Below are 72,089 nucleotides of genomic sequence, written 5' to 3'. Positions count from 1 at the left end.
TCAGGTGATGCGGTCCTCACAAAGTTGGATCAACAAAAGACCTGGGGAACAGCTGCTGTGGTCAGAGGCGAGAGTGCAACTCCTCGATCTTTTGTCATTGAGACACATCAAGGAGCAACACTGCGACGCAACCGTCGTCACTTGCAGCTCTGCCCTGCCCCAGCGGAGGGAAACCAAATTCCGGTTCAACCAGAACAAATATATGAACAGCTGCCTACGTCTACAGTACATATGGGGACAACTTTGTCTCAGGCCCAAAAGACCCACAAAGGACTATTCGTGACTAGATCTGGCAGACTGAGCAGACCAGTGGACAGATTAGATTTGTGAAAAAAAAAAAAAAACCAGATGGTGAAGGGTAATATATTGGTCATAAGGGTTTATACATTTAAGTAACAATGTTCTTCTATGGGGTTAGAGTAAGCAGTGAGAAAACTGGAAATAAGGTTTTGTTGGAAGGTGTTGATAATTTATCAGTAGCCAGGAATGTTAATATTTAATTCCGTTCTGTTAAGAAAAAGAAAAACTGAAAAGGGGAGATGTAATGAGTGTATTCCTTTAAGAAAACGTCATTACGTCATAACGTGTGTTGTGAGTAAGTCGGAAGCACGACTAGCTGTTCTGTTCACATGTGCTCCGTTTCCGAGTGAAAATAAAGTGATTCCTGAGCTCTGTTAAGACAAGTGTGTGTGTTCATTCAAAATCATTACAAGCTGGACATTGACTTTTACCACCAGGTGCTTTCTTTCCGCAGTAGCTGCACTTATGAATATGCTTGTATGCGTCACTTGCTTCATATTCTTTTGCTGCCTTCTCAATTGTGTATTGCATTTTTTGTTCAGCGCTCTTTGGAACTGTTGCTTTTTGTCTGCGTACTGCATTCACAGTCAGTTCACGTGAGCCGCTCGGAGTACATGCATCGAAGGTTCTCAGCTGTGCTTGTGCTATCTCGTGCGATTTTGCGATGTTAGCTCAGACCCGACAATGCGTCTTCTCATTAAACTTGTATCTCGCGAATATCGTATTCATCGTAGTCATGACAAACGCCAGCGGCAGCGTATCTATGAACTTAATTTAAACTTAAGGTTTACACCGTGCTTTGTTTCCACAGTAGCTGCACTTATGAATATGCTTGTATGCGCTACCTGCTATAGTCCTTCACCCGCGAATATTTAGTGGCAGACTGTTTCTATTGGATTGCCGCTGACAGACGGCCTTATATGGGCAGGCACTCAATTACGTGGGAGGCGTGACGATGAGGGACGCAACTCCGCCTCACATGACGGCCGAGCTGCAGGCTATGGCCGGTATATATGTACATAAAGTAGGTTCCAGTTATGATCGTTACACAGAGAATTTCTAAATGAAACCTGCCTAACTTTTGTAAGTAAGCTGTAAGGAATGAGCCTTCCAAATTTCAGCCTTCTACCTACACAGGAAGTTGGAGAATTAGTGATGATTGAGTGAGTGAGTGAGTGAGTGAGTGAGTGAGTGAGGGCTTTGCCTTTTATTAGTATAGAAAAACTTCAGTAGAGGAGGTAATTGGGCCAGATGCAGGTAAGGCTCCCAGTTGTAAGAGGATTGCATATTGCCTTCTAAAGGACAGATCTTAACTCAACACAAACTATAATCCCCTACTTCTCAGTCTTTCAGCAACACAGAAATAATAAGCAACTTATCTTTCTGAGCTAAATGAACAGCATATTTACAAGTAAACGTCTATTGGCTTTCATTAGTGTGGCATGATAACGTCACAAGGTTCACTACATCACTCTTTCAAAATAATGAAACTCATGTTAATATTTACTTATAAGAGAATGTATATTTTCACAGGTTTTAAAATATAACAATTTGAAATATATTTGTTTTAGGCTAATGTTTTTTTCCATAATAGTATGATGCAGTCCAAGCATAGTACAATTAGTTCTTTAGTGTAACAGAATTACAGATTAATTAACATATTAGTATTTTAGCTTAACATAACTTAAACATTTTTCTGTTTCATCATTTGCCAGGCCTCATTTAAGCAACTTCTGATTTTACATTTAGCTGCTTGCAGCTGTCCATGTGTTATATTGGCACTATACTGAAGTGTCAGTATGTGTCTCTGGCCTCAGACCTTTATGAGGTGCTTGTAAAGACTAGTCTAAATTAAATTGTGAAGGGCACTGTCAATCTACATTTCATATAAAATTTTAATGAGGATGTGTTTTTTGATCCACGCTAATTAGATCCCTTGTGATTCTGTATGACTAACTAGAATTAATGTTAAAATTTAAAGTGAAAACTTCTTCATGCTGTGGGGGCTGACAAAAACTATTATCTGTTAAAGTACCTGATCAAAATATTTAAAAGTACACTGCCGTTCCAAGAGTTATCCCAAAAAAAAAAACAAAAAAAAAAAACAGGTATTTTCATTGTCTTCTGATGCGTAATTGAGTTGAAGGGTTTGATGTGTATGTAGTCAGTTGAGCTAAACAATGTAACACAATAAAAGCTTTTAGTAAAATTTTTGTATCATTAAAATCACAGTCATTTGCATGTATAAACTATGAATCACAAAACCATCAAATTATATCAAACCAGCTACAGGTTTATAAAGATTCAAATTAAGCAACATCCAGGTCATTTATCAAAAATCTTTTTATCAAACATTATTACTTCACCCAACCTTATCACAAAGATGTTTTTTTGACTTAAGTGCAAAAATATTTAACATTATTTATTTGAGCAGAAAGGCTTCCAACATCATTACTGAGCACAAGGGCTTCCAACATTTTAAACATTTTTATAAACATTTTGTAAGTATAAAAAAGTCAGGTAGCCAACCCTAAATAACATAAGTAACAAAGTCCCGAGGATCAATATATCCAATGTATCCAGGAACTGAACATCTGTTAGTGAATATTCACACAGTTGTCCATCAGGCCGAAGTGTTTCAGGACTGTACCCCTTCATCAGGGCCAGACAAACTAGAAACTAAAGACACATAAATTTCACATCTCATTAAACTATTACATAATCCATATAAATACATACTCTGAAAAGGGATATTCACAATAAACTAATAATAAATAAATAAATAATACTAGCCCCAAGAGAAATGGGCATATTTTGACATAGAGGAGCAGGCCGTGGGCGGCTATCCTACCCCAAAAAGAGAGATCTTCAACCTCTACAGCCTGACCACATTTTGACACAGACAAACCAGGCCTTTAACCTTTGAGGGAAGCTCACCTGTTGACTACAACCCAACAAGAATATGGCAGAGAACACTGTGGAAACTGTTTCCTGTTTCATCCTCTCCAAGAGATCTTTACTGTCCAGAACACCATCAATCATGGACCAATGTGGAGGGTTTGATGAAGAACATAAAGAGGCACTGGAATACCCAACTCATGAAGAAACCTGACAAATGACAACAGAGCAGACCACCCAAGGACCCTAAGACAGAGTCTAGAATGAGAAAGCTGGAGCTTGGTGGCCACAAGAGAGAGTGGTCTATATGTGCTACTGATTTGGCGACCCAGGGCATCTAGTATATAGCTGTCTGCATTCGGAGGATGCCATAGACTGCAGGTGGTCCAGCACATAAAGGTACTATGTAGAGGCTGCAGCTAACTCTCTCTTGCTTCCGTTTTTAGTTGCTGTTACTTTAAATGTTGAACCTGTGGCTGTCTTGTATGATTCTAAAAGCAATATTACCATTGTTGCCTGCTGGTCTGTCCTGTCGCCTCAGTATGTCTTACTATTAATTTGATGTTGGGGGAAATAAAGCCTAGTCTCAGGGTAACACCACACTATTTAAGAGTTCAGGTAAGGCAGTGACTACCCAATATAATGAGGAGAATTTTGTGGACAAGGGTAGAACGACATCACATGCAGCTTCTCTCCCTCCCAGGGAGAGAACCACCAACCACCAGCCTTGTTACTGGCCACCCCTCCTCACCCTCTTCCACCTTTGCATCAGTTAATCTGACTGCTGCCCACCTCACTTGAACATGAAAAGTTAAACAGTGACTCTTTAAAGTTTGCTTGAAATGCTGTCTTTTCATTTAACGGCCATCTCGCCACCAATTACACACCACAGGGGCTGTATTTTAAGATTGCTCCTCACCTTCCATGCCTTTAGATGGAAGATCTGTGAGCTGGCATATTCTCACCTTGTTCCAAAAAGACTTTACAATGCATTAAAGCCCAGTGCTTTTGAACCAGGATTAACCAAGAGGGTGCTGAAATTGTGCTTTAGTCCTAACTGCCAATTAAACCATTTTCCGTAGCTGGACCAAAAATCCTTCATCCAGCTCCCTAAACTATATATTCCATTCTAGTGGGTCGAGTTTGACATTGTGGGACTGTTCAAACCCTCGGCACAAAAACATCCTTATTCTAGTGGACAGTACCCAGAGGCCATTCCCCTCAGACCAACCAATAGAAGAACCATTGTCAGAGACAGAAGAAGCAGTCAATCCTGACAGTGACCATGGTGGTGAAAGTAAACATACAAGGGCAAGAGATAGGATTTGGGGCATTCTGTTCAGGTAAAGAATCTGAAAGATAAAATAGGGACATGCTAGGATCCTACTACGATAAAACAACTAAATTGGCTAAGTGTGAGTCAATGTACCACGTGTTGGAAAAGCGCCCTATTCAGGGATGGTTTCTGCCTTCTATGTGATGCTTCTGGGAGATGCTTTGTCTTTTGCAAGCCTTAATTAGACAAAGTTGGTACAAGTAATGGATGGATGGATGCCTATTTGATTATTCATTTAGGGCTCATTTCAAAATTGTAACCATTCTGCTAGGATAGGCTACATCATGAAAAACTGAAAACTTGGATGTAGTTAATCTGATGTATTATATTAAAGTTGGAATGAATTTCTATGTAAAAACATACTTTGGTAAAAAAAAAACTAATATCCAAAATGTAAAATGTGCTAATCACCACAGAATGTCATGTAATTTCACCTTTATAAAACAAATTCCAAAAGTAGAAATTTGGGAAAATACAGTAGTGTTAGTTCACACGTGCTTGCTCTGCAATATGTAACAGTTCATTCTTGGTTGTAATACTTGAAGTCTTTTAGTAAGTAAAAGGTCACATGATAGTAGTGTTCTACTCCCATTAGAACTGAGGTCAGGGATGCCAAAGCATTTGCCCTCTAAATATGAGGGACATATTGTGAACGATAAGAACTGATGAACATCTGCTACTATCTAGAGATTTAATAGTGTGCTTTTGTGTCAAATATTTTTTCTGTGTTTGAGCAGTAGTGAGGTTTTATTGATTTTTTTTCTCTCCAGTCACATTTTTTGAGAATGCAAGTAATCATATTTTGACCTATATATAAAGATATTCAATTCATTTTTGTATTTATTAAACAGTTTCTAGGATTTTCTGCCAGACGATAGTTCTGTTTATTTTTTATTATTTTAACAATTACTCATAATTGGCCTTGAACACTTCTGGTCATATGTACATGTTTGTATAGTCTTGTATCCTTCAGTACATCATAGAGTACATGTATAAAAATGATGTTGTATAGTGTACTTGTGGCATGAGTATAAATACAGTGTGAAGTCGCTTAAAAATGGAATAAAAGTCAAGAGTTCTCTCGTATTAAGGCACAGATACTGTATGGCATATACAGACAGTTAAGTGAATAATAAGACAATAAAACTGGCACAAGAAGCAGAGCTTCAAAGCACTCTTCATTCTGAAGAGGCATACTCATTTCTTCACAAAAATATGATTTCCCTATCTCTCTCCTTTGACACAATCTATTTCTTCGGCAGGCCTTTTTTCATTGTGCTGAATGATAATCCTAATCATCTCCACAGAGCTGGCTACCGTGTGATTATCACTCAGGTGACCCTCCCAACGTCACTTAAATTTTCATCATCAAAATGTGAGAAAGACACTGAATTCTGCAGCTCAGAGTTCTGTTCAAATACTCTCTCCACAGATATAAGGCCCAAGCATCCACAGAAATTACCTTATCTGCAAGTCTGTTCTGCATTTCTGCACCCATTCCTCAGAGATGAGCAACAGGCAGCCACCTAAAATCACCACTGCAATAACTGGTGCTGCATCACTGAGGTCACCACCACTAACAGAATGAGCCACCAGGGCCTAGATCCTTACCGGCAGTCTACCTCCAATTTTTTCCACAAAAATCATCAGAATTACAAATGAAGAAAGCACAAGTACATTGCTTACTTCAAATTTAAACAATGGCAATGGGTCTACTTAGTTAAATGGAAGACATGAAAGAAATTGCTGCAGTATTAGTTGTTTTTTGCTGCTTTTTATATTCTTATCTCGTGGTTTTTTTTTCCCTAATACTGGGTAGGATTCTATTTCTTCTAGCTCTGGCCTTCATTAGTAACCGAAATTTTCAAGTCATTAGGTGCACTGGTGTTATCTCAAATTGTAATGCATATTTGTCTTTGTTCTGCTGGTTGCTTTGCTGAAAAGCAAGTATTTTTCCAATTAAAGATAATTAAATTGAGTCCCCAATTAATTCTGTATTACAGTATGTGATGAAACCAAGCAATGACCATAATGTTACAATGGCCTTAATTACAGTTGTTCTCATCATTAGGGCAGAATGGTAGCTCTGTGGCTAAAGATCTGTGCTGGTATCTGAAAGGTTCACAGTTTAAATCCTGTTAATTCAAGGAGCAATCCTATTGCAAGCAGGAAGGCCATTAACCCTAAATTTGCTCCAGGGACGCAGTACAATGGCTGACCCTGTGCTCTGACACCCAAAGGTCATGTGAAAAAGCCAATTTCCCCTTGGGGATTGATAAAGTATATCAAATCAAAAAACAAATCATTACAGGTTTCACATATAGACTGAATGAAAATAGAATTGTACAATTTTATTGGTGGTTCCCGGAATATTTGGATTAGCGGCTTCAGAAATAAGCAAAAAACTCTTTCAAGTCTAATTCAACCTGATACCTGGTGCTAGTGGAATTAAAATGGTTATTTACATGTAAGTATTTGTTTGAGTTATGAAGTGACCCTAAAAGACCTGAAACCTCTGTTTTGTCTCACACATTCAGATCACATAAATAATATGATGATCCATAACATCGTATTTCTCTCGATGGTCAAGCAGATTTGGTTTGTTGCATGTTAAATATTTAAACTTTGCCCATGTTTGCTTTTTCAAGATTTAAGATGAACATTTTTATATATCTGATGCACACCTTTTTATTGTGAAATGCAAAATACTGTAGACTGTTTAAAGGGGAATGAACTCAATTAGAACTGGCAAAGCCCCTGGCCCAGATGGTTTGCCATCTGAGGTTCTTTCTATCTGCCCTTTGGTGTCACCTTGAAACAGCATAACAGCAGATGTTAAATACTGCTCTTGCCCAGAACAAGTTAAAAGCCTCACTAAAGCCAGCCATTATTACTCTCCTTTTAAAACAAGGGATAACCCTGAGGAGTCCCAAAATTACCACCATCGTTTCTTTGATGAACACAGACACAAACTGTTGGTTAAGCATTTACTGAGGTGACTACAATCTCTTATTCACACACAGATTCATCCAGATTAGAGCAGCTTTATTAGGGCTCGCCAAGCAGTAGATAATGTCCACATGTACTGTATTAGATGTTTCCCTACCTCTAACCCATCCGGCTGCACTTTTGGTTCTGGATGCAGACCTTTTATAATTTCAGAAGTATTGCAAGTGCTGGGCATTGCACTAATGGTATTAACCTGTCTACAGTATCTGTCCACCACTCCTTGTACTTCTGAATCCTTGAATGTAAACAAACCGCTTCTACACCTTCAAAAAAGATACCCCAACTTCATCTTCTCCAAAAGTGCAATTGTAAATGTTGTTCAGCCTATAATCTGGTTACTCTTGCTTTAAATGATTTCTACTTGTAATATTAGCTTACAGACAATACGCGAGACTAAAACCTGGCCAAATATGCCACACACAAGATTTATTCCATTTTATTTGTGATTTGTAAGGACATGCATGCCTCATTTCAGGGTAAGTAGCAAATTTCCATGCCCTATTTTGTGTTTGCCTTTCAGTAGTCAAAACTTTGGACTACTCAGTTTTGCTTCCATGATGATGTGATATATATTACTTGAGCAGTATAAACAAAAAAGTTGTCATATGATCCAAAAGAGAAACAGAATAGCACTGTTTGATATTACCTTTTATATTTATGCTTTGTAAGTAAAATTTAAGGGAAGAAAGCTGGCAGAATGTAAATGGGTGTACTTTATAAAAAGGTCATTTTGTTTCACACCAGCTACACACTTTATGTTCCCATTATAGGAATGACAAAAGTAGTGGAGGAAAGATGAGCAGCTTGCATGAAGTCATAATTCATTACAGTTTTGTGTTTTCTAACGTCAGTTTGCTTCAAATACCATATTAATCTTTTCTTAAGAAATAGAACTTTAAGCCACAGCAGATATAGCAGCTATAGCAGCTATCAGAACTATTAAGAGAAGGTTTATGGATGTGGTGAGAGAGGACATGCAGGTGATGAGTGTAACAGAACAAGTTGCAGAGGACAGAAAGATATGGAAGAAGATACGATGTAGCAGTCTCTAACGGGAGCAGCCAAATGAAGAAGAAGAAGATAGGCCTTTTATGACAAAGCAGTAGATTAGTACATCTTTAGATACAACCCTTTGAATCATTCTACCCAATGTAAATCCATGTATTATAGCCTGTGCGGTCTTTACTCACTGGTTTATATAATAAAAAGGTGACAAAGCTGAGTGGTGGGCTTCTCTTCTTACTCTGATTGTGTCACTCTTCTCTTGCCTTTACCCCTTTGTTTGCAAAAATGTAATGATCTTCAAAAATATTTAAATTTATATGCTTAGTAGAAACTTTTATCCAAACTGACTTACAATAGAGTCAACATATTGAGTAATAGGCTATGTGGGGGCAAGTGTAATAGGACAAGGGTGCTAAAACAATCACACTACAAGTAGGTTGAGTGCAAAAGGACTTCTGCTTCTTGCTGTGTTATTGTGAAAGAGGTACTGTTTTCTTATCTGATTGTCTTCTTGTTGGTGGCTGCATGCCTTGTAGTTACAGTATATCAGTAAAGCAGTGTTATGTTGAATGCTGTATACCAGATTACATTCCTAAAGGGAAGGGCACGTCAAGAAAGGTTCACAGTTTCTGGTATTCCATATTTTAGGACCAATCAAGCTTCTGATCAGCACTATCTACCAACTACTAAGTGAAGGCTTGGTTAATTTACTAGAAACATACTGAAAACGTACCAAGTTCAGATAATCAAACTGATCAGAGTGAGAAGCTAGCAGGGGAAAAATACTGAATAAGTGAAGCCAAGAATTGTCTAGGTGCAAGAAACAAGTAGAACACAGCACAGTTGGTCAGAATGTAAGCATCTTGCAGTGTGGTAACTTTGTTCTCTCTTGGAAGACCCAGCACCTTTGAATTTCTCTGACAACAAGAAAATCAGCTGACGATGTACTCAGCTATGGCTGGACTTTGGCATGGGCTAACTTGGCCTGTCACACATGTCTCTGTGGGCCTAATGGCCTCTAAAATTTTGCAAAGAGTTATTACTGTCATTTAACCCGCCAATTCAGTTTCATTTGGCCCCTTTACCATAATCCAAGAGTTTATTCATCCACAACTAGTCACACACACACCATCATTGCTGAGTTTACATGAATACAGTGAAATGCAGGTATTGACAGAGGGTTGCTGTTGGACAGTATTTTGTGGTAGGAGAAGAGGTGAATATGGGCAGTCAGAACAGAAAGCACATGCAGAAGAAAGATGTGTCATGTTATAAATATGACAGTTCTTCAGCATTATAAATGATTGTTCTACCTACACAGAAGCATACAGAGGTGATGATTTTGCATAAATGGTAAGCTCTGATGCCACTTCTGAATGCGCATGGAGCAACAAGAGCTTTGGGTAACTTTCACCCCAGCCATTCACAAATCTCCAGATGTTTCAGGTGCAGACAGTCCTTTACAGAGGTTTAGCCAGTTCATAAGTGAAGGCATGTTACATGTAACATGACTGGGCTGAAAATGATGTGCCCAGAAGCTCATTAAAAACAACTTATAGTGTGCTCATGTGCTCTGATGTCAGTTATGATGAGCTGCTGGCTTTCTTACCAAAATATTGTATATAATAATTTAAAAGCCTGATGTTGAAATGTACTGATCAATAAAACCTTTATTGGTAGCATGTTATGAGCCATCAAGGATAAATCATGAGTGAGAAACTATTCAGCCTACTTGTCAGGTGTTTGCATTTTGTTGACAACAACAGCTTACTGTCAGGTCACAAAATAGCAAGAAATCGTTTTAGAAAATACATTTTTTTCCTACACTTCACATACCTGAGCAGCATTTTGTTGGCAAATTACTTATTTTGGAAAGGTCATTTAATAGGGAAGCGGCACAAACTGTACCTCACACAAACACTCAGTTGGCTGTATCTCTACTGAACCGGTAAATGTTTTTGCTCATGTTATTTTTTTACATTCATATTTACATATTTTTATTTTGGTTTTAATTTTTGTTTTTCATTTTTCCTTTACAACTAAAAATACCTAATATTGTGAAAACAACTAGCTGCCAGGATAATGTTTCCTCCCTTTCTAAAAAGGATAGCTGAAATAAATCATATTCTCTTTGTTTTTAACATTTGAAATGCAATAATTTGCTCTGATGCCTATCAAGTATAACTGCAAATTTTAAATATTTTATAACTCTCTCTTAATGTAGCATTCATAATTTCAATGCTGTTTATGTGGTTTTTGCTGCTATCCATACACCTATTGCATACACTTGCTCTACACGCTGTTGTCATGTTGAGCCTATTCAAGATTATGTGATTAGATATACATATAAGGGGCAGGCACTTCAAAAGGTAATAATATAAATGCTTAAACTTTTTATATTATATCTTTTTAAGTGTTTTGAAATCAATTCTTAATGACATGGGTAACCTATATGACAAAGTAAAGAGATGTGCTCAGATTTTCTTTTACTAGCTAAGGGTCTTTCTGCTCCATTTTGAACCAGCTGCAGTTGATTCGTGTCTTTTTAGGATAGTCCCGTTAGGAGTGCATTGCAGTCGGCTCTACCTAACTTTCAGTTTTATTACTGGGCAGCAAATATACAAGCTATAAAAACCTTGACACAAATAGATGAACATACAGAGGCTTGGTCCGCAATAGAAATAAAATCCTGCAGTACTTCTTTATATTTTCTGATTTGTGCACCAATAAATGCAAGTTATCACCAAACCACTAATAACCCAATTGTGCTTCACTCACTCAGAATATGGAACCAATGTAGGAAGCATTTTAAGATGGAGAATCTTTTATCTGTGGCACCTCTGCATGAGAACCACCTTTTTCAATCCTTGCAAAAATATGCAGTTTTTAACATCTGGAAAACATTTAGGATTAAATTGCTTAGAGATATTTATATAGACAACATCTTTGCATCCTATGAACAATTACATTCCAAATTTAATTTTCCAGCAACACATTTCTTTCACTATCTTCAAATCAGAAATTTTGTCATACAGAACCAGCCCGATTTTCCTCATCTCACACCTTCCTCTATGCTGGAAAAAATATTTCTCAGTTTTGAGGACTCAGATAGCATTTCTGCAATATATAAAATTATTTTACAGTCCCTCTCTTTCAAAGATCCAAGAGGACAATGGGAAAAAGATCTATCACTCAACATATCAGAAAAGGAGTGGAAGTTAGCAATGCAGAGAATTCACTCGAGCTCCATATGCACAAAGCATACAATTATTCAACTCAAAATTATATATCGAGCACATCTGTCTAGCTTAAAACTGTCCAAAATGTTTCCAGGGCAAGATCCAGCCTGTGAACTCTGCAATCAAGTCCCAGCCTCACTGGGTCACATGTTTTGGGCCTGCACCAAATTAACTTCATTCTGGACAAAAATTTTGAAGTGCCTTTCAGACAGCCTTGGTGTCACAATCCCTCCTAACCCATTAACAGCTGTGTTTGGTGTTCTTCCAGAAGGGTTTAAAGTGGAGAAGGACAAACAAACTGTGATTACCTTCACTACACTATTGGTACGCAGATTTATTTTGCTAAACTGGAAGAATCCTAACTCTCCTCTTTTAAGTCAGTGGGTAACTGGTATTTTATTTGATTTTTATTTGAAACTGGAAAAAATCTAATTCTCACTTAGAGGATCTGTGCAGAACTTTTTCAAAACCTGGCAGGATCTAATCAATAATATTTTAGAATAAGCTCTTAAAGCACTGAGGAAGTAGATTCTCTTTCTCAGGAGTGGGGGTTAATTTATTTTCAATCCTATTTTTTGTAAAAATTGATTTATTTGTATGAAATTATTAAAATAAAATCAATAAAATTAAAAAAAATAAAAATAAAAGTCTAAATTAATAAACTAACCAAACAGGATTTTGTGCAAAATGCTCATGCATTGGCTCTACAGAAACACTAATATTTATTGTGGAACAGTCAGTTGAATGCAACGCAACTTATTTGAGTATTCTTTGGATTTCTGACAAGCCTTTGAAAAAATTAAGTAAGGAATTGTTGCGGAAAATGTTAAAATGCTATGACATCCCTGACAAATATACAGCAATTAATAAACAACTGTGTTAGAATTTCCAATAGGAACAATTCATGATGGTGAAATATCACAACCCATATAAACAAAACATGTGTGTCCTGCCGAGATGTATTCTCTTCATATTACAATATCTGTTTATAGCAGATTGGGTCAGAAGAAAAGCAATTAGAGAGCAAACGTGGATACATTTGAGATCTGGTGAACCAGCATGAGGACCCTGAATTTGCAGATTAAACCTGCTTACTCTCACACAAAAAAGCAACTTGTGCAAAAGAAAACCAAAGGCATGGGGTAAGGAATAAGAGGGGTTAAATAGCAACTGTATTTTAAGACTCAATTGATGGTATTAAAATAGTGGAAAATAATGAAGGCCTGGATATACTCTATATACTCGTAGATAAGTTCAAATCAGGACTTGATTTTAAAGTATAATTTCTGGCATTTTATAATGTCGGCTGTATAAGTCAAATGCGGAAAACTCACGCTATTGGTCCAAAAGATTATAATAGGCTAACGCTCACCTGAGAGAGTAACCACAGAGCACATTGTCTTTTTTTATGTATGTATTGTGCCTACGTGACCACATGGTAATACCCAAACTATTTCGAAGCAATGTTTGCACTGATTTGTGTTTTTTATTGTATCTCACACCCTCATACACCTTTATTGTAAGAGTATCCCTTATCTATGATGGAGCATTCGATCAGAAGAAAATATGAAGCTGATTTTAAATTAAATGTCGTTGAAGTAGCGAAAGAAATTGGTAACTGCGCTGCTGCAATAAAATTCGATGCGTCTGAGAAACTGATGAGAAATTGGAGGAGGCAAGAGGATGTAAAAAAAAATTAAGCGTCGCATTTTTGAACGGGCATATAAGTCTGGTCAGGTATGATCGATTTTTCAGGTTTCAAGACCCGACTTATACGTGAGTATGTATGGTACATGATTTGACGATTAGAAAAAGGATGATAAGTTTGCATATTTGGGTATAATTAGTACTGGTGGAGGGGCAGATTGGTTGCCAATTCAAGAATTAATAAGGCCCTGTTCTTGACAAGGGAGGAATAGGATAATTACCATACAAGCACAATATTTTTTTAAATTTGCTTTTTTTCTAATATTATAGTTTTTCTAATATTTTTGAAAAATAGTCTATTGTGTTGATTTTTTCACAGGCTCACCAAGTCAATCTCTTTGGACAGTTTTTTCACTTAAATCAAAATGCTGCTGCAAGAACAATTACAAGAACTAGGAAGTACAACCACATACCTCCTGTTCTTAAGCCCATGCACCGGATTCCAGTTAAGTTTACAAGTATAGCTGATCCAGACTATCCTGTCTCATATACTGAGTGACAGTTTAAATGTCCTACGCCATACTTATTTATCTGAACTTTGATCAATATTGTGGTCCATGTTATGCCATTTCATCACTGATTTACTAAGGATTCCAAGGAATATAACAGTAGGAGGTCAAACTTTTAGCTACAAGACCTCAAAGCTGTGAAATGATCTAAAGCACAGCCTATTAAATCCAGCATTAAAATCCTAAACACTAGTTTAGTCTAGTATACCCTGATAAGCACTTCTGTTAATATAGCAAACCTATCTGTAAGTGATTTGCCTAAGAATATAAATATGACAATCAAAATAAACTGCTACTTCCTTTCTATACTATATACTGTCTCTCTTCTTTATATCCTTATGTGGAACTTGATGCCACTGCCTTATTCCCAAGCTGTCATGTCTGCCTTTTAGAAGTAATACCAGAGATGCTTAGTGCTTTGGAATACAAGGATGAAAGGTTTTATTCTTCTTATTAGACATACATATGTGCAGCATATGTTTTTACAACATATTTATTAAACATACATACATACAGCAAATACATATAATATTGTAGAATCCTTATGTATTGGTAGGGCTGCCAATTGGCCTAGGTCACCAGATGTGTCACTTCTGCTGACTGGAGTCTTTTTTTGTTTTCCTCGCCTTGGTAGTTAACATTTCATACCTGTTATATTGTTAATAGAGGTATGCTGTGATTTTTTTGATTACATTAATGACAGTAAAATTACTCTTGTTCACTGTGTGTACAACATAACTTGTGTGTTCGTGTATGTGAATAATATATTATTTACTTATTTTTATTATTGCACTATATAGAAACGCGTTTAGGCAGTCTGAGTCTGTTCTCGGTGCAGATTGCTATACATAGTAAACTGAACTGTGCTGAATTTTATTCCTTTGTGTATATTCACCTATTCATTGGTACAATAAGACTGCTTTTTCACATTCTTTATAAAAATTGAAATGACAAATGAAAAGCAAAAACAGGTTGAAATGCAAAAAAAAAGATTCCCGCTAATAATCTGTAAAAAACAGACTGTCTATTTTTTCCATCATCCTTCACACCTCTATAATTAGAGCTGTTACATATGCATTTTAAACACTTGACATTGCATAACATAGAGCTGCTAATTAATTATTCCCCTCATTTTCAGTCTTGTCCTTAAGAATTTAAAATGTGTTATCATTGACCAGCAGAACCAAATGTTTTAGTATTTCTTTAACAATTTTAAGTAATGTATTCTGTTTGGACTCCTCATTTATACATCCTAATAAAAAATGTGGGCTCTAATGCTGTATTCTTTGCCAGAACACCACATAAAATGTGTGTTATCAGTTTCTACTAGTACTACACAAATAGTCTAGAAGAACCATACTTGACATATAGGATACTTTAAAAGAAATTTTATTATTAGGAAATGTAGGAGTAATAATCATACACCTGTTTATGAACACTAAGTGTATTGATTGCTATAATGTGACATGCTGTTTTGCCATTTACTCCTTGCTTTAAGTGTATTGTAAATGAACAGTACTTGATAAATGATAGTAATTTTCCCTTTTACACTAAATCATGCAACATATAATTCGCAGTAGTTACTTTAAAATAATGTATGCACAATAGACAGCACTGAATTTAATTTGTAAAAGGGTTAACATGTATTAATATTGACAACTCAGAAATTACTCATTGCCAGTTTAGATATCATGTATTAAAAGCCTACTGTTTGAATGTGCATTATCACAGGGAAAAGTGTCAACAACATTAATATAAAATGGTACTAACATTCAGACATGTGCAATAGCGCATATAAACTCTGTTCTTGATCATAAGTAAGCTTGGTTTAATATCAGATTCCAGTGGATTCATATTCAATTTCAAAATATGAACAGTTTTTAAATGATATATGACTAAGTTCAAATAGAATTAAGCTAAAATATTTTTTTGGGGGAAATAATTTTGTAATGTTTGGTACCTGTTTATTTCCATCTGGAGTCTATATGTCCACCCTGTGTTATCAATAGTTTTCCCTCAGAACAATGGTTTCTTCTTAAATTCCAATTAATTGTTGTTATTGATATAGAATTGGGGGTCAGTTTGGCCCATCCAGACTTCATTTACATATTGTGCCTGTTGCTGCTGGTCAGGTTTGTGCACCTTTTGGCTCTTTATTTAATGATGAAGTAGTGCATGCATGGGCATGGGAAGTTTATTTTTCAGAAGGAGGGTATTACATTTTAAAAGGTCATTCAGAGCAATTTTGAAATCTGAAAAATGGGGCATGGAAGAGTAACCCACTTTGCCACAACAGAAGTGGCTAACTTATTCACACTGGCATTACAGGGTGATAAGTCTTTACCCAAAGTTCCAAAGTGAAAATTTTATTTTATTTTTGTGCTAGACTGTTTTTAGGTGCATTTGCATATAATGTGAGAAACACATGCTGTAATAACCATGTCTGTCTGTCTGTTTGTTAATCCATCTGTCACCAGTGAATCAGTTTTGTTGAAATGTGGCACACTTATTCTTCAAAGAAATTTTTCAAGACGATTCAATTTTAGCTGAAATATTTTAAGCCAAATGTGTTGTACAAAGTTTTGAAATCACAAAAGCTCCCATTGCAGAGCATTGGCAAATTAGTTAACTTGTCTGTATTAAAAGAGAAAACATTCTGAACAACTTCAACTACAAAATAGTTTACTGCTTCAGTTTTATTCTGAAGAAGGTCACTTCAAAATGTACAGTATATTTTGTATATATTTCTTTTTAACTTGTCTGACAACTGGTCAGATCCCCAGTACAAGTTAGTCAAAACTCTGCGGTTCTGTACAAGTCACTTGAACAGAAACACGCAAAAAAGGAAATGAATGGAATTCCTTTAGCTTAGCTCTTGTAAAAGATAAAATCATTAAAGTGACATCAAAAGTGATGACCTTTAGAGGTGTGTTTCCTATTCTGCCCCTTCACACCTACTGTAAGTATTGTAGAGTATATAGTCTTTTATTATAACATAACATTCTCTAACTTAATCCAATTCAGAATCACAGGAGGCCAGAGCCAATCCTGGCAGTTGTATCATAAAAACTGCTGAATTTAAGTCAAGGGATGTTATGCTTAAAATTTATAATGCACCATGAATCTGAAATACTGTGTACAGTTCTGGTCACCATGGTACAAGAAAGACATAACAGCACTTGAAGCTGTGCAGAATAGAGCAACCAAGTGCTTCCCAGGACTTAAGCACATGTCCTACTGTGATGGACTCACACAAGAAAACCTGTTTAGTCTACAGCAGAGGAGACTTTGGGGGGACATAATCCAAGTATTTAAATCCTCAAAGGCATTGATAAAGTAGATCCAACAACATTCTTTCAGTTTAAGGGTGAATCACGTACTCAAGGACATCAATGGAAATTAAGGGGAAATGCATTTGAAACTGAAGCCAGGAAGTACTTCTATATGCAAAGAGTTTTGGAACTTCGGGACAAGCTATTGAGGTATGTAGTTTAAGGAGAAACCGTTACAATCTTTAAGAAAAATCTGGACAATATATTGGGTAAGATTAGCTATTAGCTAAACAAACCGGCTTGATGGACTGAATGGTCTCCTTTCATTTGTCAAATTTCTTATGTTTTTATGTTCCGTAAGGATGATCGTGCATTTTAAAGCCCACTCCTGTACATACCCACACTCACAGTCACCCAGGGTTTCAGTTTAGACCCAGCAATTAGATGTAGCATGAACACCAGAGTACCCTAGTAAGAACAATGCGGACATGGGGATAATGGGAACTGGACACAGGATTCAAACCTATGATGCTAGGTCAGTAAAACAGCACTCCTAACCACTGCACTACTGTACCACATGTTATACTCATATACATTGGAAACATAGCAGATTTAAGACAATTGCAAATGTATTCTTAAAAATGTTCCTTGAAGGGTTGCTTTCGTAGTACATTGTGACAAAGATTTTGTGCAATGGAATTTTCAGTTTATTTTGGTGTTAGATGTATTATTCTTTGCATGCTGCATAGCAAACTTGCAAACAGAAATCACACTGATGTGAACAGCTTTAATGCACAACACACAGGATTAGCAGTAGAGACTGTGCCAGAAAATTAGACAGTAGATGTTACAAAACAAAAACATATTTAAATTTAATTACATGAGTAGAGTAAAATGCTTTTCTTGGAGAGACAGCACATTTTCTGTGGGATGTTTGCACCCTTAACTGCAGTCACCCCCACCTTTCATTATGAAAATGCCTTCCCTTTTATAAAGTGAATCTACAGTAAAAGGGTGAACCTTTGAGGAATGCTTCGTAAATAATGCCTGGGTGTTTGAAATGTAAATGTAAAACTGTAATATTTTACATTTTCTGTTCCAGTAGCCCAAGTTGCAGAAAGCTGGTCCGTGTCCATTACACAACCACAGTACTTTTATTTCCCTAACTCAACATTGCCCACTGGGAATGGGCATTTACTAACCTGTAGTCACATCACTGCATTCATCTTATTCATATTCTTATCCATTCCCTCAGGAGCTCCAGTAATTACCCACAGGGCTTAAATATGAACGTATGTCTGGAAAACTCATGGTTTGTACATTTCTGAAATGCAAAATTTCAGATTTAAAACACATCTGACCCCAAGGATTTCAGATAAAGGACTGGGAGTCTATAGCATGAAATAATAAAAAAAGATGCAATTATACATCATACTTTGAATTTTTGTAAATTATGGAATAAATCACCTGAAAAAAATCACCAAAGAGGTAACATAAATGTGAAATAATGTGTGAAATTTACCCTAAAGATTGTATCTCAACAGAAGGTTGTGGAACATTTCTAAAATGACAACACGAAATGGACATGTTTACATATTATTCCCTTGTCTTATTTCATTACATAGTGCATGAGTTATTCCCCTTTTATGTTCTTCAGGAATAACTTGCTACAGCAAATCACTATACATATTTCTGAAACCAAAAATGCAACTTTCTGTCTACCTGAGGCAAAAAGTTAAATCCATTTCAATTTGTCTATTATGATACGATTGTAGCAGTTTGACAGCTGGCAGCATCTTCTTGAAATAAAATTGTAGTAAAATTCAAAAGGCTTTCTTTGGTAGAGTAGGTCTGCTTTTGAGGAACTTAATTCGGCCTTAGAACATAATGTTTATTGAACAATACAAATATTGCATCTATTGCAAAAAAAATGGAAATCTGCATTATGTTGATTGAATTTTGTTGAATTTTATAGGGCATGCCCAAAACATGGGACTGACAGCAGCAACCACTCTAATGTGTATGGTCTAATACAGAATACATCTTTGACAGCTGAAGACAAGAGAGATGCTGGCAATGTACACTATTTGGAGTAAATAATCCAGTGTCTTACACACAAAGAAAGAATATGTAGCATTCTACGTGGGGCTGACTTGAACCAGTTGTCTAAGGATCTAATATTAAGATCTTTTTTTCCCAATGATTATCTAAAGAGGTAAAAGTATTTTTGTAAAAGTACCAATAGAGTTTTATTATATTTCCTTTATCAGTTGTTTTACTTCATATCTAAGTATTCATAGTAGATAACGTAAAAAGGTCACAGATTAGATCCATGCTGCTTTTAGCAAAACATTTAACTTCATGTAATGGAAGATAATTTTGTGACAAATTATATTTACCACAATGTTGATCAAAAGATGTAAAAGTATTACTCAAGTTTCTAAAGGTAAATCTCTATACAGTATATATAAAACCCAATGTCTGTCTGTCTGTCTGCTTTTCACGAGATAACTACTTAACGGATTTAGATTGGGTTTTTTTCTATAATTTGCTTGAACATTCCAGTTGATTTTGCAACTACTCTCATTGTGCTATGTATCATAGTTCGCTTGAGGTACCGTTTTATTTGCATGAATCCAAGAGACACGCAGTGGGCCGAGAGGTGAGGGGCGGGCCCTCCTTACTCACGCAGCAGCCTCGGGGCGAATCTTACCTCCACTTAGCTAGCAAATGAGAAAACTACTTAATGGATTTAGATTTTTTTTTCTTCCATTTGCTTGAACATTCTGGTTGATTTTGCGACTTCTCTCATTGTGCTATTTATAATATTCTCTTGCGGTACCACTTTATTTGAGCGAATCCGAGAGACACGCAGCGGGCTGAGGGGAGGGGGGCTGCGACCTCCTCACTTACACACCAGTCTCGAAGCGTGAACCTTACCGCTTATCTAGTGAACGAGAGAACTACTTAACAGATTTAGATCAGGTTTTTTTCTATACGGTGGAATCTCAGGTCACAAACGTCTCGGACCACGTACAAATCGGGTTACGACCAAAAAGTTCTCCAAACTTTTGCATCCATTCACAACCACACACTCAGGTGATGAACAAGCCAGTTTCCCTTCCGGTTCATACGCGCTGATGATTTCCGCACATGTTCAGTGCATGCTAGGTTAGTTTTCTCTGTTGTTTAAGGTTTTTCACAGCAGTTCGTAAGGTTGTAGTATTAACTCTTACAATGTTAGTTTTCTTGGTTGTTTATGGTTAGTTTTTGTATAAATTAAGGATTTTTCAAATTTTAATTTTTTTCCCTGTGCTTAAAACTCATTAAAAAAGTGTTTACAGCGAGCAGTTCATAAGGCTGCAGCGTGAACTCTTGCAATGTTAGTTTTCTCTGTTCAAGGTTTTCTCAGTGTTATTCAATGTTTTTACATTTAGTTTACTATTATACTGTGCATTCTATGGTATAATTAACTATTTTTGTGCTTAAAAATCTAAAAAAAAATACATTTACATAAAGTTCGTACAGTCTGGAATGGATTAATTGCATTTACATACAATCCTGGGGGAAATTAGTTTGGCTCACAACCAAATCGGGTTGCAACCAGAGTTTTTGAACCAATTACGGTCGTGACCGAGGTTCCACTGTAATTTTCTTGAACATTCTGGTTGATTTTGCAACTCTCAACACCCTAAGTATCATAGTTCACTTGCAGGAGCGATATATTCGCTCTAATCTAATACAGAGGCTGCGGGCCAAGTGGAGGGGGAAGTGTGATGTCAGGAATGTCCTGTTTCACTAATACGTGGGTGGAGCCGCAGGGGGTAGTATTGTATATAAGTATATGTTGTCATAAAAACGAGTCCAAGACATTATAAAGGTTTGGAGCAGCCACCCATATATTGTTTTTCCCAGCTGCAAATGGGTTTTCTTATCAAAGAAACAATGTGCATCTCACATAGTCCAAAACAGAACTGACTATAGTAGCCCAAGATGGAGGCTTTAAAGGTCTTGAGAGGAAGTGACGTCAAAGGGGCCGGCTTCGGAAGTGACGTCATCAAAGGGGCCGGCTTCGGAAGTGACGTCTTCAGAGGCGCTGGAACCTTGCAGGATTTCCCGGGAAAGGTCTGTAGGGAACTGAGAAAGACAGTCAGTGCACTCCGCCGCCCCCTGGTCGGATGTTTTATTACAATTACTTGAGCCCTTTAGCTGCCTCCTACTCACACGTGTGTGACAATGTATATACTGTATTTTAGGAATGTAGGAAATAACAAACCTGTATATGGTCAGCTTATCATGGTTTTATAAATGATCACCTACGCTGTTATCAGTTTCTTAGTAAGTGCTGACCCATTCAGTTTACAACAGGTATTTAAAGCAGAAATGCAAGATTTTCTTCCTCAGAAACTCATTACTTCATTACTCATTATTCATTACTAATTCAATGCTATCTACTTTACTTATGAGTAATAAATTTAAAACATGGCACAAAGTGGGGTCTCCCTTTACTTGACTTCTTTAAAGAAATACTTTATTTTTTTTAGCTGGAGTGCCTTTCTACCCTGTTTGAATTATGTTTTAACAGCATCTACTTTCTGGAAGAAGGATTTATTAATATAAACATGGATAAACTGGAAAACGAATAAGAATTTAGGTAGGAGAACAATTCTTCCAAATAACACGAGACCAACTAACAAGATCTTACCTAACACACACCAGAAAATCCCAAGTATCAAGTTATTTTGACTTCTAAATATATAAGATGATGCAAAACAGTCAAAGGTAAGTGTTCATAGTTGGTGATACATGCCAAAGAGTTAGCAGGAAATCTTAAACACTGAGAACCTATAGAACACATCTATGACATTTAAACCACGTGGAAGTGTTGAGCCTTGGAGAAGATTTATAATGTAGCATGACATTATTGTAAATGGATACTTCTTGTTAAAGTTTATCCTCTACAACTCTCTGAACCCTTGCTTGTTTTGCGAATACTGTAAATGTCATGTGGGTTCAGCTGTAATAGTGAAATAGTGTTTCAATTAGTCTAACTGCTTTGTTGCTATATGTTGTTACAAGGGCAACAGATTTGTAGCTCTCACTGGTTCTCAGTAAAATAAATATAAAATATGCGCTCTGCAGTATCCACTGTGACATCTATTTCACAAAAATTAAAAAAATAAAGTTTCTATAATGAAATATGTATTGTGAAACAGTCTTTCAGTATTCTTTTAGATGATGTTTGTCAAGATGCAGAAACAAAGCTTTTGTGTCACATGATTGTTAACGCTCTTCTAAGAGATTTGTTAGCAGCCAATCATTTCTGCCTTTTTACACAATTTGCTTTAAATAAAAATTTCAGAGAAAATTACAGAAGATTTTAAGGCATACACACAACACAAAATATGAGAATGATAGGCTATTCAGTCCAAAATAGCTTTTCAGCCTCTACTGACACCAGCTTAAAATAAACATTTTCAAATTACCTTCTGTTTAATACACCACTTGGTAAAGTATTCCACGTATATGCTGCTCTCTGTGTGAAGAAATACTTTGCAACCATTGTTTAAACTTTACTATTACCCAGTGTGCTCATACAACTCTTCTGGAAGAACTTGCTTTAAATGAACAGCTGTCATCATTCTATTGTGTGTTTTTGTTTATCTATGTTCTTGACGTGTTTTAGATTAGATTTAAAGAAAGAAAATATAAAAATGAAATATTCAGAAGGACTCGGTCATGTTTCTACTTGCAACATTAATATGAAACCCATGTAACTTATACTTCAAAAATAAAGGATAAGTGATACTATTTAACTGTAGTATATTTATATACATAAATACAGTATAATTATTTACAGTTGTTTTTTTTCCTGGATAATTTTTAGATTATTTATATAATCAGGCCAAATTAGTCAGTCTTTTACCAATCTATGCTTAGTTCAAAAAGCAAGAGCTACCGTAAGATCATAAGATCAACTACATTGAAGAGTCATGTAATCCAGTTTCATTAAGAACATGAAAACTGATCAAAAAAGGATTCCTAGCCATGAGTCTAAGCATGGTGAAACAGCAATATTACTGTGCAATATGCTCCATATTTTATCAAAATTATACTTCAAAGCCCATTTTAAAATGAACACTTACATAAAGAATTAGCACCAAAATATTAAATCAGTTATGAAAGATACAATGAATTTAAAGTATGTAGTGTGAGTGCCGCAGGAGATGGATAGGTGTCCCAGACAGTGATTCCTTCCCCCGACATGTCACCATGCTAAATGAATATCGGAAGGACAGGCTCTCTGGCCAAATGGGAACAGGGATCCTTACCATGCAAGAAGGCCAATATGTTGGGAGGACAGGAGAAACACCAGCATCTGAATCCATGGCCCCTGACACACTAGAGGGCAGCATCCCTTTTTACTCGGGTCTCCTTAGGAAACCCACAGTGCATCATGGGAATTGGAGTTCTGGAATATAGTCATGTTAGATTCTGTGGGTGCCGCCATGGGCCGCTGTAGAGGCATATGGTCCATACTTTAAAGGACTATTGTCTGACCCAGAAGTGCTTTTATGAATTACATGCTACCCCTTAAATTGCTGCCCGATCATAGATAAATTGAACTGCGTCCTCTTGCCCAAGCAGTCAAGAGTCAGGGGGAACGTAGATGAGTGTTAATGAGAGGAGCGTGGAAGAAACAGGATTGTTATCTGGGCTTTGTCTTTATTTTATCTGTGATGATAACATTTGTTAATAAAGAAGGACTATATTTATATTTGGTAAACATTAGGGACAGTAAGTAATGACTTTAATGTGGTGACGAGTTCATACTTAACATTGGAGGCACAGAATAACAAATGTAGTATAGTAATAGTACAGTTATCTTAGGCTTTCATACAAAATGACTTGCAAAGCAAAACTGTACTCATATTTTTATAATCTGAGTATAGGTATGTCAATAGACATGTTCAGGATAACATGGAAATCCAGTTGTGGATAGTGAACTTGTTTCTTATTAGTTTTGATCCAGTTGGCCATACACATCCTATATTATAGAGGTACAGTAATTAAATTACCGTAATTTAAAAAAGTGTTACCAAAATAAGTAAAATAAACAGATCTTTGAAACAAGCTTTACATGGCATTATCTGCTATACTGTGTTGGCATGCAAGGGAGGAAAGTAATATATACATGCACACCTCTGCATTTGTACATCACAGCACTTACACTGCAAAAAATACATATGCAAAACCCAGACAAAAAAAAAAAAAAAACTTGAAATGGGAGTTGTTTAGCTTTTATTTAGCAAAACAAATCTGCCAATGGGGTGAGCAAAATTTACTTGACAAATTTTTTGATAAGTCAGTAATTCTTACAATAAGGAAAACAAGATTTAATGTTGTGATATAAATACTTCAACTTGCTTAGATTTCATTTTTTGTAGTGTAAGTATTATCCATTGTGTAATTTGGAAACAGTTTTCTAATTGATGACAATTAAACATAATAATAACACGTTTTGCAGGGAGCACAAATCTGCAATAATGACAAAGACCCCAAATAATTAGATACTTCATCACAATAGTGCTGCTAAGTACAGTTGTAGTTCTGCCAGTTCTGATCAGACAGTGTGCTTATATATTGCACTGTATGTATAATTTGTATATGACAAAAAACATTTGATTAGATTTGATAAGCATTTGATGTTAAAAATATACAAACAGGTTTTGAATAGCAGTCTGGGGAAGGAGCTAAAATTAGAAAGCGTAACAGCAGAACCCGCAAGGACTTGTTCCAATACCTTACTTAAGCTACTAAGAATTAATGCTGTTAACCATAAAAAGTGCATAAACAGTTCACATAATGAGTACATAAGGAACAAAATAAATCAAGGAACAATTTTTAATTCTTGAAAAGAAAACGGACGCAAATACAACAGATTGACAATTCCTATAAAAGTCTGAACATCTGATAATATTAATGCCCCCCCAAGCCTCTTTTTATGCCAAAATGGTCACTGTGACCCACCTATTATTTTGTATTGTCTCATCCACTGCATCACAAAATCATTTCTCATCCACCATAATCCCAAAAAACAATCAGAGATTGGGAACCAAACAAAAGAATATGAAAATATTGAAAATGGACTTGAATATCTAAAAGAACCTAAATATGACCGTTATTAATACCATAAGATTTCAAAAAAGAAGCACTTCATCAACTGCAATTGCTACATACAAATATTTAGGTTCATGGCTTATTAATTAGGATTTTTTATTGTTGTTTATATATTTAATGTTGTGTCACACCATTTGTAATTCATATGTGGTTCTGTCATAAAACTGTAGATTAATCATGGGACTATAGATTGAAATGTAGACATCATTGTGAGTATATTTGGGCATTCCTTGTTTAATTACTGCTGTGGTATTTCACTGTTTTATTTATTTATTTATTTATAGTTTGTTAATGTCACAGATTCACATTTTGCTTATGGTTATTATGCCCATTGCTGGACAAGGAATCATCACACAGCATTTACATAAGATGGCAAGATTAATGGCCAGTATTTCCCAGTTTAGATCTGCTGAATAAAACAACAAATTTGCAAGTAAAAATGGAAAAAACAATAGTTTAATGTTATGACCTTTTTTTGAACCTCAAAGTTTTGGTTTTGTTTTGAACTTTGGGATGGAGTTTCTCTCCTTTATCTGCCTGACTACTGACTATTTTTACTGGTTTGTCCCTAAGTAAAACTCTTAATTTCCTGGGGCCTCATGTATAAACTATGCGTACGCACAGAAATGTTGCGTAAGAACTTTTCCACATTCAAATTGTGATGTATAAAACCTACACTTGGCGTAAAGCCACGCACTTTTCCACGGTACCTCATACCTTGTCGTACGCAAGTTCTCCGCTCGGTTTTGCAGACCCAGCGTCAAAGCAATGCTACTGTTCCTGTGTGATTACTCATTATTTTCCTGACGCGGCTTTATAAATACACTGAAACTAACCGCATATTGTTTATTAGTGTAACGCATCTGATTGTAATTAACTCGTAACAATATAATGGTCCTGGGAATAGCCATAGTATTCCAAATACCATAACTGCTTTAGTGTTGTTACTCTCACTGCAACTTCTTTCAGCTTGCCCCGTTAGGAGTTGCCACAGCGGATGATCTTTTTCCATATTACTCTCAGTGCAGCACTCGGAGTATTTATATCACTGTATCTTCAAACTGTATGTTTTGAAGAATCAGCGCTCTAAGCTTACAGATGGCTTAACGTCTACTACAGAGCTGATTGTGTGGGGATCGGTTACTTGGAGAAAGAAAAGCAAGGACTGCGTGGGCGGCCATGCCAATACTGTATATATTGAATATAAAACAGAAGGAGAAAATAACGACACAGCTAAAAACGCAGCAGCAAATTTCGACAAAAGTGTGTCATGAGCATGAGGCGGCTATGCAGTGTCCGCAACGGATGTGGCCATCCACCATGCATAAGCTACCATATTGACATTGGACTTTCTCTATTGGACAGAGCCGCCCATGATTACTGCTGCAATAAATAATTTCATCGAAGGTCGCACACAATCAATAACATGCTTTAACTATCATCATGAAAATAATATCACGTATACATCTCAGTATTTTAGTTATTCAGAGAGCTGTAATATCACGAATGTAATGGATTCTGTGTCCTGTCAGAGGAAGAGAGCCGGTTTAAGAAGCAGGTAGTAATTCACACACATAGAGCACATAGAAGATCAAATACAAAACAAAGCATTTAACGTGCTACTTTAATTGCGATGTGATTTGAGAAACTGGTTAAACGATTTTAGGATGAAGTTTATTATGTTCTGTTTTAATGACAAAATAAACTACGTGATTAAAGTGGAAATTTCGAGATTGAAGTTGACATTTTGTGCTTTTTCCCCATGTTTTCCTTTTTTTTTCTCTGTACCCTAATAAGCTTTAATATGACACTAAGACAGTGGGCCACAACTCACTGGCGACTTTGATATGTGACTTCTTTTTTATTTCCGGCACTGTGCGATTTTGTGAACGTGAGCTTTCAAGTTTCTCCAACACGCTATGTCACTCGATCAACTTCCTTTTGTTGATTATACCACTGTTTAATTAAACAAATAGTATGTTTTTCCTTTGCCTCCACTTGGTATTCGCTGAAATTCTTATATTTTCCCCCGTGCTTTTCCCATTGTCTTTTCACAGAAGGCTGCGCTTAAGGGCGATTTATATTGATTTGCATATTCAAATAGGCGTAATTCTGGGAGGAGTAGGGGTGTTACATAAAGTGCGTGCACGAGCGTTACTTTTCACGCGGATTGGGATTTATGTAGCGGAAGAACGTGGAAGTTGGAGTACGCACAGATTCCTGCATCTGGATTTTTCTGTGCGTAAGCACATTTCGGATTTTGTGCTTACGCCATGTTATAGTGCGAGTTCTTTGCATGGCGTTATACATGAGGCCCCTGGTCTTTAAAAAGAATGACTTTTTTTCCTCAGGACTTGCTATTGGCCAAATCAGATACACATTTACACAATAACACACATGTATTACTTACATCTACCTTTGTAACCAATAAGCCTTACGCAGTCTCAGATATATTTTTAGATGCAAACAAATCCACTTTCCATCGACCTGACTGCTATTCTTTTGCTTCTCTTATATGAGTGTTAATGCTTTGATCCTGCATATTTATTTTTTATTTTATAGCAAAAATTGCAAATAGCTCTGTCTCATTTAAGTTTTTGATTGCAAATAAAAGATCATCCCATGACAGAAGAAGGAAATATTTCATTGTCACACCATCATATTTTTATGTGTAATTAAAAAATTGGCACACTGCAAAATGTTAGTAAAGCCAGACAGTCAAATGTGAATGTCAGAAGAGTGCAAACTAAACAATCACATTCTAGAAATCCCCATGTCATCAATCAAGTGAAAATAAAGGTCAGTGAGTGCGTGTCCTTATGACAAACACTCTCAGCATCTGACAAAGAGGTTTTTAGAAACTTGGCTCTGAAAATCATTCTTGAATCAGTTTTAATTAATCGATTTAATAAGTGCAGTCAGCCTTCTCAGGCCTTCCTGCCTTTCACATTCATTTGGTGCCAGTTAATCAGCACCTTTTAACAAGTCTCTGTGCCTCTGCAGATCATGTCAATAAATAATTAAACTAAGCACTGTGAATAAAAAATCCCTATGGAATCTGGTCTTTTGAAGCTTTCTTTTGTGAAATTTTTACTCTAAATTTTTTCAGACAAACAAAACTGATTTGTGTGGTTCTGCCCTCCGTGAGTAAAGGTTTCCCATTCTAACTATGCCACTATGACACTACTTAAGCTTCCCAGTTTATATTTTTAAGAGAACTGGCCATTCTAACACAACCCAAAGCAAATGTAAATAATAGATACTGTATTTACCTTTTAATGATTACATTTAATTTGAAAGATCAAAAATCTTGTTGGTCAGAGCAGTGATAAAGTGGTTGATAATGCTGCATCACAACTAAAGGGCATTGGGTTCAGTTGCAATACTCTGTCATTTTATGTGTGGTGTTTGTACAGCACATTCCCCATGAGCCCCAACAAGTGTTTTCCGATAAATCTAGTTTCCTTCCACATCACAAAAACACACATATTAGTTTAATTTTGTGTTGACCTGGTGTGAATGTGGGTATAAGAGTCATGCCCTGAGATGAGCTGGTGCAGCATTTTTAGGGTTAGTTCCTGCCTTAAACCTGATGCTGCCCTGTGTCTCTCAGTTGGATTAAGCAAGCTTAAGATGGTTGGGGTTTATAACATGTGAACCCTGTGATTATTCAACTTGCCTCTGGAATTCTTTGATTAGTGTTGATCAGAAAATATGCTAAGGTATTTTTCACAGTGAGTATACTATGTTCACTGGTGACCATGTTTGCCAATTACTTTCCTGGAAATTCTCTGCACAGCTAGCTTAGGAAAACTTTTTTCCCCTGTGCCCTGTGGTGCCTTGTGAGGCTGGTACAAAATCACAGTGTTGTAGCAGCCAGTGTTGGATGGGACAGCCCTCCCCAGTTTATAACACTTACAGTATCCTAATAATGTGCTAAACATTAGTGGAAAGCTTGCACATCAATTTAAACTAGAAATGTGTTGGTGCATCTATGTCTTAAAGGTAATATCTTTTTGTATGGACTTGTGTGTGACCTGTGTGCAATACATGAGCCTACCTCTTTAATAGTAATACTCAGAGTGTAGTGTGGTTGATGCAATAGAATGGAGTGAAGAATTCAATGTGTGTTGTGAATTAGGTAGCAGCACTAGTCAATGAGCAAATCCAATCAGAGAGAGAGAGAGAGAGAGAGTGACTGAGACAAAAAGCAAACTGTACTCTTCAGTTCAAGAGGGGTGACTACCTGCTATTGAGCATGTTGGCCAAGCCTTAGTAAATTTATGCTTCCTGCCTACTACTGTCTTTAAGAATGTTTGCTGTTCTGATAGTAAATTCTGCCTCCCTGAGATCCCCTCATAGCTCAGGTCACATTTTTGCCCACAATAATCAGTCCTGCATAATTGGCAGAGTTTTCCCTAGCCATCAGAGACACTTAACAAAGTTCCTCCTTCCCCATTGACTTTAATGCATTTCACGGAGTTTGGCGAAGTTCCCAAACATTTCTGTGATTTTGACAAACTCTAAACGAAGCAAACCTAGCAGGGTTCATTCATAACTATCTTTGATGAACTCTGATTCCAAACCAATGATATAATAGTTTGTAGACTGGTGTTTTATAAACTGTCATCCATAAACTAATTCAGTCATTTTATTGGATCACATCATATTCAACATCACCTTTTTATATCTGATTTATCTCCAACTTCATCATCTCCAAATGACCTTCTCTCACTAGTTACAGATAAAACCTTTGACAACGTCAATTAGGCCATCCTTTGATGACTTCTAGGTTTCATAAGGTTCAGGATGGAATTCATTATTATAATTAAGATTCTTTATTCATATCCTTCAGAAATCATATTTATCAGTTCCCCTATCTCCCAAGCCTTTTTTATTTATGAGAGTGCCAGACAAGGCTGTAATTTATCCCTTGTACTTTTCAATCTACCTCTTGAGCTAGTAGCCATTGCTCTACATAAACTAGATCTTATCCTCCATTTATGTTTATGAGGTCCCCCTCCATTTATGCTTATGAAGTCTCCCAAAATAGCTCTTTGTGCTCTCATGACATCTTGCTTTTTCCTGGTAATGTCCCTTCATATCTCGTTCACATTGTTAATTTGTTTAGTTCTTATTACCCCAAATGCACCCTGTTTCCCATAAATGTGCTTTGCCAGCAGTCCTCAACTCTGCCATCCTACTTATTGCAAACTCATTTAGACACCTTTGCTTAGGTGTTTCTTAATGCAGAACACTGTTGTCTCTAATTACTATTGCAAAATTGTGAAGGAACTACCTTGTCCTTGGTATCCTTTCCCAAATCTTTCCATTTTCATTTGGCAGTTATTAAATTGAATACTGTTCCAAGCCTTAATCTTGCCAGCGAAGTACTCCCCACTTCCTCTTCTGTTGGTCTTAAGTCATATCACCTTCCTACTGGTTTTTCTGGAATTCTAAGAGATTCATTATAAAGCCATCAATCCTACTCAGTGACAGGCTGAAGAGGCTAGATTTTTTTTTTTTTTTACTAGATTCTTCTTAATGATTTTATCGTGTTGATGGTTATCTTACCATGTTGCCGTTTGGATGTCTGTTTTGTTCAAAGATCTTGTAGTCTGTCGATATGGCCGTTGACAGCCATTTGACACTATTTTATTAATTTCTTTTCCTATATAAGATGAGTGCACCTAGCTAACAGTTTCATAATTTTGATCATGCTTACTTGCTTGAGCTCTCCATTTTGTTTTCTGTGTTTAATGGTATGAGGTAAACAAAAGATGCAAACAAGAAGACTGATATAGGGCTTCCTCCCTATTTTCTGACTTTGTTTCTGTGTTTGTGTTCTGGCCATGATGATTGGTTCTTGTTGCTTCTCTGGTTTTCAGACATTTACCATTCCGTTGACCATGATCTGTATTTCCCTTTAGTTATTAGTTAATCTCTGACACATTATATGCCACTAATAAATCCAGCCTTTTGCACATGTGGAGTTCTATAATCTGCTCATTTTGATTTTTATTATTCTCTTCACCCCATATAAAGTCGTCCACTAGGCTGTACACTGCTCTCCATAAAGCAACCTATAAATCTTTACTTCTACACTCAATTTGGCAATCCTCCACCACTCTTTGAAAGCCATTTTTAAAAATACCAGCCTTTCTTCCAAATTATCTTTTCATCAGAATATTTGGTTCAAATGAGTACATTGTTTATATATTACAGACCATAAATGTTTTCCTATAAGACTGTTCACTGACCCAGGCTGCCATCATTGTTCTTTAAATGCACTCTGCACATTCCTCCAGTTTCTAACTGTCCCCCCAGCTCTTTTAGACCTTTCTTTCTAAACATTTGCCTTATTCTTCTCTGATGACATTCCTTTCTCACTCCCAAAACACTTTCCTCCCAGACTCCTGTTCTGCAACTCTTACTTCTAAACAGCAGGGGATCTTTTCCTTTGTACAGCTACAAAGGTGGCATTGGTCTCACACAGGAAAGTGTTTCTGCCATTTTCTGGAAGCCTACTTTTTACAGTCTGACACCCTTTGAGCTTTCTGTGTGCTCATTAATATGTTATCAGGTCCAATATTAACAAACGAGAGTCTGCAGCTTGGCTAAAGGGAACCTGACTGCCTGGTGAGCAGTAATGTGGAAAATGTTCATTCTGTAGTCTTTTACGTTATCTCGAGGGGCTGTCCAGATGGTGTTTTTATGTATTCTTTGTCACAAAAATTCCTGAGAGGACTGGGTGGTGAGTATTTCTCTGTTTTGTATCTATTATTCCATTAAAATAAGTAGTAATTATTTATTTGTCTTTTACATTTGTTCACCTGAACAAAATGAGGATATACAGTAAATGTAGATATAAACCTAAATTTGTGAACAGCCTAAGAGGAGATTTAAAAAAAATATATCAAAGAAGAAAGAGATCTCTGGATTCCCTTGATATTACTGTGTTTTAAAAATACTGCAATAGAGAAGCAGTAAATGACAAGCTACAAAATTTTCTCATAATACTACTTTATTACATTCCATAGTGAGCAACATCACAAGGTGCTATACAAAATGTGAGGTTGCGCTGACAACAGAATGATTAAATAAAAGCAAAAAGATCAGAGATTGAGTGTTGATGGACCACAATACAAATGTCACTGGAATTTACTTTCAAGTGAGTTAATGTTGACACTGTGAAATTCTGCTGACAACTTTTATTAGATTTATGTGATGAATGATAGCAATAGCCAACAAACTTACAATTGCTGAATGAGAGTAATTGGGAATGTAATAAAGAATTGGCACTCAAAAATGCTTAAGGGGATGAAACAATTGGGGTATTTTTAAGGGTGGAGGTGTGTTTAATAACAATATACATTATTTAAAACTGATTGTGACATTTATAACTCCAAATAAACATCAATAGACATGTCTAATACAGAAAACAAAATGGATTAAATGTCTTCGTTGGTCACTCTTCTTTACCTTAGTTAAAATGCATTCAGGACGGTGGCTTCTGTTTACAAGTAAGTAACATCAACTTGCAATACTCAATGAAATAATTTTTGGTTTTATCTACACAATGTAATGGAAACTGCATTAAAGTCTCAAATAATTTTAAAGTCGGAAGTGTTTCTTATATCTATTATTCTCACTTTAGTCAATTTGTATACCTTTTGATAAATTTGGAACTGTCTCTCATATTTACTATTCTAATTTTAATCAATCTGTATAGCTTATTAATGTTTATTAATTCATGTTATACTATTGGTTGATATATTGTAGGATTTAATCATATCTATCCATTTATTCTTTGAACCGGCTTACTCAGTATATAGTAACCAGAATTTGGATCCCATCATAAACAGCTTCTGACACACTGTGAGAACAAACCATAGATGACTAGTATATTATTGAAGATACCAGTCATCGATTATTAACTATAGCCATACCACCTGCGCTTCAAAACGGGTCATCAATCTGAAGTTAACCAGTCAGTACTTGGTTCAGAGACCATTTAGGACAGGGGTGGTGATCTAGGGAAAGCTAGGGTTTTTACTGGAAGAGGTGTTCGTGAGGCCAGTAGAGACTGCAGCGATGGGAACACTGTGCTGGGAATATGGCGCTGTTCTTTGGATTAGATGTAAAACTGAGGTCCTTACCCTTTGTGGTCAATAAATATCCCTGGGCATCTCTCTAAAAGATTAGAATTCATCCCGATGGCCTGGCTAAATTGTTCATCACGGCCTTGTCCATTCTCCACCTCTAATCATCCCATGTCTCTAATTATCTCTTTCTCACCACTTTACCACCTAATAGCTAATTTAGGGTGAGCCTTCGAGCTCAAGAATTGCGTCATCCGGGTGAGTGCTACACATTGGCGGTGATTGAAGTGGTTCTTCTCTGTCTATGAAAAGTGCATTGAGTAGAGATGAAAATTCTACATAAATGTAATCAATTATTACCCACTTTAGTGTTGTGTTTGCCAGATGGTATCCTGGAAGCAATTAGTGTATGGATGGGACTAATCCTAAATGGCACACTTACACTTACACTCATAAATGCAGGGCTAGTTTATAGTTGGTTAGTGTCCTGACAAACATGTACTATGTTTGGAATGGTAGAGAGCACCAGAGGGAGAATAAGCACATTTCCCAGAGATGAACTTGACCTGGGATTTGATCAAAGGACTCTGTAGTTATGAGGCAGTTCCAACCACTCTGCAGCCAAGCTACCATACAATATGCAACAACACTTAATTCTGTTTTGTCATACCAGTGCATTTGTGTAAGCACACGTATACTTCATGGGAGAATATTACTACAGTTAGGAGAAAAGCTGCATACTTCATATGAGCAAGAAAAGCTGCAAAACAAGTCATTGCAGTGCAACAGGATATTTGTTTATTTGGTCGAAAAGCTAATACAGTACTGTTTATTGTTATTAATTGTTAATGCTAATATAAGTCTGCTCAGATCCATCAATTTCATTGAATTTTAAAGCAAATAAAGTCTGAGTGAAGTTACAGTTTAAACCAGGAGCAATGGGTATAAGGTAGGGTTCCACAATGGATTAGATGCCAATTCATCACATGCCACTCATGAACCCCTGAGATTTAGAGTCACTAACAGAGCGGATATCATAATTTTGAATTATGTGAGGAAACTTACACACATTAAAGGAGAACTATTATATACATGTTTTGTAAGGTAGCCTCCTCTGTCATGATCCTACCCACAAACTTTTATTGGTTTTCATGTATTATTGTTATTAATTTCAACCTCAACTGCTTAGCAGTTAACCATCCAGCAGAATCTGGAGTTGGATTTGAAATTATGAAGACCGCTTTTTTTATAGTTTTGATCATACGCTTGTGCAAATCAATGAAATAGCTATCTAGATTCAAAAGGAATGGTGATCAAGTCATAAAAATCTGCCTTAAATGCATTTGAAAGGTTTATTAGTACAGAATGGAAGGCACTATTTATTCAAACTTTCTCTGTGCCCAAAAATTCTTGGTAAAACTATCTGGGAACTGGAGGCTTTCAAGGATTTTAACCATTCATTGCAGGGTGTACTTATGTACACATCCACATTTACTCACACTGAATGAACTAATTATTCCATACAAATCTTATGGGATATGCGAAAAAAATGGTGTATCGGGAGAAAAGCTTCTAGCAAACTGATAGCTACTGCTCAGGTAAGGCACTGTTTACAATGAATTAAGAATAAAATCAAGTAAAATATTTTGAACATAGTGAAGAATTGGAGTCTAGGTGCAATTGTGAAGATGTCTTGCTGTCATGGTAACTAGATAAAAGTAGATCATAAATGAGATGTTTAAATGTATGCTTTGTCACAGACAGCCAGGGTCCTTGCCCGGCTGGAACACCTCTTGACTGAGAGGACCGGGGGGAGCAAGCATGGGCAGCACAGTACCTCCCCGGGACGTTAGATGGCAGCCCCCATGGGTTGCAGTGGTGCCTCAGATACCCACAGGGCTTCATGGGAGTTGGAGTTATCTACAGCCATGTTGGGATCAGGGGGTGCTGCAACAGCTGCTGAGTCCTCTTGGGCGGGTGTTCTGCCACACCCGGAAGTGCTGCCGGAAGTAGGTCAATGAGTACCAGGAGCACTTATAAAAGATTATAAAAGGAAACAAAGGGAGGAGTGAGACGAAGCTTGCTGAAGTGGAGTGGTGGAGAAAAGAGAAGACAAGAAGAATTGTGTGATACTGTGCTTGTGGGACTGTGTTGTGGGCTTGTGGGGAGGGGGAAGACATTCCATATGAGCGGAGAAAAATAAAAACCATTTGTGTTTTATAAGTGTGCCACCTGTGTTTGTCTGTGTCAGGCTAAGCACTGTGATAGCGTCATTGTCACAGCTTCTATAGACTTCATGTGACATCAACATTGTTGTTTGGGTTTGCATGACTCCTTTCTGTAAAGCAAACTGTGTGTTTTATTCAGTAATATATTTGTTTTTCTCTATTTTGGAGATTCATTTGTAAACCTAGTAAATTCAAGTCTTGAGCCTAGAAAACTAACATGGGTCCTGACATAATAAATAGTATGATAGGGACTAGTCTCACATGGGCAGACGTGATTCTCAAACAAGAATATACGTCTGGGAACAACCCATTAAAGAGGTTTAGTGAATAGAAGCAAAATCCTGCACTGATAGGGCTGCACCCACAAGGTTTCTTTCTTCTATGCCCAAATCCTCCAGGGTTTCATGGAAAGAGGAAAAGATACTGAACAAAAGACTAGACGCTGAGAGAAAACAGACCTTAATTGGAGTACAAATCCATCGCAGAGCACACTCACATGCACATACTGATCCAATTTAGGGTCACCATTAAATTTAACATCACTATTAAAAGTTGTGCTTGACAATTGTCCAAATATTTCGTAGAACTGGCAATATTTGAATTTAATTGCATCTTTTAATATATTACATTTTTGGCATTACTTTTGTAAAGATTTGTATTTGTGTCAATGTTACTAATCAGCCAGGCTAAAATCGACTGCACATGAACATTGAGACGCCCCCAGTGCCCACATTTATGGAGTGGACTGTAATAATGCACTTCTGACCTACTTACAAGCCATTCTTAAAACAATATCCATTACTGTTAATACTACATAACCTTTCAACACAAAACAAAGGCAAGCCAACTAAGAAATGTAAATGATAGGGAAGTTAAGACATTTTCCTTACATGCAGCAATTTGCAAATTGCACACAAAAGCAGTTTGTTAATACAGACTTTGCAGTTATTACTGTTTGTGAATAGTATAAAAACAAACCTTTTGAATAACTAACAACCTGTTGTTAAAATTATTTGCTTATTTTTCTTAGGCATTTCTGTTTATTCATTGGTTAATTGCTACCTTTAAAATGTCAGGATTGAACCTCTACTTCTCTAAAATGCTGTATTTGTTTAAAATGCGTTTGGTTTTACAAGTATATTATGCCTAAGAAATAGACCAAAAAAATCACCAAATACTGAAAATAAAGGGATTTTCAGCAGGAATGTTTGCTTGCACCATATAGCATGAGAACATAATTAATTTTGCAAGACAGAAACAACCATTCAATCAACCAAGTTCATCTGACTGACTAATAACTAAGATGCCCCAGTATTTTATTCAGATACATTTTGGCAAGATTAAATGATAAAACTGGGTGCTTTGTTAAAAGTTCTCAAGTCCCATTCATTCATCCATCCATTATCCATCCATCCATCCATCCATTATCCAACCCGCTGAATCTGAACACAGGGTCACGGTGGTCTGCTGGAGCCAATCCCAGCCAACACAGGGCACAAATCTTCAATGCACTTAACTTTAATTTCCAGTATTTATCTTAGATAGATAGATAGATAGATAGATAGATAGATAGATAGATAGATAGATAGATAGATAGATAGATAGATAGATAGATAGATAGATAGATAGATAGATAGATAGATACTCGCCGATAAGTTCTCCCACAGAGAAGTCGGTCAAAGAGATTATGATATGCTAACGCCCACCTTAGGGAGTAACCACGGAGCACACTGCCTTTTTTTTCTATGTATTGTGCCTACGTGGCTACACGGTAATACCCGAACTATTCTAAAGCAATGCCATTATTTTGGTTTTGTTTTTTCTACACCACATTTAAAATATTTGCTGATCCATGCATATTTTTGAACTTTTCATCCAATTTTAAATCTTGTTTACCTTTGATTTTCACCTAATATACCTTATTTTGCAAGAGGCATCTTCTCACTTAGAAATATATTCCTTTCTCTCTCACTGTATTGTTAACCTAAAAACACACAGATACACTTCAAAGAACGAGTAAGTAAAAGCTAAAACTGATAGCTCATATATAAGCAATATGCTAGGCATAGCTTACACACACTTTCTATATTTTTTAATTTATGTACAGCTTGGTTTTTAAAGACGACTCACTGCAGAACTAGCATCTCTTTGTTGAAAACAATAACAAACCCTGAGCTCACTGCAACCAAACTGCTGCAATGGGAACTGAATAATGGATTCTTTCTTTCTCTTTCAATGTGATACAAAGAAATGTCATCCTCTTAACAGTATATTAACGATCAGTATAAAATACTATTTTAAAGCTTCTAATAACTTTACAAAATTGTAACAAGTTGCATGAATCAGAGCTGGTTGGTTAAATAAGTTTTTTACCTGAACTTTAAGAACACACAACTAAGTACCTCCTTATATCTAGCATATATATTTTGCATTTATTAGAAGTGACATAAATTGATTGACATGATAAAGGCCAAGTATTTCAATCAAATACAGCAAAAAGTCCTAAGTAGCAATAATGCAAAAACAATACTAAAGGTTATTGCAACAGTGAATAGAGTTGAAAGGCTTTTCATTGTTCAAAACCTAACTGATCGCTTTCACTTAATGGGGCTTTGGGATCGATAATGGATGTTGCATAAAGAGGTCAAATGACAAGTAAAAATACAACAGTCTATTGAGCTAGCACTGCAGTCTGAAAGTGATATCACTTGGACACGTGTAAACCTGCTACAAAATAATGAAAAAAAATATTATTGATGTTTGTTTGGATATTTATTGCTGCAATCAATGTTTAACACTAGTGTTACTCTTACCAAGCTGATGTGAGCTTCAAAATATTCTACGAAAACATGTTTTTCATGTGCTTTATGAAGACAGTTATACACCAATCAACCTCAACACTAAAAACCACAATATTATGTATGTCCTACTCGTGCCACCAGAACAGCTGTGAACCATCAAGGCATGGACTCCACAAGATCTCTGAAGGTGTTCATTGGTATTTGGCAACACGATGTTAGCAGCACATTCTTTAAGTCTTGTAGGTTTGGCATGGTAAGGCCTCCACAGATCTGACTTGTCCTTCCAACGCATCCCACAGATGCTCAACCAGGTTGAGATCTTTGGAATTTGGAGGCCAAGGCAACACTTTTCCTTAAACCATTCCTGATCAATATTTGCAGAGTGACAGGGCACATTACCCAGCTGAAAGAGGCTACTGCCATCAGGGAATATTGTTGCCATGAAGCAGTGTACATGGTCTGCAACAGTCTTTAGGGAGATTGTACTTGTCAAAGTAACATTCACATAAATTCCCTGCAGAGCACACACCCCACCATCCCCATGATCTAAAAGAAAATGTGATTCATCAGACCAGGCCACCTTCTTCCATTGCTCTAGTTTTTTTTTTTTTTTTTAAAGATTTTGAAAACTTACTATGTGCAGCCCTTTGATGGCACTTTTGGTGGTGTACAGAGGTCAGCATGGGCACTGTGACTAGTCTGCTACTATGCAGCCTCACACAGAGCAAGCCACGATGCACTGTGTGTTCTGATGCATTTCTCTCATGGTTAGCATTATGCTTTTCAGCAATTTGTGCTTCAGTAGCTCCTCTGTGGGCTTAGACCAGACAGTTTTCCTTCCTTGGATCACTTTTGTTAGGTAATAGCCACTGCATACTGGGAATACCCAACAAGACCAAACATTTTGGACATGTTCTGGCCCATTTGTCTAGCCATCACAATTTGGCCCTGGCCAAAGTCACTCAGATCCTTACACTTTCTCATATTACCTGCTTCCAGCACATCACCTTCAAGTACTGTCTACACACTTGCTGCCTAATATATCACACCCCTTGACAGGTGCCATTGTAATGAGATCATCAATGTTCACCTCATTTGTCAGTTGTTTTAATGTTGTCGCTGATTGGTGTATTCTGCCCTTTATAGTAGGAAACGGTTTCGAAAAATTTGCAATACGTAAAATATTCTGCTGTTTGCAGTTTTTTTTTTCATCCAAACAAGTTTATTACAAAATCTTTCACTTAAGAAGTTACCCAGGTCTTCTCCTACCAGCCTCTCCTTGCTCTTGTTTCAGGTTTTTTAAATTATTCTTCAATACTTAAAATGACTACAGTCTGCAGTATACAGCGGGTGTACTACACTGCTGGCCTTTATGTGAAGCATATGTTTAGGAATATGAATAATTCAAACTGTCTATTTATCCATTTTTGAAAATATTTCCTTATCTAGCTATGCTTTGAGCAGCATGCTAGTTCATCTTCGGGCTCATTTCAGGCAAATCTGAACTCATATACTGAAACATGGACCTGGAGAAAACTCACACAGACATTGGAAGGATGTACAAACTCTGCAAAGGCAGAAAAAAAGGCTAGGAAAGTAACAGTAGTCCAAAAGGTACATTCAAAATAAAAAAGGCCATACAAATAATTAATTCTGACTCTTTTTTCATATTCCAAAGACTGACTTGTTAGATAAATCAGTGACTTTAAACTGACCTTAAGTGAATGAGTAAGGGTGTGTGTCTGGTCCTAATCCTGACAGGCAAACAGTAGTGTGTCCTTTGCATACATTCAATATGATGTCATATTTTTTATTTCAGTGAACAATTGCCCATGTTTGGGTCTCTACAACCAAAGTGTTTCTTTTTACAAGAAGTTATTAGGGTGTAGATGAAGCTGTCAGTTTAAAAAATGAGCAAGCAGTGTACTGGGAGGATGAATAAACAATTAACACTTGCAGAAACCCATGGTGGATACTTTAGGGGAATCTGATCTGATGTTATGGCCGTCATGCAAATCATACAATGAGATTAAGACATATGAAAGTGACCATTGCAGAGGCAAACATTTTCTTCAAGAAATAAAAAAAAAATCGAAAACATTTATTGCAGAAAAACCACTACCCATGGGAGAGCTGAGATGAGAGAAATTGCATATAGCACATTACAATCAATTATTAACTGGGAATTTGCACATGCAAGAATTATTTGCATGATGGGACTCTTGAATGTTGTCTACTGATCAGAAGAGAATGGTAGATAGACAGATAGATAGATAGATAGATAGATAGATAGATAGATAGATAGATAGATAGATAGATAGATAGATAGATACTTTATTGATCCCAAGGGGAAATTCATATATTCCAGCAGCAGCATACTGATAAAAAACAATATTAAATTAATGAGTGATAAAAATGCAGGTAAAACTTTGTATAATGTTAACGCTTACATTACAGAATGTGAGCAACAACCTCACCTCATAAGAAATCTGAAATTTTTCTAGCACCCTTGCCACCTGCACTTCAGAATAGGTAATCAACTTGAGGATAAGCATGTTTGTACCACAACAGTACTTGGATGGGAGACAAACTAGGGAAGCTTGGATTTCTGCTGTATGATGGTCTTTATGAAGGGGGGCTTACTCTGCTGTCTGTGTCTGGATCTCAAAGTTCCAGTGTAGTTATGGGGACACTGTAATAAAAAAATAGTGTCATAGTGTTGTGTTATAGATGAGGTCCTGACTCTGTATACATGTGCTATATAAATGTAATTTATTATTATTCATTTTATTTGTCCTTACCTCATGAAATTTAAAATGTTATAAATGACCTTTGGTTTTTTTTTAAGATTTTGTCAACTTACTATTTGTAGCACATAAGAAGAGTAGAGTATTTTTTATCAAGCATGTTCACATATAATATGAAAAGCACCTACTGTTGTCACTATGTTCTGTTCCGTTTGTATGAAGCAACTCAGCTCCTTTTCTTCATTATCTGGTAGATTCAGTTTTCAGTGAAACATCTCAAATAAAAACTGATGTCCTCACAAATTATGTTTAAATATTCTTTATCCACTGGATTAATTTCAGAAACTCTTGCCTTCTACTGAACTGGCAGCAGCACATTTTTTGATCTGCTAGCAAATCATTTTATTTTTTCTAGTTTTAGATAATATATGATACCGTTTTCCATTGAGTTATGGAAGGAGTATTGTAGATTCTTCCAATTGATGAGAATTTAGTTGATGCACTAACAATTTAGTGAAGTAAATAATGATCATATTATTACTAAATAGACTTTGGAGATAACTCCAAAGGGTGCTGCAAGAAGGATTTGCAGGGATCATACATCCTATACTACTTGATGAATAAGGGAAGATCTATTCCCAAAAAGGGTTTTAATTTTGGACAGTCCCAAAACATATGCCTGAGCAAGGCCTGAGCTACTTGGCATCACTCATAATTATGGTCTAATCCCTGATATATTTTAAATAGTTTTAATTTGGAGAGATTGTTCTCATATGGTTTTATCAAATCCACTGCACTCTAAAAGGATTTGAGTTTCAAGGTCAAACTTCATTTTTACCCAGCAACAGAATATGAGGGTGGCCTGCCTGTGCTTTTTGTGTGACTGCTAAAGTTATTATATTTTTGGCGGCAAGGATAAACATTGAAAGTAGTAAGTGGGCTTCAGTGGACATATTCCTGAGATACATAATGGCAGAGTTTGGCTCAGTAGGTGAGTTTGTAGAGGAAAAAGAGGGCTAGATGTGTCTGCCTCATTTTTTCTCATGTCATTAAATTACAAATGATGCTAAAAATCACTTCTTTTGAGTGTTTGTGGCCAAAAGACCTAGAAACTTATAAGAAGTTTAGCTACACCAAAGAAACTGGGTGACTTTGTTTATGACGACTTAAAGACATACTAAACATTGGTGCAACTTACCAAGAAGACTAGAAATACTTTGAATAAGTGTTGCAGAGGATGTCTGGAGGCATGAACTATGCATATTTCAGGCACCACGAGTGACATATATGAGGCATGAAATCACAGCACATGGACTGCATCCTATTGAAGAAAAGGTTAGGGCTGTGAATTGGCTCCAGGCCCCTCTCCCCAGATTTGTAACTGGACTCAGGTTTTTCATTAGGATGATTAATTATTGTAGGAAGTTTTTACCTGAATTAGCTTCAGTTCTAGCCCCTCTGTACAAGTGTCAGAACAAAACTGTCAGTGGAAATCGGGAGCTGCACAGGAAATTGCTGTCAACGAAGTAAAAGGGCTATTGCTGTCAGACACTTTGTTAATGAATTTTAATCTGGATAAAGACCTTTCTCTTTCCTGTGATGCCTTACCATATAGGATTGGAGCAGTGCTTTCCAGCCTGTTGGAAGATGGATCAGAAAAATCAGTTGGTTTTGCATCACATGCCTTATCCAAGACTGAAAAGGGCTATTCACAGCTAGATAGATAAACATATCTAGATACCAAGATAACAATATATTTACCATCATCCTTTCTCAATTTTTACTGATCACAAGGCACTCTTGAGTTTATTGTCAGCTTATTAGTATCAACTTATGTATAGAGCTGTGAACACAGAGCTGTGTTCTTGCTACAGACATCATTAGGGGAGATCATTTAGCTGAAGCCATTTAAATGGCAAGAGAATGACTTTAGTGTTCAAGATGGCTGCAACCTTTGGGGTTCTAGGGTTCTGGCTCCATTTGTAGGCCATGGCAAAGTGCTTGAGGAACTCAATGAAGCTCGCCCAGGTGTTTCTTGCGTGAAAAGTCTGACAAAGCCCTATGTATAATGTCTTAATATTGGCCAAGATTTGAACGATAAGGTCAGATTTTGTACAGAATGTCAAAGGCCACAGAAAATGTCACCCCCTACTTCCTTGCCACCTTGTCAATGGTCACACAAACTATGGTCTAAATTGCATTTCTTCCTTATTCTTATAGATGCTCAGAGTAAAAGGCTAGATGTTCATATCATGACCAATATTACTGCACCAACAACAGTCAACATAAGTCACATTTTTGCTGTTCATGAGTTGCCAGACATCATTGTAGTTGATAACAGTCCAACTTTTTTGGTGATGTGTTCAGAGAGTTTGTCACTTAATATGGGATATGGTATGCACACACACTTCTCCTTTTCATCCTCCTTTCAAATGGGTTAGCAAAAAGGACAGTATAGACACTGAATTAAGGGCTGAGACTGTATTGTATCACACTGCAAACAACAACAGGCCAGGAACCTGCTGAAATACTCAAGGAGGGGAAACCTAAGTCACATCTAGATTTAATCATTGCAGACATTAGGATAAAAGTAGGCTTTTAACAGAAACAAAAAGCAAGGTGTGATCAGCATACTAAGAAGCAGTGTTTAAAACGTTTTGTAAGAGATTTTGGCAGTGGTCATTATTCTTAAAGATCCAGTTCCAATCATGTTTGTAGTACAGCTGACAAATGGAGATCTAGTATGTTGGTATCAAGATCATATTCGACTTCATCATATTCCAGATAAAGAAACATTTTCAAGAGGTAGTATTAGACTGAATTGAAGCAAAGGAGCTGGGTTGAACAGTAGAAGAGTTCCTAGATATTTCTACTTCAGAACTAGACAAAGATTCCGTCATTAATTTGGGCAATCAAACTCAAGAGGTGCCACCAGGGGCAGAGGATATTGAAATGCCTGCGCTGGGTGACAGATCAAGGCATCTCAGGACATCTGTTCACTGTAGAAAAACCCCTGAGAGACTGAATTTAAGATTGTATGAAGTTAATTACAAACAATTAGTGGAGTTCTGTATTATTAGTTTGACTATTAAGCCTTAGTGTTGTATTACTACTACTAATTATTTTTACTGTTATTATGGCTGTCATTATTGTCAATTTTGTTATTATTATGCAGATGGTGGATCCAAGATCTATGCCTTGAATGACCTCTTGGGCACAGCCATCAGCTCTGTGTCTGACTGTGGAGAGTGTGTCGAGAGGTTTATTTACATCATCAGAGACATTTATGAAGTCACTGGAAAGGGGTGTGTGATGCTGCTGATATCTTTGCAAATGGACGAAGGTCCAAGACCTTGGAGTCCTGGTGCTTCCTGTTTTGCTGTATGATTGCGAGACATGGATGCTATCCAGTGACCCGAGACAAAGACAAGGCTCCTTCGGTACTGTGTTTCTTCAGAGAATACTTGGGTACCACTATTTTGACTTTGTGTTGAATGAACGGCTCCTCATGGAGTCCTGAATGAGGCCTATTACCTGCATTGTGAGGGAGCATCACTTAAAGCACTATGGTCATGTGACACGATTCTTCAAAGATGATCCTGCTGATCGCAGGATCATCATTGTTGAGGACCTGAGCAGCTGGACCAGGCCAAGGGTAATGCCCACGTAACACCTGACTTCAGCAGATAGATGGTCATTTCCGGAGAGTAACTGGACCGTGTGTCTGCCTGGGGCCCAGTCTGCCAAATGGGATCCTGAGCTGTTTAATTGTGTGGTGGGTGCGGCAATGCGCTGTACCAGTGTATTCTCTTCAGCCTGACCTGACCTGATGGAGGAAGCTGATCAAGGGGAGAGAAATTATATAATTAAACAGATTATTGTAGCTTTAAGGCCAATGTTTGTTTTAACCCAGAAAATGGATATATAAGAGTGGCCAGCCTGAGCTATTTTCTGTACCCAGTAAGTGTAAAAAAGGAGGTGGTGTTGTTCTGAAAATTATTATTAACTGTTATCACACTGCAATAAAAAGCACAGAAATCTGGTCAAGACTACAGAAGTTACTACACATGGAATGTGATTTTTTTAAAAGTTTGATACATCTGTTTGACAAGGGAATAATTTTCAACTTGTGTTGCATGCTGCAAACAACTTGTATCATTTCTGTTTTACAGGAAGCTTGAGCATCACTTTCCTCTTTGAGAAAAAAAACATCATCTTAGAGATGAACTGATCTGCAAGCAGCAGCCATGATTATTACCTTCTATCCTTGATTGACAGTTTCACCTGGAATGATTTCATATTATCAAAGTTAGGAGATCTCTGATACTGCCCAGCTTTTGAAAAATCGTCACTCACTTCATCCATCCATCCATTTTCTAACCCGCTGAATCCGAATACTGGGTCACGGGGGTCTGCTGGAGCCAATCCCAGCCAACACAGGGCACAAGGCAGGAACCAATCCTGGGCAGGGTGCCAACCCACCGCAGCACTCACTTCATTCTCTCTCATTTTCTGATTCAGAGTTTAGCATTAGACTTCACAAAGTCTAATGAAGTTAACTTCTGAAATATTAGACAATTGCATAAAGTCCAAGTATTATAAGGTGTTGTATATTTTTTAAAATTATATTTGCAAAAATGTTTATGTTCACAGTTGTACTTTGTTTAATGATTCCACAAACTTTTTGGCTTTAAACTCTGAACCAGCAAAAAAAGTCAATATCTCACCTGGCAAAATTGCTAAATGTATGAAACATGCATCTTATATTTAATGTATTATAAATCTAGTGAAAAAAAAAACGAACACTTGAATTGAGTTTAAATTATTATTATTTTACCAAATCCAAAACTATGTTCCATTTCAATGATCTTTTTATTATTAAAGAGAAAACAAACTGGTTCTGTGCCAATTTTTGATATTTCTTCAGAGCTTAATAATACAGTTAAATAAAATGTGTGACACTAGAAGGCAGCATTGCTTATTGACGTATATTTTTTTCTTCTTTTTGGCACTAGCACAAGTTGATTCTTCATCTGTAGTCATACAAAATCTTTACATGGGCATTTCATTATTTCCATTTTTAACTGGCCTGTTAAGCAGTGATTTGATTTTTCATTTTTATAGAAGAAATGCAAAAAACTGCAGCACACATTCTTGCAATAGCCCGAAGCAAACATTACAAATCTTTGTGATAAAAATCCAGTCCCAAATCCATATATTTACCACCTTAAATACTGTACAACTCCAGGCAAGGCAGCCTTACTATTGTTTGTCTTAACACCCATCAGGGAATGTCCTCTCACACCCCCGGGATATTTTCAATCTGTGTTCCAAATTCAAATCCTAGTGCACAGGATGAAAGCACAGCCACAGCAGAGGCCAGACAGACCAGAAATGCGGAGGAGGTGAAGTTGGAATGAATCTTCAAAGTGCTGGCGCTCTTCAAGATAAGCCTTCCTCAGAAGATAGCTACAGGCATTTTACTTTTATTGTAGATACCCTGTTATTTTGGAGCAAAGCAGTTTAAAAAGTAAACTCCAGTAGAACAAGTTATTAAATCAACATGAGCCATAATTCAATCTCAAGCAAAGCTCCTAATGGGATAATAATAAGTGAAACTGATATATAGGAGGTTGTCTTTTAAACTGTAGCAAAATGATGGACTACTTAAAATTGATTTTCTAACTAAACATGGTAGGTCTGAATATAATAGGAAATCACATAACATTCTCAAATGTCTCGGTTCAGGGTCTTAAGAAGGAATTGGACCCATCTCAGGAAAAGTTAGAAGCAATCCCTAAACAGGCCACTAGTTCATCACAGAGCCAGCTTAATGTCACTAGTTAAATTAACCCTCATGTATTTAGGATGTGGGAGGAAAAGCCATACAAACACAAGGAAAATGTCAAAACTCCACACAGATTTTGACTGGAAATGGAATCAGAATCCAGGATGCTCTGACAATTCAGAAAATATAGTATATACAATCTATTTTGTGTGATCAGGCTGTGATTTTCCATTTTAGAGCTGATTCAATTGCAGAATAAACACATTTTGAGAAAGACAACAATTTAGTTAATGCGGGAGCAGCTGTAGTTTTGCACAAGTCTCATATCTCACTGTAACAAAAACCTTTAACTGCCTATACATGCACTTTTGGAAGTGATGCTGGAGCGATTTTCATGAAACTTGGTACACATGTTTCTCATTGGTCAACTAAAAATACTATAAGGTGAAATCAACCCTAATCCTCCCCCTTCTGAGTAGGGTGGGGAGTGATCTTGCGGTCTTGTATGCATGTTATCATCCAGTTGACACTCGGAATGACCACCAGAGGGTGAACTGGAGGTGACTCCCAGCATTCTTTATGTTTGAGCACCACCGCGCCCCTGTTGCTTTTGAAATTAAATTGACTTGGCCGGTTCTGAGCCATTAGTGAGTCTTCATTGTTTGTTAATCTATTTTTATTTTTAAAGTTGTGTTTTTTTATTATATTTTTCTCAAACAATTAAAAAAAAAAAACAACTTTATTTTCCTCCCGGGCAACGCTGGGTATTTCAGCTAGTTGCCTATACATGTAACCTATACATGTACAATGTACTCATTCTTTCCTAGGGCACGAAGCGGAAGTAGAAGCAGACAATGGCCGACAGTGAGATGAATCACGTTGCCGTCGTCGTAGAAGAACTCCAGGCACTCGACAAACAGATTCAGAAACTCCTGTCCAGGCGAAGGTACCTCAGGGATTTGAAGTCTCGGCTGCAGGATAAACCATCCTCGACATCTGAAGTCGACGTAACATCAACATCACAACACTGATGAAGACCTCGGCGTGTTTCAGATGTGCAGGCGGGGTGTTCACCTTCATCGGCATAGGCGAGCATCTCGACCCAGAACCGGTTCAGTCCTCTCCGTGTCCCCAGTTTGCCTTCAACACTGGTGATGTAATCGTGGTAGGTGATTCAATTGTACAAAACCTCAATATCACATGCCCTAATAGAAAATCTTTTGTTTCTTGTTTTCCTGGTGCTTGAGTCCGAGATGTGATAAGACATGCGCCGACCGTCTACGAGAAGCACAAGGGGGCAGTTGGATCCATTGTATTACACGCCAGTGTAAATGACATAAGGCACCGACAGTCAGAGATTCTCAAGGCTGACTTCGCAGCACTAATTAAAGACACAAAGATCTTCATTTCGGGTCCACTACCTCTTGTCAGACGATCAAATGAATACTACAATCGTCTCCTGGGATTAAATAACTGGCTGAAAGGCTTCTGCGAGAATGAAGACATCAGGTTCATCGACATCTGGGACCTCTTTTGGGAAAGGCTGCATTTCTTCAAGCAGGATGGCCTGCATCTGAATAGATTCGGCGGCTGGGTCCTCTCCGAAAACATTGCTAAGGTAATTCGTCTATCTTGACTGTCTATTTCTACTTTAAACCCCTTCCGTAATGCAACTACTAAGCTATGGCTTAACAAAGTCTTCCCGTAAAAGTGCACAACATTAATACTCTAATAACCAATCTTAATTAATGTAAAAAATCTAGGCAGTGTGGCATAAACACCAATAATTTAATTGCAATTACTACTTTAGATGAAAAATGCATTAAAACTATAAAAACAGATTATAGATTACATAAAAAATACACACAAAGCGGTGCTAACAAAAATATCCTAGTTTCTATTCCAAATATCAATAACGTGCATAGAATTCAGCCCTGCCCCTCCGAAATATTAAATATGGCACTATTAAATGTTAGAGCGTTAACTAACAAGACATTTTTTTATCAACAATCTTATTAGTGATAGATTGATTTTATTGCACTAAGTGAAACGTGTCTTAGCTAAGACGGAGAGGCTGTTTTAATCAAATCTGCGCCTCCGGATTACAGTTTTACTTGTGTGGATCGCCAGGGAAAAAAGAGGGGCAGCTTGGAAAACATCTATTCCTGCTGGTTAAAGTGTAAAGATGTCAGTTTTGGTAATTTCAAGTCCTTTGAGTATCTCACCATTGTTATTCATGGAGATTCTCACGTTCTAGTATTATCCGTGTATAGACCTCCTAAATTTAACGCATCTTTCTTTGAGGAATTCTCAGACTTAATGTCAATTTTAATTACGAACTATGACACACTCTTAATAGTCGGCGACTTTAACTTTCATATCGATAATCAGTGTGACCTAAAAGTAAAGGAATTCATGAACCTCCTGGACTCTTTTGATTTGAGACAGCTCGTTAATCAGCCTACACATAAAGCAGGTCATACGTTAGACTTAGTGATTACTAAAGGACTAAAGTTGATATAAAGCAGATCATTGATATTGGTCTATCAGACCATTTTCTTCTACTTTGTAATATTTACGACAGAAATGATAGAAAACATTCATGAGAAGCATATTGTTAAAAAACGCTTCTTTGACTCATCAGCAGCTTTAAAACTTACAAACATTCTAAGCAATCAGTCCGTTTATAGTGCCAACTATAATAGCGAGGATAATGTAAATAGTAAGGTGGAAAATTTAATTCTAAAGTGAGAGCTGCTGTTGACATAGTTGCACCTGAAAAGACAGTTAAAAAATCTTCTAGCATTGTTATTCCATGGAAGACCCAAAGAGTGTCTGATTTAAAAGAACATGTCGTAGAGCTGAGCGTAAATGGAGGAAAACTAAACTAACTATCCACTATGAGATATTGAAGGTTAAAATAACAGAATACAATAACACAGTCCGTCTTGAGAGGCTGCTATTTCTCTAAGATTATAAATAACAATGCTAGTAATCCCAGAGTCTTATTTTATACAATTGATCGTCTGCTAAACCCAGGTAACACAAAGGAATGCCTCCAAATACTTCCAGTGAAACCTGTGAGGCTATTGCTGTATTTTTCAATCAAAAAATTAATGATATTAGAAATAACATAGTACATCTCCCCAACACTGCAGATCCTCCTAAGCCCCAGTACTCCGTTATAAACAAATTAAATTCTTTCACCAGGATAGATTTACCTGATTTACATAGAATAATCTCTCAACTGAAACCCTCCACCTGCGTCCTTGACCCAATACCAACAAGGTTTTTCAAAGAAGTATCAGGCGTGCTAATTGACAATATTCTTGACATAGTAAATTCGTCATTAGATACGGGGTCTTCCCAGACTGTCTTAAGACTGCTGTAGTTAAACCCCTACTCAAGAAAAATAATCTTGACTCCTCTGCTTTTGAAAATTTTAGACCCATCTCTCATCTGCCCTTCTTAAGTAAAATTCTAGAGAAGGCAGTCATTATGCAGTTAAATGACCACCTCAATAAACATGCTATTCTTGATTAATTTCAGTCAGGTTTAGAACAAATCACAGCACAGAAACTGCACTCGTTAAAGTAGTAAATGACTTGTGGGTAAATGCAGACAGAGGCCATTTATCTGTTCTCATCCTCTTAGATCTGAGTGCTGCATTTGACACCATTGATCACAATATTCTTAGAAATCGCCTTAGTCAATGGGTGGGCCTCTCTGGCAGTGTCTTAAATTGGTTTGAATCCTACCTGGCAGGTAGAAAATTCTTTGTTAATTGTGGTAATCACATCTCAACAACACATGATATCCTATATGGTGCTCCACAAGGCTCTATCCTGGGTCCGCTGTTATTTCTCTACATGCTTCTGTTAGGTCAGATTATCTCAGGGCACAACGTGAGCTACCACAGCTATGCTGATGACACACAGCTGTACTTATCAATAGCACCTGATGACCCCGATTCTCTCGATTCACTAACACAATGTCTTACTGGTATTTCTGAATGGATGAATAGTAATTTTCTCAAACTAAATAAAGAAAACTAAAATTTAAGTGATTGGCAATAATGGATTCAATGAGGTTATTAGAAATAAACTTGATGCATTAGGATTAAAAGTCAAGACGGAAGTAAAAAACTTAGGGGTAACTGTTGACTGTAACCTGAATTTTAAATCGCATATTCATCAGACCACTAGGAAAGCATTTTTTCACTTAAGAAACATAGCAAAAATTAGACCTCTTATATCATTGAAAGATGCTGAGAAATTAATTCACGCTTTTGTTTTCAGTCGACTAGATTACTGTAACGCACTCCTCTCAGGACTACCCAAAAAAAGACATAAATCATTTGCAACTACTGCAGAATGCAGCTGCTAGAATCCTAACTAGGAAAAGAAAATCCGAACACATTTCTCCAGTTTTGATGTCACTACACTGGTTACCTGTGTCATTCAGGATTGACTTTAAAATTCTGCTTATGGTTTATAAAGCCTTAAATAATCTCGCTCCATCTTATATATCGGAATGTCTGACACGTTATATTCCAAATCGTAACCTTAGATCCTCAAATGAGTGTCTCCTTAGAATTCCAAGAGCTAAACTTAAAAGAAGTGGTGAGGGCCTTCTGCTGTTATGCACCTAAAATCTGGAATAGCCTGCCAATAGGAATTCACCAGGCTAATACAGTAGAGCACTTTAAAACACTGCTGAAAACACATTACTTTAACATGACCGTCTCATAACTTCACTTTTATTTAATCCTGATACTCTGTATGTTCAATTCATCATAATAACTATTCATGGTGGCTCTAAAATCGTACTGACCCCTACTCTCTCTTCTGTTTCTTTTTCCGGTTTCTTTGTGGTGGCGGCCTGCGCCACCTCCACCTACTCAAAGCATCATGATGCTCCAACAATGATGGATTAAAAACCAGACGTCTACATGACCATCATCATCAAGTCCTTCCGTAAGGACCCTAAATCCAAAGAGGACTGTTTCATTTATGTGAGGTAGAATGCCCAGAGGTGACTGGGCAGTCTCATGGTCTTGGATCCCTGCAGATTTTTTTTTTTCTCCAGCCGTCTGGAGTTTTTTTTGTTTTTCTGTCCTCCCTGGCCATCGGACCTTACTCTTATTCTATGTTAATTAATGTTGACTTATTTTATTTTCTTACTGTGTCTTCTATTTTTCTATTCTTCATTATGTAAAGCACTTTGAGCTTCATTTTTTGTATGCTATATAAATAAATGTTGTTGTTGTTGACTTTTCAGAGCGTTACTTGTGCAGCTCTGAACACAACAGATTTTATTAAATTTCAGTCAAGATATGCCTGAAAGACTAGCTATTGGAAATTCCAGTACATAAGGCTTTTAATACAGAGCCTTGCACCCAGAAAGGTATCAATGTAGAGTTGCAAAATAATGCTTGATAAAAACTTTGGCTATTTTGTAAGATCATATTTATACTGTGTTTGTATAGGCCGAATTCTGGTAATGCATAGTGTTGTACCCCATAAACTCGAAAAAAAAACAAATTAGTGACACATTCTATTCCATGACATTAAAAAATGTCAAGTTCACATTCACAGGTGTAAAAAGCTTAGCATAACAGGCACAAAACATTTGCAATACCTTCTTTATTTTCTGTATCCCACAAACCACCTTCTGCTGCCCAGTCTTTGTCAGCTTCAATCCACTAACATTTTACAGATGTCTTAATTTTACCAGTGGATGACCCCTACTTAGTCAAATGCTGGGTAGGCTTTTCTTTGTGTGTGTTTTTCATTCAATAGGTCTTCAGATAACTACAGGCAACCATAGATGCAGGTTTTCAATCCACAGACCAATGACTATTAAGAAGAACCATACAGATACAGTAAATGGAGCGTGCAATATCCTATGTAGAAAACAAAATGAAAGAACCATGAAGATATTCCAACCATTAAGATCAATTTAAAAATAAAACCTTGTGTTACGGTTTTGCTCTATTCTACACCTTAATTCCCAAGAAGATTCTTGTTAAAAATAAATTGTAAGGGATTATTTAGACAGAAGCTCATTGATTCTTTTCCCTATTATTACTGTGCTTGACAGAGGAGCTGCCAGACCACAGAGGTCAACTCATTGGAGACTGAAGACGTCCTTTCATGTAGTGAAATGTTTTCTTAGTATGGTACTTTGTTTTAATTAGTCAGAAGCACTCCTGTAATCTGTCAGTTATTCATGTATGTCTATTTTTATTGATCATTTTCAGTAGAAGAAAATCAATAGATGTTGAAAAAGGCAAGACAGGGTGCTGATGTTAATTAGTTTCTAAGAAGGAGTGAAAGTTTGTTGTCTATAGACCAGTGAATCAAATAATGAAAGGAAGTAGGTAAATATTGTGGAAGAAGCAACCGTCACCCCCTGGGTGACCTAAAATCTCTAAGAGAAAACAGGCAGGAGGAAGTTTAAATCCTAACCATTTATTCTCTTCGAAGAGGGAGCACTCCTATTACAAGACACTATAAGTAGCCACACACAGCATTCTGTAACAAGGTGCACACTGTTTCTGCTAGATGAGGTCTTTTTAATACACAAGTAAAAGGTACAGAATTAGATTACATCATACAAAGTTTCTTATCATTATTGGCTGCTTCCAGTTGCTAGTGTGACACAGGGAAAAAATAAACCTACTACTAAATTATAAGTAAACATGGTCAGCAAAAACACGCAGATCATTAATGTCAAGCGTTGCTTGTTTGCTTTGCCATTTACAGCTACTTTCTTTATTAGCACAGAAAGTGAAGGCAGATGCTTTCCTTATACAGCAAATAAACATATCGTTTCCTGCTGACAGTCCAATGTAGTCTACTTGCATCCCATCTCAGCTTCCCTAAGTTACCTGGAAATTCTTTTACATTATCTAGTGAACTTTGCTAAATGTGCTTAATTACTTTAAAACATAAAATCCAAATCTCACAAGTAAAAATTTGTCTTGTTATATATTTTACTACAATATCAATTGTCTGGTTGCTGCGTGCAGACTTTTGGATTTTTCAACATCCCTGGAGTATTCTCGATTAACCTTCTGTTAGGCAAGTTAGCTGGTAATGAGAACAGAAGAAATAGGCAAAGCATCTGAAGATGAATGCAACTAGTAACTTGCAAACAACTAATAGTGTTAAAGATACTATGGAGGGATTAATTGACATGAACAGACAACTAAAAGGTCAATAAACTAAATAAGTATAAACAGCTGTGACAGATAGGGGGCAGTATCGCTCCCTTGAACTCCTGTCCAAGACTTCAGACAACAAGTAAAAGTCCAAATGTTGACTTTATTAACACAGCACAGTGCACAAAGCACCCTCGCCTCCACTATACTCATCAAATCACACAAATACACAATAATAAACAATCCTCCACTCCCAGACGCGTTGTCACCCTCCAACCCAGCTCGGCTCGCCGTCTGGTAACTGCCACAGTCCTTTTAGAGTCTGTGACCTGGATGTGCTTCTGAACCCTCAGTCCATGTGACTTCTTAGCACTTCCGGGTCAGAACAAAACTCTTCTTTTTCTTAACCCCAGAAGCACGTCATTACCCTTGTCCATGTGACTCGGACGTACTTCTGGGGCATTGGGCAAATAATATTCTCTCCCTGGGGTATCCAGCGGGCTGTGGATGAAAACTTCATTGTCCAGGATTCCCTGCTGGTCTTCGGGGCACCTCCATGCTGCAGGGAGGGCTCCATCTGGCAGCCAGGGGGTATTGGTCGGGATGACAAGCCGGCCATAGACCACACAGCAAAAAAAGAATCATGAAAGATGATATTCAAGGAGGCAAGAAGGTCTATGAACAAATTAGGCAAGAGGTAATTTACAAAAGGGTAAGGCAAAAAGTTATTATTGAAAAATTAAACAGAGAAGCTTGATCTCAGTAGTGCATGCTTCACTATTGTGCACAAATGTATTTTATAGGAAAAGATTACATATCAATATTGTAGCAAAAATATACATGTTTGGGACACTGGGAGCATGTAACTGGATACCTGACATTTGGACCATGCAACATGAGCAATTTGAAAAGTGTTCACGGTTCCTTCCCAACATTCCTCTACTTCCGTCTCCTCCTCCACAAAATGGCCGCTGACGCCATGATTCGGCGTCGCGCATATGAACAACTGTTTTGTTTATATTTTTGACCTTATTTTCATATTGTGGAGTGTCGACAATATACTGGGCCGGAAAACCCCAAACCTTTTTTTTTGACTCCTGCTATATCTTTTACACTGCTTATTAATGTTTAAAGCCAGACAGCAAAAATTCTAAACTATCATCTTTCTCTAAATAATCTCCAAGGTATTTGCATTTATTTGAGTTTATAGCAAAGGTAGGATGGTGAATGTTGAGAACTGCCATCAAAATAACCATCATAAGCCACAATAACGAGATCATCAGTGGCATCCCTGCTAAAACAATACGTCTAAGACCATGCCTTAATGTGTGTAACAAAAGCAAAAGCACAAAATGGTTACAATCTGAAAAAATGAAATCTAAGCACAATTAGAAAACTTTTTATGTCAAGGTATTGAATCTTGATTTTCACTTATCAAGAATTTGTATTTAAGATTGTTTAGTTTGTTTCAAGAAATCATGTCAAGTAAATTTTGCTTACCCTATTGGCATATTTTTAGCTAAATAAAAAATATGCTAATAGAGTAAGCTTAATCTTATTTGGTTAGCTAAGATCCAAAATCTCATTCAGATACTTTTTAAAAGCAGTCCAGGTTTCCTCTTCAACTACATGACCTGGTTGCTTGTTCCAAAATCCCATGAATCTTTTTGAAAGGAAGTGCTTCTTGGATTTATTCTTACATGAATGCCTGTGATCAAAAGAAATCTGATCAACTTTATCAATGCCTTTGAGAATTTGGAAAATCTGGATTAGTTTCCCCACAAAGCCTTTGCTGCTTGAGAGTAAAGACATTTCATTAGCACAAGCCCTTTACTCCCAGGATGCACTTGGTCTCTCTCTTCTGCACAGACTTTACAGTTTCTATGTCTTTTTTGTAGCATGGTTTTTAGAACTGGCCAAAGTGCCCCATCCCTCAATCTCACAAGCAATACAATTGGAGCATAACATCCCTTGACTTATGTTCATATGTTTTAATTATATAACCTGATATTTTATTTGCATTTCTGCTTGCTTCTGCATATTTTCTAAATGAATAGTTCTCAAGTTTAGTTCTGGGGGCGCACTGTGGCTTCAGTTTTTTATCTCCCATACCTTCTGTTTTTAATTGAAAACTAAAGACATTTGATTAGAACACACAGAAGTGTTTTACTTGTCCCTGTTACATTTATTATTAAAACATCTTTTAAGAATGTTTTCCCAATATCATTTGCAGTCAAGAAAATACCCATTACAATTTTCCCTTTAGACTAATTGTTTATTTGAACTGTAAAAGATTTATTTCCAAAGGGCAACAATTGGAGTTTTTCTGTTTCTTTGGCTTTAAAGTGAATATAGCATGCTTATTAAGAAATCTGTTTCATCACTGTTGGCAAAAATGAATCTCAAAGTGTGTGCAAGTACACAAATATATTTTTTTAAATGACTCAGTAATGTAAACACCATAATACTATAAAAGCAAATATTTTTATTGTGCAAAAAATTCATAAAACATTATAAGGAACGGTTCTCATTAAAGACCCTTTTAAAAGGCAATGAATGGCAATGGTGGTCTGAGCTCACATATTTTCAACAGGATTCAATTATGGCCTCTGAGCATTTCAGGACTTTAAACTTTTTTTGTTTTAAAGCCTTAATTATGCAGTTTTTAATATCTGGAAAAAATTTGGGATTAACTTGCTTAGAGATCTTTATATAGACAACATCTTTGCATCCTATGAACAATTACATTCCAAATTTAACATTCCAGCTACACATTTCTTTCACTATCTTCCAATTAGGAACTTTGTTAAACAGAACCTTCCAGATTTTCCTCATCTTGCTGGAAAAAATGTTGCTAAATTTCAAGGACTCAGACACCATCTCTGCAATATATAAAATCATTTTACAATCCCTCCCTTTCAAAGATCCAAGAGGACACTGGGAAAAAGATCTCTCAATTAATATCAGAAAAGGAGTGGAAAGTAGCAATGCTGAGAATTCACTTGAGCTCCATATGTGCAAAGCATACAATTATTCAACTCAAAATTATATATCGAACACATCTGTCTCACCTAAAACTCTCCAAAATGTTCCCAGGGCAAGATCCAACCTGCGAACGCTGCAATCAAGTCCCAGCCTCACTAGGTCACATGTTCTGGTCCTACACCAAATTAACATTATTCTGGACAAACATTTTTAATTACCTTTCAGATAGCCTCGGACTCACAATCCCTCCTAACCCATTAACAGCTGTGTTTGAGGTTCTTCCAGATGGGTTTAAAGTGAAGAAAGACAAACAAATTGTGATTGCATTCACTACACTTTTGGCACGCAGACTTATTCTGCTAAACTGGAAGAATCCAAACTCTCCTCTTTTAAGTCAGTGGGAAACTGATTTTTTATACTATTTGAAATTGGAAAAAAACAAATACTCAGTTAGAGGATCCGTGCAGACTTTTTTTAAAACATGGCAGGATCTAATCAGTAATATTTTAAAATAAGCTCTTAAAGCACAGAGGAAGCAATTATTTCTGTATTTCTTTTTCTTCTCCATTCATTTCTATTGGCTTATCAAACTTTCAATTTAGGCATGTTTACAAGCCTTAAATTTTACTCTGTTGGCCTTGCTCTCTCTCTCAGGGGTGTGGGTCGACTTGTTCTCAATTCTACTTTTTGTAAAAATCGATTGATTTGTATGGAATGATTGCAATAAAATTAATAAAATTTAAAAAAAAAAAAGTCTTAGCTGTATGTTTTGGTTTGCTGTCCTATTGGAATGTAAATGCCTTCATGTCTGTCTAATGGCTTTTATAAATTACACTTGTTTAAAGGATCCAGCTCCGTACAGTGTTGGCAGGATAATAAAAAAGTCTTAATATTTTAACTAGATATTTTTTAAACTATTAGAAGACTATCCACTTCATGAATAGTTTATTCCAGATTACATCCACCTGTTGTGTGATGAAGTGCATCCTATGTTTCACCTTGATTAATTTATGCTAACCTTCTTAAAACATTATTTAGTAAGGATCAAAAATTCTTTCAGAAATTCCAAAGTTCAAAATAAAGTCCCCACATAGTATATGTGCTCAAGATTAGACAGTTCCCCTTTCTTTACACTTTTTGAGTATGGAAAACCCACCAATCCAGGGAAGCACCTGGCTGTTTTTCCTCCTGTGCCATCAAGTGCGGCTATGCATATTTTAAAGCTTACTGACCAGGGGTCTCATGTATAAACAGAGCGTAGGCACAAAAATTTTGTGCAGTCCCTTTTCCACGTACACATCGTGATGTATAAAAACTAAAATTAGCATGAAGCTACGCACATTTTTACTCAAGCTCAGTCCCTTGCGTATGCAAGTTCTCCGCTCAGTTTTGCAAACTGGCTGCACCCAGCGTCAAAGCAGTGCTACTGTTCCTGTGTGGTTTCCCTTTTTTTTTTTATTTTACATCTCTGATTCAAATACACTGAAATTACTGCCATATTGTTTATAAATTTAAGGCATCTGATTGTAATCAACCTGTAACAATATAATGGTGCACGGAATTGCCAAGCTTTTCCAAATACCATAGCTGCTTTAGCGTTGTTACTCTCAGTGCACCACTCAGAGAATTTTAACCCAATGTATCTGACTGTGGAATCACAGCTTATAGAAAGAGGATTATTGGGATACAGCATCTAGCACAAGCTGCCTCAGCCATGTGCACAGTCTATTTGAACATCTTCCATCTGGCAAATGCGCTAGAGACTTTCTTGCACGAACCTTGCACTTCAAAAATGGTTTCATCCCAAGAGCCCTAAACGCACTCAAATCAGTCCATCAAATGCTCCTGGTAGAACTGTTTGTACTTAGAAATACAATTACCTCACTGTAAACTTGCACAACAAATGTGATATCTGCACTATATGTATATGTATATTGTATTTATGCTTTCATATTTTATTATTTTCATTGTTTTTATCATATTTTTATTATTTTATAGGAAAATACATTTATGGAGGATTTTCATATTGCATCTCATTGTACCATACAATAACAATAAAGGAATTCAATTCATTTCAATAGAAGACAGTGCATATTTACAGATGATAATGACTGGCCTCTAAGTCGATTTAAATTTCCAAATGGTATCTTCTTGGAGCTCTTGGTATAATTTTTAAGATGAAATGAAGTAAAGTATGTACAGTACATTATACAGATACATTTTTAACTTTGTGTAAATAATGTATACCGTATGCTTGCTAGGACTGGTGTGATCCTGGATGGATAGATGGATGGAGTAATTAAATATGTACTACAAAGTTATTTCAATGTTCTTTAAAAATTTTGAAAACTTGGCGTTCTAAGCTTACAGATGACTTCACATTAATTACACTGACCACTGACTGTGGTTCGATTGGTTATTTGGAGAAAGAAAAGGAAGGACAGGAACTGGTGGTTAGTACGTTTGAAAGAGACTGTACTGCTGCATAAATTATTTCATCGAGGGTCGCGCACTGTAAAGCAAGCTGTAATATCATGAATGTAATGTATTCTGTGTCCTGTTAGCGTAAGAGAAAGCCTGTACTGATTCACACACATAGATACATAGAAGAACACATTGAATATGAAGCATTTAACGTGTAATTTTAGATACGATGGGATTTGAGAAACTAGTAAATTAAATTAGTTTAAGATGAAGTTTATAACGTTCTACTGTAATGACAACAAAAACTATGGGATTAAAACTATGTGATTAAAGTGGAAATTTTCGAGATTAAAGTTGACATTTGGACATTTTTTGCAACTGTGTCCCTATTTTGTTTTTTGCTTCCATATTACACTCACCCAGCGGGCTACGACTCGCCTCTTCATGGCAACTTTTATATCTGACCACTTCTTTTTTATTTTAGGCACTGTGCGATTTTCTGAATTTGAACTTTCGAGTTTCTCCGCAACTCTGTCACTTGATCAATTTCCTTTTGTTGTTTATATCACTGCTTAAACCAACAAATAGTAAGTTTTTCCTTGCCTCTACTTGGTATTCACTGAAATTCTTCTTTTTCCCTTGTGCTTTTGCCATTGTCTTTACTCGAAGCACAAAACATAAGGGAGCTATTTATATTGATGTGCATATTCAAAGAGGCATAATTCTGGGAGGAGTTGGGGTGGGGTGGGAGGCGCATGCACAAGCTTTACTTTTCACGCTAACTGGGATTGATAGAGCAGAAGAACGTGGAAGTTGACATATGCATAGATTTATGCATCTGGATTGTTTTGTGCGTACGCACATTTCCGCTTTTGCCCATATGCCATGTTTTAGTGTGAATTCTACACACAGCGTTATGCATGAGGCCCCAGATGTGCACAGCACAGCGAATATCATCTTACTAGAAAATTACAAGGCCTTAGTATAATTTCATTTGATTTGTAATCTTCTGACCTTGCTTGGAGAATCACAATATTTAGTAGGGATAAACTTCTTAATTCTTTCCAAAATCTCCTTCTTGTTATTCATTTTGACCTCATAATGATTATTTCTTTTGCGTACAGGTAACACTCAATACCTTACTTAATGGAAATAGTTTTCCAAACATTTTTGCCAGGATGTAAGAATTAGCTACATTTTTCTTAATTTTTTTCTGCATTATTTGTTGGCCAGTTTTAATGTCCTCTAAAATGCTTACTCTTTAAGTATGAATGTAATTTATTAAAATAAACCCTAGCCCTAGTATAAATCTCTGCTTCATATCATGAAGTGTGTTCTCTTCATAACTACTTTAGAACAGTTTAGACGAGAACAGACCATTCAGTCCAACAAAGCCTGCCAATCCTATCCACTTAATTCTTCCAAAATAACATCAAGTCTAGTTTTCAAAGTCCCTAACGTCCTATTGTCTAAGACACTATTTAGTAGCTTATTCCAAGTGTCTATGGTTCTCTGTGTAAAGAAAAACTTCCTAAAGTTTGGCCGAAATTTATCCTTTACAAGTTTTCAACTGTGTCTCCATGTTCTTGATGAATTTATTCTAAAGTAACATTCTCAATCCACTGTAATAATTCAGTTCATAATTTTAAACACTTCAATCATGTTTCGTATTAGTCTTCTTTTGCTTAAACTGAAAGGGTTCAGCTCTTTTAATACGTATTTCCTCATGAGTCATCCCCTGTTGTCTTAGTTTTTCTTCTCTGGATCTTTTCTAGCATTGCTATGAGCTTTTTGTAGCCTGGAGACCAAAGCTGCACACAGTGCTCCAGATGAGGCCTCACCAGTGCGTTATAAATCTTGAGCATAACATCCTTGGACTTGTACTCAACACATCGTGCTATATAACCTTACATTTTGTTAGCCTTCTTATTGGCTTCTGAACACTGTCTGGCAGTTTATAATGTTGAGTCCACTATGACTCCTAAATCCTTCGCATAAGGTGTACAGTACAGGCCAAAAGTTTGGACACACGTCCTCATTCAATGTGTTTTCTTTATTTTCATGACCATTTACATTGGTAGATTCTCACTGAAGGCATCAAAACTATGAATGAACACATGTGGAGGTATGTACTTAACAAAAAAAAGTGAAATAACTGAAAACATGTTTTATATTCTAGTTTCTTCAAAATAGCCACCCTTTGCTCTGATTACTGCTTTGCACACTCTTGGCATTCTCTCGATGAGCTTCAACAGGTAGTCACCTGAAATGGTTTTATTCAGATATTAATCAAAGACTTTTAATCCTACTGTCTTCTGTTATCATTGTTGATGAAATTCTATTGGAATGCCTTAAGCTAAAAAAGAGCTTCTAGTATTTGTACTGCTTTGCTGATCAGAACACTGCACCAGGAGGTAAATGAAGGATTTAATAAATTATTATTGAATACTTTAATATCATCACAACATCATTTGCATGGAATATAATTTAGTCATTACAGACATATAAGTATATAAGTAATCATCACTTTCCACTCTCCTGCAGCCCATAAACAACCATCTTAACACAAACACTCTTAGATAATATTCTTTAAATTAGTGAACAAGACTCAAAGGTCAAGATGTTAAGTTCAGGCATCTCACGGGTTTGTGAAGGAGTACTGTTATGAAATGTGATGGTCCCAGTGTAGACTGACCTGCACCATTAACCAGACAGAAGGAGAACGAACAGGTGGAGGTAGGGTGCGGTGGGTCAGATTAGATCTTAATGACTGTGTGCTTTAGTGTGAAAGCATAGATTAAATTCACACTGGCGATGTGTTGACCAATGGTTTAAACTGTGCACATCATTATCTGTAGCTGTTTGTTGCTCTTGACATGCACGGAGATTGCCATACCAAACTGTGATGCTGAAGGTTAAAAAATCTTTAATAGTCAACCTGTAGAAAATGCCTTCTGTCACTATTAAAATGTTTTTAAAACTACTAAAACAATACAGTACAGTACCTCTAAAAACAAACTTGGCTTAAACACAGGAAAGGTTACGGTGAGAGGAACTTTTCTAGTATTAGGTGATGTTAAAAGTGATGTTCCTCAGGTATTACAATGTAGTGTGGTAGAGAGTAAAACTTTAATGACCTTCACATCTAACCTTAATGTTATTTTGGAGAACCTAGGTAAAAAGGTTTGCCAGAGTAGATGGCCCTCCTTGCTGTCCTGTTTTACTTCTATGCAGGTGCAGCCACGGGGCATTGCTAGTTTATTATAAAGATTAAAAGAAATAGATCTTATCAGGAAACTTCACCATTATTAGATAGTCCTTCAGCAGCATCACCAACTTATAGTCAGAAAGAAATTCCAGTATGCAATAACTCAAAGACCCATGTTTATTACTATGTCAAAAGTTTAAGGACAATGGGGTTAAAGGCAGTACTTCTGTCAATAAAGTGATGTGACAGTGCAGGTCCTGCTCCATGATCCCACCAGTCTCCTGGGAGCCTCTCAACCCAACACTGTTGGTAACGGGATGAGCTGGTCTGATGGGGACAAATCAAACTGAGCAAGGGCATTGTGCAAAAAGGTGCAAGTGCTTTTCTTAAAACTACTCAAACTAAACAATGCCTGACTAAAGTACAGTGCTCAAAATGTTTCAATAAATATTCCAAAACACAGGTAAAAAAAAATCCATGAGTTTAAATACAGGTTAAAACGAGACTAAAAACCAGTCAAACAACTTCTTCCCCGTCTCTCCAGCTCAACCAAGGCTCGCTCAGCTGAAGAGATTTCAGCCGCCGTGGTCCTCACGCTACCAAACCCTGTCTTGGTGTCTGCCAGACCGCTTGGGGCATGATCTCGTGCTGCGAACCTTCACTCTACACGTGCCACTGACCGTGCTGTCCTCTCTTTCACTGCCCCAATGCCATGCCGGCCTGTACTTATACGATGTGGGTGCAGCAACTCAATCATGCACAGCAGGAAGTCGATTAAGCAATTGAGAACGAACGCACGCTCACGTGCAGGTGCAACTTGCCCCAATTACCTCATCAACTCCCCGCGACTACACGATCGCACCCACGGAGACTGACATAGCCAAATGGATTACTGTATTTAAAAACTGTCTTTAATTCAGAACCATGGACCCTCTACATCACAAGTGAATTCAGTCATATGTGCTTGGTGATTCTTGATGTGAAAGAATGTTACGTTTCCTTAGCAAGATTGCATCCTTCACTATTTTATTTGATCTATAAAACATTTTGAAACAATTCAAGTGCATGTTAAACAGGAAATTGGTTCTGATCTGTTTAAATACTATCATTTTAAAACATATCATGGCAACAGGTCATTGTCCCATTTTTTCATTTGACCCCAGTACAGCAAAACTTAGTGCTACAAAGCCTTTTCAATAATCTTAACTGAGACCAAAAAGACTGGGAGGGTAGATTTGTATATGCCAATAAATTCAAACTTATGCTAATGCCATTTATCGCACTCCTTTTCTTAAAACAAATATAACTATCTCCACAATTATATTTAAACATGCTGCTCAGAAAGTTTGTGTCCGTACTGTCTCTGTCTCTCTAACAACTTTATTTAAGACAATAGATTCTGTTATTTTACTCTAGACAAGAAAAGTCCTCTTAATAATTTTCTTTCTGTTCTTGTGAAGCAGAATTAAATCTCATAGAGACTAGTAAGGTAATTTAAGGCGTTTAATAAAATTATTTCAGTTTTTCAACACTGCTAAACCAGCATAAGACCCAGGAATAAGTCATGCATGTTCCCTCTGTGCCTTTTGATCACTGGACCTTTTAGATCATTTTCATTAAACCATGTTGTAACTTACCTCATAAACATTATATTCTTCAAGTGGTCAATAGTGCTCTAGCTAAGTAGTTTTCATGTTCATTCCTTGGGGCTCACAATGGCTGCTGGTTTTGTTCCAATCAGCTTCACAATTAATGGATTTATTTCCTTCTAATTGATTTAATTGTTTAATTAGCTGCAGTCAAAAATGAAGAAAAGCACAGCAGTATGGAATTTATAAGAATTTTGAAAATCAATGTCTAGCTCTCTTTTGTGTTATTCCTATTAATACACAGTTTTTCCATGGGATTTGTTCCACTAATTGTATCCTAATAATGACACTGACAAGCAGAGTAGATGTCTAGGTAAACAACAATGAAAGCTGAAAGACTGCAACAACTTCAATGTCAGAACAATTACTACAGACAGTAATTAATGTTGAATTAACCAGAACATCTGGAAAAGCGGAGTGAAAATGGTGATGATGATGATGAACATTTAAGAAAAAAAGTACTAAATTATATTAAATATAGAAATGTTTGCTACATTATGATAACATTTAGGAAACCCAGGTTGTCATTTTCGGGTTTGTCCCCAAAACATCAACCCTGGGAAATAATAGCATGCTTAATTAAGGAAGGACTGCAATTAAAAGCAAAAGCTGTTTGGGATAAAAATGTGCAGCCACACTGGGCCCTCAGGACTGAACTTGAGAACCACTGCTGTAGAACTTGCCTTTGGTAACAGGGAAATTCTATCACCTTGCCTATTGTAGTGGATGTTTTACAGAACTATTGGCAGCCTTTCAGAAAAAGAGCTTAATTTAGATTTCAGCAGACATGAGAACATCTTGCTATAGATTCTCAGAACTTACCTTTTTTGTTCTTGGCAGCCCTTCCTTTTAAATGTTGTGGCCTTTCTCAGGGGTTGCTCCCATCTATGTGTTTTGCAGATATTATTATCTTATGAATAGGATATTCCATCTCAGTTGTAGAAATGTATTATTCTGTCATGGTTGTCAGTTGGGTTTTCATCACTGCTCTGTGGAGACACCTGATAATTCTCTTTCTTTTCCATTTAATTATTATATTTACTGAAAATGAATGAAATGTATGGGTTTTCATTCATGTGTGGATCCTCATTAAACTAATATTCCACCAAAAATTATATTTTTTGTATGTTTCTTACCCCATGTAGAGTGTAGTGGTGAGATACATTTTTAATCTTATATTTTTATGCAGAATGGGGAGAAGAAAGTGTATGAAATAATAGAAGCCAACTGTAACCAATGCTGTCCAATGGCAAACAACGTGATAAACATCCAAAAAAAAATAAAGAGAACAAAAAAATCTCGTTAATCTTGTTAATGTTGCATAATCCACATGTCCATTATGCAATTGTATGCTCAAAATGTGGCCAATGTTTGCTTTTTTGCTAAAATATTGTTAAATGTTTATTTCCAGAATATTACGGATAACTGGTAACTGGTATGTGGATTATGTGACTTTTTCTCTTTTTCCCATGGAAGTTTTTTACATCATTTACCATTGAAAAGCATTGGTCACTGTTTACTTCTATTATATCATAAACTTCTTTCTCTCCATTCTACATGAAAACATGACATCAAATTTCTTTCTGGGCTATCACTACAAACAACATGGGGTCAGTAACATAAAAAATAGATATTTTTGGGGGAAGCATTCCTTTAAAATGGGGCTTGGCACCCTTTTGGTCTTCTAACCACCAGAGGTTTATTTTGTTTCAGCCTTCGGCAGTTTTTGTTTACCTCTCCACTCTCTCCACTCATCTGAACATAGCATATGTCATGAAACCAGACATTGACTTTTGCCACTGTAACCACTGAGAGTCTTTACAAACTGTATGAACTGATATGTAATTTAATTTACACTATCTTCTATTAGGCATTTTTCCATTTCTACATTTTATTTGGTTTTGTAATTGTAACTTGTAACTGTGACTTTTCTTGTATAGTACTTTTCAGTGAAACTATTCCATCCATCCATCCATTATCCAACCCGCTGAATCCAAACACAGGGTCACGGGGTTCAGCTGGAGCCAATCCCAACCAACACAGGGCACAAGGCAGGAATCAACCCTGGGCAGGGTGCCAACCCACCGCAGGTGAAACTATTCTTTACAAATAAATGTTGTTTCTGCTTGAGAGTGATGTATTTTTATTAAATTATGTAAAAAAAAAATTATGTGAAAGGAGAATTACATTCATGTTGCTCTTACAAGTACGTTGTTGCATCTAAGCTGAATTTCTATAGTCACAGCAAACAACTTAAATGTGTATTCAGTCCAGATATTTTAGTGTACTTTATTTAATAACATACTGTAATATCCAAAATTGACTTTGACATTATAATGAAAGTTCTGAAAGAAAGATTTGGAAATATAACACAAATACTTTTTAAGTTTGATTTACAACAATCTGAGTGTATTAATACTTTCTGGTAACTAATTATAGTAAAATAGTTTTCCTTTAATCAGGAAGGTAGACTCAGATTAATTAAAATTAGAAAGAAAATCAAAAACCCAGAGTCTGGTGTATAGGTCATGACATACACCTTAAATATATAAGAAATGTTTATTCCCACTAGGAATGTTTAATGGCTTTGATTTTGTGTGCAGTTGTTGTCTTCACAGTGTAGAGCCTATTAGTGCTGTTCTCATCATATGCATTAAAGCATAATTACAGTAGTCTTATATAATGTGCCCAACTGATGCTTAGCAAAATCTGCTTAATGTAATCTTTTAATAGCAATAAGAGAGGTAATTTTGTTCATTCCTTGTAATTTGACTTTATCATTTTCTGTCTTTGATGCATTTCAGTCAAAATCAAAAGGTTGATGGAGGGGCCTCTGTTTTACATGACGTATTTAACTAAGGTGGCCAATTAAATAATTGTTAATGGTTTTATGTACTCTTAAAATAAGCAGTGCAGTCAGGTGCCCTATCAATTCTCAAAAGACAGGGTGGGATGAAGGGTCAGTGCTGTAAATATTCATTGATCAAGTGTTCAACTTCATCAGAGTTCTCATTAAGTTATGCAGTATTCAGGGAGCTGCTTTCTTGTAAGTGAACATACATTTACTGTTTTATATCTTATTTTTTTTGTTCTGGATAGCCTTTTTAATTTTGTGCCAGTCAGAAAGAAGCTTTTCAAACTCATAAAGCTAATATGTCAATATATTATACATGAAAACAGAATATAAACATTAAATGTTAAATGGACCGATTTTTGAAACAAGCCACTATGGTAATTGGCATAACAGAAGATCATAAACAGTAGCTTACAGCAAGCAAGCCAGCACAAACAACTTATTAAAATCCACTTGAAATCCATCCATTGAAGCATTCTGATCACACCAGTCATTAAAATACCAATACCAGTGGCATAAATTGACCACATAATGTGGAGAGCATTGCATACAATATAAAGGAGAAAATTTAGACCTTTCCTCTGTATTATCACTAGTCTAAGCACCTGTTCTTGTCCCATAACTGTGGGACTTCACAAGATCAATTTGAGGAAATGGAGCATCCATCTTTATCTATGCTAATAATCTGACAACAGGAACCTGCTGTTTCAGGTGCCAAGGCTAGCTATTAAACTTTGTAACCTTTAACAGCATGTTGGAGCTTCAAGTATGGTTTTATAAACTATACTGTTACTCTCAGATGACAAGAGATGCATTATATGAATATTTAATTGTTTTACTGTTGCATCCAAAAATATTTGGACATGTTTTTAAAGATAGATGTTGTGACAATAGATGGCGCTATACTAGTGCTTAACCCGACACAGACAGACATGGGAGGCACACTTCTAAAAACACAAGCTGTTTTTTATTTTTCTTCGACTCATGTGGAACATCTTCCCCGTCCCCACAAGCCCACAACACAGTACAAGCACTAAACACAATCACAATACTTTACTTTCTCTTTCTTTTTCTTTCTCTCCTCTCCAGCAAGCTTTGTCTCCCTCCTCCTGACTCTGGCTCCCGGAGTAATGGCTGCCGGCTCCTTTTATAGGGTACTAGGAAGTGCTCCAGGTGGTCGTTAATTAAATTCCGGCTGCACTTCCAGGTGTGGCGGAAGAACCACCCACATGGGCTCAGGAACAGCTACAACACCCCCTGGCAGCACCCCTGAATCCCAACAGGGCTGTAGATAACTCAGTCTCCCATGAAGCCCAGTTGGTGTCCGAGGCACCACTGCAACCCATGGGGGCTACCATTTGGCGTCCCAGGGGAGGTATTGTGCTTCCCACGCTTGCTCCCCTGGTCCTCTCAGTGAAGAGGACAAGGACCCCGGCCGTCTGTGACAATGTACTTGCTTGCATACTTTGGTATTATCGAGGTGTATGATGATTGCTGAGATAGGCTCCAGCTCTCCCATGACTTTGCCCTGGATGAAAAAAAATGGACGGCTGGATGGAAGTATTATAGAGTAACAAAGTTTAATTATACTCCAGTTATTGGTCACCAGGAGGCATCTAGCAAAAGCAAGGAAAGGAAAAATGATAATTACTGGAGAGCCAGGTCGAAATTAGATAAAAAATGATAGATCTATAGCATCAGGAAACTGATGTCACTATAAAACTTCTCTTCATCTTTATCATCATTTGCATTTTTTTCGATAGAAAGCAAATTCTTTAGTATACCATGCAGCCTAACCTGCTCAGCCACAGCTCTTTGTTTTAACTCAAGCAGCTGTTATAATATATATAGAGATACTGTAAATCACGCATTAAGTTCTCATTTTAGCTAGTGAAATTTGATCTGCTTAGTCTAATTTAGGTGTTGGGGAGAATTATACTACAACAAAATTAAATTAAACAATAGAAAGTTTTCGGTGGTGCTCTGCACTCTGGATGGTACCACATCCTCACAAATCCAGCATCATGGCTTTAATTGCTGTGCGAAGTCTGAACTCTCTCTAGTTTCATTCTCACTTCCCCCTGACATGCATGTTACGTTGATTGTGTGTGAGGTATTTCATGGACCAGTGCCTTCATCGAGAGCTTCTTCCTGCATTTTCCATTGCTCATATGCTAAAACATTCCAAAACTGAAATATAATAATGGGAAAAAATCATAATTAATAACACTCTATTCTCCTCCATTGGATTAATGCAATATTTACCACTTTACCAATAACACTATTTGGTACGTAATTAAGAGGAATACATCAGTCGTAAAGCATATTAATGAACTGCTTTCAATAGAATAATTAAGCTACTAAAAAATAGAATTTACTTTTAATAAGCACAATTTAAGGTATGCCATCGTGTTTGCTCAGGGCTTGGTAATTTTAATGCAATATAAGTATTGTGAAAAATATTAAGATCTTTATACAGCATTTTTAGTAGGATATCGTCAATATTTACATTTTTACCATATAAGAGTGCAAGGTTTCTTTTCAAAATGTTTATTTTATATAAGCAAGATCAGGTTCCAGTTATTTACTTTCTTTAATAAAAGTGCAGCCAGCACATTTCCATCTATAAGTCAGGCGTACAACCGTAGCAAGGACTGTCTTGTTTCATTAGTCACCTAGAGGGTCACCTTTTATTTTACTCCAGTGTAAACGTTAAAAGATAGGGCTTGGCAAAATGCCTTGTTAGAAATTGTTTACATAAAACACAATCTTCAAATATATCATTTTTTATCTAAGGCCTAGTATTCTTTTCCCAGAAAAGAAAACAGTCCTCATGACATTTCTTTACTTTAAAAACTCTCAGCTTACCTTTACAGGAAAGAAAACCTACTAAAGTAGGTTATAAAAAAATAAAACACTGAAAAAAATCTTTAAGAAATGACTGCCAAGTCTTTTGCACTAGAAAGTTTGCTTTGTTAGTTAGAACAAAATCTACTATTGTTTATGACAGCCTTTCAAGCTACCTAAAAGCCTCAAAGATATTATTAGCGAATGACAGATTATCCATTTAAGTCATTCTTAAAAATAATCTTTAAAAGTGTTGAAATAAAAAAATGTGAACTTTTTGGCTTGAATATTAACACACTCACTAACCAAATAATTAGGAACACTATACTAATACTTGGTAGGGCCTCCTCTTGCTCTTAAAACAGCCTCAGTTCTTCATGGCATGGATTCCACAAAATTTGGAAACATTCCTTTGAGATCCTGATCCAAGTTGACTGATCCAAGTTTGATTGCATCAAACGATTTCTGCAGATTTGTCAGCTTCACATACATGCTGCAATTCTTCTCCCAAAGGTGTTATACTGGACTCAGATCGGATAACTGTGAAGAACACTGAAGTCATTGTCATGTTCATGAAATGTTCAAGATGACTTTTGCTTGGTGACATGGTGCTTTGTCATGCTGAAAGTAGCCATTAGAAGATGGGTAAATTGTGACTGGGAATGGATACACATGGTCAGCAACAATACTCAAATAGGTCATGGCATTCAAGAGATGACTGATTGGTTTTTACAGGCCCAAAGTGTGAAAGAACACATTCCACACACCATTACACCATAACCAGCCTGTATTGTTAATATAAGGCAGGCTAGCTACATGTATTCATGCTGTTGTTGCCTGCATGCCTCAGCTGAAATTGTGATTCATCAGGCTAGGATACGCTTTTCCAGTCTTTGGCCTGTGAGCCTGTGCTAACTTGGCACAAACTTGACGTGGACTTCTGCTGTTGTAGCCAATCCAGCTGAAGGACTGATGTGTTGTGCATTCTGAGATGCTTTTCTGCTTACCACAGTAGTACAGAGTGCTTACCTGTGTTACAACAGCCTCTCTGTCTGTTTCAACCAGTCTAGCCATTCTCCTCAACAAGACTTTCTCATCAACAAGACTTTTCCATCTGCAGAACATCCGCTCAATGGATATTTTTTGTGTTTTACACCACTCTGAATAAACTATAGAGACTGCTGTAAAATCCCAGAAGATCAGCAGTTACAGAAATACTCCAACCAGCATGTCTGGCACCAACAGATCACATTTTTTCTCCATTCTGTTGTTTCACATGAACATTAACTGAAGCTCTTGGTTTGTATCTGCATAATATTTGCATTTTGCCAGTGCCACATGAATGGCTGATTAAATAATTGCATGGATAACCAGGTGTACAGGTGTTTCTAATAATCTGCCCTGTTAATATAAATTGCATATCTGCAAATGTCAGACAAGTTTACAACCAAATGAAAGCAAATTAAAAATACATTAACTTACTATTTTGTCATTTAAGCTTGAATAGAGTCAATATTGAAGAAATGGGTAAATTACAGATATATTATCCATTATTAAAATCAGTAAATCCTGTTTAGAAATCCATGACTCTGGAGCTGAGGTAGCTTGGAGCATGTAAAAGGTAAAGAAATGGTCCCCTGGATTAGACAGATATGCTGGGGTGATTACATCTCTCAAATAGCTTGGACGTGACCAGGTATTTCTCAGAAAGAGCTATAAAAGGCTCTTGAGGACACAGTGGCTTACTCTCTCTAGAATGTCATGTTTCAACCTCAACCCTCTCCTGGAAAAATTGATTAAGAGCAAAATGATGAATGCCATGACACAAAATGGCA

Source organism: Polypterus senegalus, chromosome 8 (assembly GCF_016835505.1).
Source record: "Polypterus senegalus isolate Bchr_013 chromosome 8, ASM1683550v1, whole genome shotgun sequence".
Taxonomy (NCBI): domain Eukaryota; kingdom Metazoa; phylum Chordata; class Cladistia; order Polypteriformes; family Polypteridae; genus Polypterus; species Polypterus senegalus.
This window is presented reverse-complemented; position numbering follows the sequence as displayed.